Source organism: Anopheles nili, chromosome 2 (assembly GCF_943737925.1).
Source record: "Anopheles nili chromosome 2, idAnoNiliSN_F5_01, whole genome shotgun sequence".
Taxonomy (NCBI): Eukaryota; Metazoa; Arthropoda; class Insecta; order Diptera; family Culicidae; genus Anopheles; species Anopheles nili.
Genome location: NC_071291.1, coordinates 50,748,391 through 50,820,479, shown reverse-complemented (window position 1 = coordinate 50,820,479; position 72,089 = coordinate 50,748,391). Strand labels below are relative to the sequence as shown.

Genomic DNA, 72,089 nt, shown 5'->3' with positions numbered 1-72,089 from the left:
GCTCTAACACAGTTCAGTGGTTTTAACTAACTGTTTGTTTTTTTACTTTTAGCACACTGTGTGTCGTTCTTCGACATAATGAATGCCTCAGAGAGCCATTGGGAACCCCTAGCTGAAATTTACATGTCGCATCCTCTGGTGAAAGATAATAAAAACAGCATTTATTGCCTGTGCAGTCGAGTCTTCATCAAGAACTACTATGATGTTTACGTATCCACCCTGGAACGTGGTGATTCCGTGCCATTGAATTCCTCGTCAATGGATCCTGTAGCGAGTACTGAACAGAAAAATGCCTCTCCAACAGCAATAAAGGCAGTGCAAGTGAAAGAGACAGCGTTAGGGATTCGCGAGCCATGTACTGAGCAAGCTTTGCCAAAATGTGGGGAAGAGATTTTAGATATATTAGATCGAGCAGAGGTGGATGATGTATTCATCGAAGAACCTTTAGTTAAACAATTGAGCTTTGGGCGGGATGGCTCGCGTAAGATGGCTTCCAAGTGGGGTGATCGAGATACTGGGACTACCAGTGATGTTAGTTGCTATTTTAGCGCTAGTGCAAGCCATTCCGATACTAATTATTGCAGTACGGATGAACACGAGCATGTATTTCACACTCCAGCGGGAGGATCTCAAAATATGGCGGTATTGGCCAACTGTAGCTCTACCAGAAATTTCACATCATCTGGATTGCAATCTAGCGATAGTGGAGCGGACTTATCAGAACGGGTTCATGAGCGTAAGCTATCGTTGAAAGATGAATTACTGGAAAGCAGCCGGAGAACTGTAGACAACGAACATCCGCTGGAAACTGTGCCAACAGTTGGATCATCTTTGGCATCAATGGAGCGAAACAATAGCCTTCCAGAAGCATTCGGTCGGGAAGATTTGCACGAGGCATGGGAAGCATACTGGAATAAGCATGGCGAAGCTATTATATGGGCATCATGGATTGAAAAATATAGTGATTATATTAATCCGGAGTACTTGGATTCTGGTGAACAAGGACAAGCTACTGGCACTAACACACCACACGACAAAAGTGAAGCTACTCCCGGGACAGCAACTGAAGTGGATAAAGATTTTTCATTCGATAACGATGCAATAACCGCAACCGCAAGTATGGAAATAGTGGTATCAGCTTGTTCGCCCCATCCTTACACAAAATCAACTTACCAGGCCTCAAATTGGCCTTTACCATTCAGCAGCGGAGGAGATGATTTTCTTTGGAACACTCACCGTTCTGGTAGTTGTGAGAATGAGGCTCTACTTAGTCCCCGATGTGATTCTGTTACGTCAAGCATACCGCTTACTATAGGCACAACAGATTCTATGACCAATGTCACCCGAATGACAATTTCTAGCTACGATTTTTGCAGTTCCAAAGTAAGCTCGGAAAGCTCAAACCTCAGCGAATGTCTCAGCTCAGAAGTTTCAAATGAGAGTTCGAACAGCTCTGATATGCTCGAAACAGAGTATTTGGTCGGAGTGGATCGCACCGGAGAGGCCCCTGTACCACAGGACGAAGAAGCTGCGATGGATGGTGAGCAGTATTGGCAAATTCTTTGGCAGCAGCATTTTCAAGAACTGTACGCAAAACAGTACCATCACTTTATGGCCGACCATTCTCATGAATTGCTTCCTGGTGTATGTGCCGAACACAGCGCAGGAATTAAGTACGATAAACGCAAACGTAACAGTAGTAACGGGTCTTGTAAAACCAGCACCAAATCGTTCCAACGTCGAGAAGAACAACAATTACCAGAAATGGTGGCAGAGATGCGCTTAAATGGAGAAACAGGCAGTGAAAAAACCTACAAGCCGAACGATGGAGATGACAAAGCTGGTGAAAAATGTTCCACAGAATGTAAGAAATCAGATTCACTCACAACCGAAGATTTATCAGTCATGCTGCAATCGTATGGATTACCTACGTCATTTGGAAAACCATCACGGTCTCTCACAGGAGATGGAGAAGATCGTCCTCCGAATGAAAAACCAATCAATCTTAAACGTAGCCATGAGAGTGACAATGAAGAAACACCAAAAGAACGTTTAAAAGCTGCTTTTGAACTGATGGGTTATTGTTTTTCCGATCCGGCTAATGAAACTGAATCTATAATTAATATCTCCGGTGAGGTGGTCTACCGTAAGAAACACATTCGCCTGCATAATCGAGTGTTAAAAATGAAGCATCATAAACCTAAGCATACCTATTTCGATGACGACGGAAACGAGTTTTCGCTCGCCAGCGCAAATGATAAAACAGATACAGAAGCACTTTTACTCCATTCGTCCTCCGATGATGATGAAGCTAACCCGGGAGCTCTTGGCAGAGCAAGTGTACGTTCCAGCACAATATTAGAATATAATCTACAACAGGCAATCGGAAAAGATGTAGAATTAAATGATAAAGAATCTGCGGAAAGGATCGAGGCCACTGCAGAACCGTCATTTCTTGCGTCTAGTGGAAGTGGATGCACTATGCCAAACTCTATAAAAAAAGAAAAGAAAAAAAAACGCAAAACGAAGTTCGTTGCAAGTCTGCCTTTAGACATTGCCAACGACAGATCATTGCTGAAGTACTGGTATAAGAGATTTTCTTTATTCTCGCTTTTCGACTCGGGTATCAGGCTCGACCGTGAGTCATGGTTTTCCGTTACACCGGAAAAAGTAGCGGCCCATACTGCAGAACGCTGTCGCTCCGACGTGGTAGTCGATGCGTTTTGTGGATGTGGTGGCAATTCAATACAATTTGCTTTTAGCTGTCACAAAGTGATCGCTATAGATATCGATCCACGAAAAATAGAAATGGCCAGACACAATGCCACGGTTTATGGAGTGGCAGATCGGATAGAGTTCATTATTGGAGACTTCATGCAGGTCGCTGATCGACTGAGGGCAGATGTAATTTTTCTCTCGCCGCCATGGGGAGGTCCGGGTTACCTGAAAAATGAAGTGTACGACATAGAGCAATCGTTACTGCCTGTCCCAGCTACGCAATTAATGGAAACTGCGCAACGTGTAAGCAAAAATGTAGCTCTCTATTTGCCTCGCAATTCAAATACACAGCAACTGACGATGCTGGCGGGACCTAATGGGGCTGTCGAAATTGAGCAAAATTTTCTCGATCGTAAACTCATTGCTCTAACTGCTTACTACGGAGAATTGATAAACGAATAGAACATAAAGTTCTCTTCTGTTCAACTTGTTCGAAGCCTCATGTAGAAACGTCATGACCAACAGGCAGTGAATCGTTAGCAGTTGCATAGGGTACATCGAAATTGCATTCCGACAAGTTGAATCCTATACTTAATGTTCAATTTCGATTTGAGCAACAAGTAAAACACTACCGCAACACGCACAAATTCAAATCATCTCTAAATAGTATGATAGCAGTCCGTTAAAGGTTAAATCGTCGATATGAGTTTATTTAATAATCATTTAAGTAACTGTAAAACATTCGTCGTAGCCTATCTAGATAACTTGAACTCCATTGTTCAATACGGTATATTTACTAAAATTCCCGCAAGTGTGTTGATTTTAATGGTATTTGTAAAAGTTGCGGTCTTTTGTCCGCATTTCAGCATTTTAGCTCATTTTTAGGACAATCCTGCAAGTGAATTATAGAACAAACTAATATCTACATAGTAAATAAAATGGTTTTTTGCTCTTTGTTCTTCTTCAGACAGCTAGAATGCAACATTTTCGTGCTTATCTTATATTTTTCCACCACAACTTGGAAAACTTACTTATTAAACTATTCTGTTTCCCGTGTTTTAGTGAGTTGTAAGTGTTAAATACGTATGAAATATGAATAAAATAATATTAAATGAAACGAACAACACACAAGGAAATGAATTAAAAACAAACAAAACATTCTTTTTATTTTATCTTCATTGAACATATTCTGATTATTTGAAGTAACTGAAATTGCACAGTCCTCGTGATTTTTTCCCGCCGTTCCGCATGAAGCGTATGTGAAGGAAGTTCATGTTCAAGGTCGTGGCTTCTGCGATGTATTGGAACAGGTTTTAATCATTGAAAGCCATTCAACTGGTTTCAGTATATTTAGTTTTAGTATTTTCAATCGAGAATGTGTAAACAAAAGCGAAAACTTTAAAAGAATATCGTTAATTTTCTAGTTCGAAAAATATGCAAATAATTGTTAACACTTTTTTCGCACGGCATTACATGAGATAAAAATTGTTTACCAAATATGAATACATGGGTAGCCACAACGCTACTCTGACTATGATATATGGCAGTAACAATTGTATAGACTAAACTGCATATTTATTGACAAGAAAAATATCGAACAAAGAATGTTTAATGGGTAGATACATTTAGTTACCATAGAGACCGTGTAGTATATGCCATCAACAAAACATTGCTAATTCAAAACTCTAGACTTATGATCATGTATTAAGCTGCGGTATCAAAAATGCGTAAATTCGTAACAGTGATGCTACCAATAATGTGTAAATGTTAGTTTGTGTAGAGTTATTTTAAAAATGTTAAGTGATTTCTTACAATAAACAATGTAACGTATCATTTGCAAGAGAGTGGCAAGGATTGTTTCTAGCTTCTATTTCATTGGCTTGGTGAAAATACCCCATCTTGTTGATTAGCCATACCTAGCTATAATGGAATAAAGAGTCTGGTCAACACATCCAATATATATATACATATATATATATATATATATATATATATATATATATATATATATATATATATATATATATATATATATATATATATATATATATATATATATATATATATATTTATTTATATAGGTTGATATATATATATATATTTTATATATATATAGGTTGATTAGAACCTGCCAAATCCTAGTCAGCTTGGTTTTTAGTTTCTAAGTAATGCCGTTTCCAGTCAATAAGAACAGGGCAATGCAAATATCCGGAACCAAAATGGTTATAAAGTTTTTCACAAAACTTTGATTTATAGTTTTATGGAGTAAGTGAATATGTTTATAACTGAACTGATTTTATTTATTTTATTTTGTGGTTGTTTATTCTACGTATAACTAGTAGACTTTATTCATTCATCAACAATTTGCGCTTGTCAAAAATCTGCAGCTTATAAGCCTGAAATTTTCTGCATGAATTGGTATATTTGTTTTTTTTTGTACCTTTAGGTATTATTGCTAATTAAACTACTCTACGTTCTGTGTATTCTATCTAACGCGCATATAAAGGAGTGTTCGTTCTAATAAACATTACGTGTCACAAAGTCACGAAATCATGCAAGAAAAATACAACATCGGCACCTTTCCTAGTTTCATTCAGTAAGTAGTAATTAAATGGAACATATCAAAACACCAACTTTTTGGACTTTTTATGTGTATATATTTGTATAATACATATATACATATATATATATATATATATATATATATATATATATATATATATATATATATATATATATATATATATATATATATATATATATATATATATATATATATATAAGCCCTTTGCAATTACAAGATTTATTTTGTTCAATTTGAGTAGAAGAAGTAGCAATTTTTAAAATGCAAAATTTTAGTCTGATAAATTAAGTGTATTATATCGATCCAACAGTTTTATACTTTTCGTGTTTATTTCAGCTCCTCGGTTAGAAACCGACATTCTCATTTGCATGCAACTATCGTCGGTCAGTAAGAAATAGTTTTCAAACTACTACCCCTTCAATTGTGGTACCATAATGTTAAATTTACAATTTGATTGACTTTAAATCGTATAACCAACAAATGTTTATTGTTTACAAAAAGAGTTCTTTACTGAACAACTAAATGAAGAAAGGTTAAATTGAATGTACAAGCTAGCTTTATGTTATGCACTTGCTTGATGAAATAGTGAGCTTCCTTATAAAATAAGAAATTATATCTTCAAAATTAGGATTATGAATTGAAATTTCAAATTAATTGTTTAAATTAAACGTATATTTTAACGCTATATCTATTGGTTGTTTTATCTCTTCTGTTTCTTTTTTTAAATGTTAGCGAGGAATTAATTGATGCAATGTGTTCCAAAAAATATTTGTATAATTTGCGAATTTATACTCTGCGTCAGCATTCGAATGATCAATTTTTTAAACAAGTTAGTCGTAAACGGTAAAGATGAAGGAGAAGAGTTTCTGATATGCCGTGATGATATCATACGCCCGACAGGTACCTGTCGCACATTTTATTTATTTTATTTTTCGTTGTATAGTGAGACATGGTGGTAGTGCGATGAGGGTTGCAACATTCACAGCGAGGCTGTTTTCGAGCGTACAGTTAATTACATAAGTAAATGTGCATGTGGCATTATCCTTTCACGCTTTTTGTGTAGAATGAAAGTCATTCAAATATTATTATAGGATTGTACGGATATAAAAAACGATATCAAACATAAATTTAGGAAACTTTTTTTTTGAATTTTATTATTTTTTGCATGATTTTATTATGAATGCCATTTTTTCACGCGGCCTTTTAAGATATTATGAATGACTTAATTTTTATTGTAAATAATTTGTTGTCTGAATCATATCTTACGCGATATATGTATAAATTGTTTCACTGAAATTTCACATAAATAATTTGTTTACCACTTAAGTAAATGTATCATCTTAAAATTATTAATTTACATAGAAAACTGAAAAAACTTTGAATTGTTTAAATTTATTGCTAAACAAAGCACTGTTCACTCAATTACGTGCCCAGCTGTACGTGTGCGTGGCAGAGTCGTCATCTGATCGATCCCTAGCAAAGCAACAAATGGCCTAGTAGAAGTGAGAAAGAATATATGAGAATTAAAAACTTGACAGGCAATGCCATTGTGTGTGAATGAGAAGCAACCAGCCAGATGAGTGGGAAAACTCCATTCCATTAGTTGTCTGTGCACTTACTATTCGTCAAAGCTGGGTCATGTTTTGCTCTTGCAAACAGTCCACAGTAGAACGTGATTATCCGCAGCTGCTCGTGATTAACAGTGAGAAATGTAAAAGCGATAAATAGTTACTAACGTTTGAACGGCTAACATATGATATGGTGCTAATTCTTGTGTCTTATGCATAGTTGTTGTTATATTCGCTAGCTTTAGTATTTTTTTGCCATAAATTTGTCAAATATTGTGCAAACGAATAGTAAACGCAATGTAAAACCAAGCGAGGATTGTCGTGCGTGACCGGTCTCGAAGGCCGGATAATATGTTTAGTCACAATGTGGGTCCAATATCTTGATCGTGCAAATTAAAGTGTTCAAACTGTATTGTCAGTGCAAGTGGAAGTAATCTAATAACAGGAATCTATCGAAGGCAACTGAAAATTGTTTGGTTTTAAAAATATCACTACTTAACGATGGATGCTGATGCTGACTTTGAACGAAGCATCAACAGTGCTATGGAAGCCCTGGAAAACGCCGTTGATAATGGCTTCGATGAGGACTTCAAAGAGCGATTTGAAAGTAAGTTTCTTATCAATGTCATTCTATCCATATCTATTGTCTTGCGGCAACAATTGCATCAACAAAATTAAGTCTGTTACAGTTAAATCCATACCATACTAAATCGAATCGCGTGGGGAGTGGGGAATCCAGAATGCTTTTATTCGATATCTTCGAATACGTTTTCCAAATCAAGGCATGTCAAGGATAGGATAATGATGAAGTAAGCAACGCTTGAGTAAAACATTATAGGTCGGTTGCCACTAATACGACTCAAAGTTCGTGTTGGATGAACCTAACTAAATGATGCTAACTAGCATATATACAAAGCAACCTGTGCCATAAATGGTTGTGATCTTTGTTCTCGTAGCAATAGTATTTACAACCTGCCTACTGATGATCAATGTATGACTTGAAGCTAGTAAATGTGTCACAAATTGATTTTTGTTATGCAGAGTTTCGACAGATGTAAGGCAGAAAGAAAAAAATGAATAAATCAGCCAGTGCACGGGTTTGATAAAATGTATTTTTGAAAATGATTCCCTTTTTTGCAAAATAATCAACGTAGTTTAAATTGTGTTCTAAATGTTACATTAGACTAAATATTACATGAGCAATATTTCTTAGGCTAAGAAACGTTTCAGAACTATTGTAAACTGTGAATAAAAACGCATTCATATTCCCATACACCAATTCCTCCCACTCTTGAGAGTGTGAGCAACTGAGCGCAATTTATGTTCGTATCAAGTATGAAATCTAGGTTGCAATGCTGACTAGCCCACACTGAGCTTAACCCGTTGGTGCACTTCGATTATATTTTGTCAATGAAAAAGCAACTGACTTGGTGTATTTTTTAACACTAGCGTAAAATAAACACTTTACTATTCAAACAAAGAGGCAAAAAGCTAAAATGGAATCTACACTAGGTGGGCGTCAGCTGTGTTATAGAGTTGACAGAGTTATCCAGCACCTATGGTGTTCGTGAATACCTATTTACGTTCGTGGATTGGATGAACGCCTCAACACAAGCAATGCTTTAATCTTGAGTCGTAGAAAACATCAGCATTACGGAAAAGTCTAACAAAAAAACCTGTTTGTGTGGTGTTATATGGAACTAATTTATGCATTTTGAAAAGGTTGACTTGGTCTGAAAGTTTTACCATCACCTAGTAGTACGGATTCGACATTCGATATATTCTGTGAAATTCATGCAAAAGTGGTCGTAGATAACCTCTCAAATTTTTGTCTCGCATAGAGGAAAACATGTTTGTGCTTCATCTCAATGTAGGTGTAAAATTATATTGTTGATAATTATTATTGGCTATTTCTGAATTCTGAACATTACCAGAACAAACGCAAGTTAAAGATTTGTATTTTTTTGTTTATTGTATTTTTATTTATTGTATTTTTTTATTCTAATAAAATACATATAGTTAGATGTTTGGAATCGTATGTAGTATCTAAACGAATCATACAGTTTTGAATACATACATACATACATACATAAATAATTGCCTGTATATAAAATAACATCTTAATTTAGCTTGAAATCTCAAGAAAACTCTGCAGATGAAATGTTACATAGTGCTGAGGCAACAGAGTTGATTGTTTGCACAGCATTTAAGATAAGATAAGTGATCTTCATGCGACTGTGCACGGTCTTTGATGCGTGATTGAACGAACTCGCATTTAATGTAGTATATTTCCTAAATTTATGATTCTATTCTCCGATCCTAGCGAGAAGTTAAACACTCAAAGATTCTGAAAGAAGAATAATAATAGAAAATATGCTCATTTTTTTAAATTTACTTCTTACTTCAACATAACGCTTGTGATATCACTTTACTTCTGTAATAATTTTTAAACGTAAATAGCGAGTTATGTGAGTTAGTATAGTGTTTTACAGAGTACCTTATTTTGCGGAATAAAAAATAGAATAAAAACATTGAGTATTTCGTGTTTGTTCCAATTGTTGTCGATACGTTAATGGAAGTTGTAAAGCAGTTCATCCAAATTTTGAATTAATTTAAGTAAGCTTAGTATTTCGGACTACCATATCAGTATTGTGATAAAATGTCGACCAAGAATTAATAGAATATAGATAGATATTACTTCAAATTGAATGTTGTTTGTGTCATGCGTAATAAAAATATTAAATAAAACATTTAAGAAACCTTCACAACTATGAACGTATGAATAAACAACGATCAAACAGCGTGCCGTCGTTGGTATGCACAGATGATGTCAAAGCATGTCTTGCCTTGGTGTTAGCTATTGGCATTGAATTGTGAAGACGTGCGTTCGCAATAGCATAGTATTGCTTCTAATTATGTAAATTTAATTAGCCCTGTCGATAATTTTTGCTTTTTTTTGCAGTATATTGCTTACTGTTGCTGAATATAGTTTGCTATTATTGTTAAAAATGAGTTTTTTAGCTCAAAATAGTCTTCGATATTCAGTCAATTAAAATACCAAATTAATTATATGTTTGTATTTTAGCAAATCGATGGGTCAACTTGTATTTATCATCTTTTAATTTATATTGTCGGTTGAATTGGTTCACCCAATTCAACATTGGTTCTTTTATGTTTTATGTTGAATCTAAATGATTTTTTATTTTTATCTCTTATAATGCAATATATTATTAAATCAATATTGACAAAATGGTTTAAATTATATTCGGCCCTATTTTTTGTGAAACTCTCATATTACATCGGCTTTATTGAATTTCTTGATCAGTGGATGATTTATCCGACTGAAGCCGAATTTTACCATCTGCAATGTTGTTCGGAGCCTACGTTTATACAAATCAACCATGCTTACGTGGTGCAAAACAAACGCAGCGATGATCGATGCAACGATATTGAGCCCAAAAGCGTAATAATCGATCCTACGCAATTTCTCGATTATGGCAGGACCGGTTCTGGCATTAATAGCTTGTGAGCGTGTGAAGCTTCAACAAAAAGTGGTCACATTGCTCGAATGGCGACCATCTCAACCGGATAACGTTGGTACCGGTTTACCGGGGTCTAAAGTTGACCGCAATGAACCTTTGTGCCCAACTAGCCTACATTCTGTGCGCCAATCAGTTAGACAACAGTTTTCTATATTTTCGGGCAAAAACAACTCTTTTGGCAACTGAACGTCTGAACTGAACGTCTGAACTGAAACTGAACGAAACTGAATATTATTAGGAATTCTTTATTATTAATTTAACAAAAAATGTGATTGAAACTTCAAATAATTTTACACATCAGTATATGTGTTGTGGTCATTGTTCAGGGCTTGTGTAAATTTTATTTTGATTGTAAATTTATGACATTTTACTAAAAGTCTGAAGAATTCTCTCAATGCCGGTGCTCGATTGATTGAACATTACACATTACGCTAACGTGCTCACTTTGTATTCAGCGAGACATTCTACGGATTGTTAAGCTGACTGAAGTAACTTAATGGCTGTCATCATCTTTGTCACGGGCATCTTTTTGCAGAAAGGTACGGTGTTGATCAGCTTTGATCGTTTTGTAACTAGACAGTCACTTTAAAGTTTTCGTGAAATATCTCAAGGTCAATCAAGCCAAAAAAAACTTCCGTTATGCAAACATAAGCGGAGCAAAAAAAGAAAAGAAGATCCTTAACTCTAAATTGCGTAACCCGTAGCCTGCGCTCAAACTACAGAAATCGAGGTTCTTCCCATATAAATTGTGTAGGAAATGGTTTGTTTACTTGATTGCAACAAATCTACGTGAACCCCGGAACTGATGGATGTGTGTATCCAAAAGTACAAGCTTGCGATCATTGTTACTTGTCATTGTCGTCGCATTTGCGTCGGAGGTAAAGAATGAACCAGATCATTACAATGTTGTTGAGTTTTTTTTTCTTTAATGAAGTTCAGGATAAGTAGGTTCACCGAATAACTGAACAGAAAAGTAGAAGCATCACCGTAGTAATAAGCTGGTTTTGCTTTCAGTGTGACAAATGATGGCTTACACTACCCCATATATATTAACTCGTGTCACCTGTTCTTGGTTTATTGCTTGGAATCAATGGTACAAAATATAAGCCATATATTTCATATGTTTTTGTATTTTTTGCATATCCCATGCATTTACACTTCTCATTTCAAGCCGATTTCTTGTCACAGACTAGAACAGTGAGCTCGGCCAGTTGGACTCGGCAATTCATCCAATCGTTTCAATGTTTTCCTTCTACACCTATCTTTTTTATCTGACAACATCATCGCTCAACAATATTTTAATAATGGCGAAGCATTTTATAATATTTTCCATAAGAGCCATTACGTAAATCATCATCGGTCCATTTAGATGCTGATATTCCTTTGAAAAGTACATTCCGAGAATCATGGCTGTCTTCCCATTTGCAATTGTATTTAATTACCCATGATAAATAATCCGGCAGATGAGTTTTCTGTTCACAAAGGAGCCTTAATCACAGAAAATATCATTTAATTCTCTTCAATCTACAGAAAATGTAGAGCAAATACCCATGATAAATAATCTTCGTTTGAACTGCAAAATCCTTCGCAATTCGCATCATTTCTGCTGGATCACAGCTAGATTTTATTTGTATTCCTAAAAAGGCTTCAAATAAAGTAGAACAAAGTTCAGCTTAAAGGATACATTTTGATTGATGTATTATCATTTTGTATGATCACAGTAATAACAAGCAATTACCTGCTGAAGTCAAACTACATTTTCTTTGGCAAGATCTGCAACCAATGAAGTACAGTTTTCTTTATTCTCTTCGAATGCACTTCAGTTGTTTGATACCGTCTGCATTCACTATTTTAGATACAATGTGTACTCATACTGCACTAACCGATTAAATTTTTATCGTTTGTAGCAAACGATTTTATTTCTTCTTCACTCATAATTTAACATTTCTCTCTGCACGATATACTTTATGGTGTTGCGAACAAGCTGCCAGAAGTTTTTAAGAAGAATTATTAGTAGTAGTATTTGAAACTGAGTTCTCGACTGATTCCTTCCCCGTACGCTGGGCTGACTAGCCAACCACGTGAAAATTTCATGTCATATAAAACCTTTACAAGACAGACCTAAACCGTACAACAGTCGTTGAGCTATTTATGAAGAGAAAAAAATGACTGAATAAGAGCTCCAGGTAGCTAAATGGGTGACAAACAGGCAGGTTGCTAATCAAAACAATTCTTAACAGACTTTGAGTTCCATATCGCTGAAGTGGCATATTAGTGAACAATCGTCACTGTACAGTACTTCATGTCAACATGTAGTATGTGTAAGGACAAAACGGCACGAAGAACGCCAGAAATAAGGGAAAAACTATACGGCATGAAGAACACCAAAAATGGATAAAAAAGACAATGAAATTTTTTGGTCTTAAGCTGGGAGAGTACTTAAGAAATTTTACATTTCACCATTTTCAGACTCAACAATTATTTTTAATTATTGTTGCTATTTCTAGATGAATAATTCTATGTAATCTTCATTTTTTATTGCTGTGCATATTAATCCATGATGTGCATCCTAGAGCAGTAGGTTGCATCTAAAATAAAAAAAATGTACCGTTACAAACCTCCTTTTTGCCGAATAGAAAGTTTGTATATTATTTTCAGATACTACAAGATAATTATGTGAGTTGTATGACTAATTTTAGCAGTCCAATCAAAATTAAAGTTCATGTTTTGAACAAAGAAGTTGTTTCCTTTTTTAGAGATGGTAAATACGGAAAACATTTACAGTCCCTGCACGGCAGCTACCATGCGCTTGGAACGGGGCCCCGAATGAGATGGGAGAACATTGACTTTGAAGATATAAATGATTCATTTCTTCAACACTAGCCTCATCATGCAAATATCGAAGAAAATAATGACGACAAAATATAACTTATAAACAACCGGATCTTAAAAATTATTAAAATCTCATAGTGCTCCAAGCATGATCACAAAATCACAAAACGGGAAACATTCTCGGTATCATTTTGGAAAAATCGGTAAGAAACTGTCAGTACCGCCAATATATTGGTTATCACAGTACACAGGCCTATATCGATTGGCACAATATCGTTAGCTATGGTAGCCACCTACATGAGCACTGTAATGACAATGGTGATAGATTGGACCCTTTTGCAGCAACAAGCAATTTGACTGGGGGAAAATAGTAAATTTTTGCGTTAGGACATCCCCAGAAATTGGGAATCCTCTTCCAACCAGATCGACAATGTGATTCGCCATGTAAATGTTAGAACAGTGCGAGAAGCTGTTGGTCAGTACAGATCGATGTTAGAACAATTAGGTTGACTTAGTGATTCGTTGTGAAGTTACCATACTCCGCACCAACGGAGATCAGGAGAAAATGCAGGCTCAGTTCAACATCGGCTCCCTAAAGAACAACAAAGTCCAAAAGATATTCGAACCCATTTTATCATGGTCTTTGAGTTGTTGTGTAATGCTTTGAAAAATTTTATTTATAAATATATATATATATATATATATATATATATATATATATATATATATATATATATATATATATATATATATATATATATATATATATTTATATATATATACATATATATATATATATATATATATATATATATATATTTATATATATATACATATATATATATATATATATATATATATATATATATATATATATATATATATATATATATATATATATATATATATATATATATATATATATATATATATATATATATATATATATATATATATATATATATATATATATATATATATATATATTTATGAATAAGGATTATAAAAAAGTTATTCAAAGTTGTATGTTTCATTAAAAAACTATGGAACCTTTTTAAGATAATGGAAAGTCACTTTTTTATTTTGGAAATGCTTTCTTATAGTTTCTGTAAGTGTTTCCGGTCGTTTCGTTGATTGATGACGGTTAAAAACGAAAGATTGATTTTCCCTCGCTCGTTGAGATCTCAGCTCATCTTTCGAAACTTTCCCTATTAAAATAGGAAATTCACAGCCTTTTCAATTTCAAGATCTTTTAAAATAACAATTTATCTTAAAATTTTTATAAATATTTGTTGCTTTTGTCGTTTATATTTTAATGCCATCGAATTTATTGAAAAATAAAATAATACGCGAATACGACGTTCATTATCGTTTCGATCTGATTATTATTAAGTTTTTCTATCATTTTTAAACTACCTTTTCCAATTTTGTTTATAAGTCAGATCAAAATGTAAACACGTAATGATATTTTCGTAGCAAGCGAATATAAATGGGAAGCTCTCCTACTTTAATATAAAAAGTTCTTGCTTAATAAGATCATGCAAACAATCCGATTTCTTTGATCACAAACTGTTGACTTATTTGTTAGCAAAACCGAGAAGTTATTTTTTTCCATATTAGCAAAAGTCATGCAAATTGTCAATCCTTATAATCGCTTGGAAGACCTTCGATGTGCCATATTCATGATGATGCAGGCGAGATAATTATTGTAGCATTCGTGAGTGCTCATACAAAGCACGTAATGTCTTTGCATCCGATGGTAAACTCTGCTGACATGTGTATCAGTTCCGTCTGTTCAATCAACGGCTCGGGATGTCATCGTCGGCAAGACATCAAATCGTTTTGCTGTACTCGGTGATTCGAAACAGTCCGTTAATGAGTCTTAAGATTACGCTTCCGATGCACTCGTACGTCCGGTTGTTGCCGAAGGGTGTTCTATTTTGGGCTTTGCTTCGGTGTTTGATTTCAAACGATGGTACACGCACACCTTTACTTTCTATTTGAAAGGCAGTTCAGCAAAATGCATCTTCAATGGGTGGAAGAAAGTGTTCTCTTGCGCAACGACCGATGCATTTTGTTGGTAGCTTGACGACGAATGTCAGTAAGGCTCCGAAGAGGCGAATCCAATTAGTTCCTTTTCGAATCCACAAATCGGTACACTCTATATGACAAGCGAAGTTTAAAAATATTCAGACTGGCAATGACTTATGGAAGCAATCGCCTAAAGTAGTAGTAAGAACATATTCCTGATGTCAAAGTTATTGAGCCTACACGTCGAAATTGTTGCATTTCATTTTTCGTATAATTTTCTATCGAGTCTCGAACTATTCCTGTCAGCTCATTTTTTTGCACTCTGATTTCACCAACTGTTTGTTTGATCTACATCAAAAGTTATGTCATTCTCTTCACTACAACAATATTCATTATCAAAATGACGCAGCAGGTGCTAACGCAGCACTTCACATTTCACCTTCACGTTAATCCTATCTTCAATATGTCGTTTTCATTATATATATATATATATATATATATATATATATATATATATATACATATATATATATATATATATATATATATATATATATATATATATATATATATATATATATATATGTATATATATACATGTATATATATATATATATATATATATATATATATATATATATATATATATATATATATATATATATATATATATCACTTTAGTTCAATATAGAGTATTTTAAACAGAATACTTATAAAATTGTTGAAAAGAAGAAAGTATTTGCAAATACCATTATTCTACAAGGTGATGTTTCACGTGATAATTAGCTTCCATTGAAAGCCTAGTTGTTTGAATCCGGACCAGGTTAAATCCGGTCATGTCTCTGTCATAATCTGTGGGAAATAGGCTCACTAGCTGGCAAAACGTACTTTCGCTATTTCCACCATGTTGTACGCGATCGTGGCTTGAGGTGAACTGACTTTATTATGACAATCGCTAGTGTTCGCTCACTTTTTTTCATTTACGCCAAGCTCCGGTTTCTCAGCCTTGGTACAGGTGTAAATATTTACGAATGATATTTTACGGTGATCTTTTGAACCAAGTAGTCGTTAGGTGAATTGTTTATCATCCGGATCACGTAGCTTTTCCATTGTAGCAAATGTTTCCCTTTCTCCAACTTTTTCTCTTATGCACTATCGCTTTAAAAAAATGTGTACAAATATTCGTGTTATCAAAATAGAGGATAGCAAGTGTAATTTATTGTCTATAATTGTTCTGTATAAGGTATATTAAAATACCAATAAGTGATGTAGTTGATAGATTTATGAAGAAACAACGATGCAAATCCCTTGGCTTTCGACTAGAACGGTACTAGAAAGGTTATCTAAAACTAGTAATGCTAACAGTCAGACATGTAGAAAATAAACATTAAAAAATGGTTCTCTCCATATGTATATCTTTTGTCTAATTGCACAGCATATAATTAAGCAAGTGTATAGCATATAATAATAAACAAATTAATTTATTTTGAACGGAAGAATATGTTTGTTTTCTCTAAGATTCATCATTCTTTGCAGTTCACCCGGATGTAATTGAAAAACAACAAATACTAGCAGCGGGGTAGGTGTTACAAATGCATAACATTTAGCATGAGTTTAAAGAATCATAAATTATTTGCAAGCGTTCATATTTCAATAGTAAAACATTCTAAGAAATTCACATTCATACATACACCCCCTTTATAAATAATAGCCCTCGTGCCAGTTTCTCGCATAATACGAGTATATTGTTCGATTTATGTTTTTTGAAACGTGGAATTTGTACACTTTGAATGATGACGGCTGGTTCTATACTATCCATCGCGAATGTAACATCTTTGACAATGGGTTCTTTATTCAATCATCTACATCTCTTAGGTGATGAAAAATACAGCATTTACTATTGTACAACAGACCTACACGCTACAGTCCAGTTTCTAGCATATCTAAGGAGTGCAACCGACGCGTTCACTGCTACGGTTCACTGGTTGATAGATGTGTTAAAATGCAATCTTTTTGTTATGTGTTCCGCCTTTTAGATACTGTTTGCAAATGCCGATTGCAAAACCTATGCAACTTGTTTTTTTTTTTCGAAAAAAAAATTTAAGGAATTGCTGTGAGTGACGATCGAGCTTTAGAACACACTGGTGTACGTCCACTTTAAACCGCTGCCCAGAATCGCCTAAGCTGTCCATATTCTTGAAGCAATGTATGAAATGACGCCTTGTCCCACTCGATCTGAGGAACATTCTATTTCTGACTAAATGCGTACGGACCCTTGCAATACCGTAGCATGGTAAGCTGCCAAGACTACGTGCAGCCTATTGCACGCTTCCTAATGCGGCTGCTAGGTGTAGTGTGGGAGACCGAGGGTATCACAAGCAAACCGAGAGTTTCTTTTTTTTTGTCCTGCACCAAGAACTGTAGAAGGGCAAAATTTAACGGGGACAAGAAAGTCAAAACACAACATAAACAAGCGAAGCACAGCAGTAGAAGTGCAGTCGAAAATGCTGAAGCTGCAACCGACCAACCAATAGAATGGATAGAAGAGAACGTGTTTCAAAAATAAACGACATCTCCAATGAGAGTATTGGGATAAGTTTTCCTTTAGAGTGTGATGTTCTAACATTTGATTCCATGAAATGCTATGGGCAAGGTGCTTCAATACCTTCTTAAGCGAGGCATTATTGATTTTGTTCAATTTTATATAATGTTTTGCATGTATTCAAATTCATGACATTTGTTTTATAATTATCTTTGAGAATTTTCAAAGTTGGTTTTGTTAATCAGTTTACTACTTTGATATTGTATTACGTTTACTCTTACAGTAGAGAAATACAATGCAATATTGATTCATTAAAGCTTGATATTAAAAGAACTGAGAAATTCACTTGATGTTGAACATCACTCAATTTTAAAAATTCATCAGATTTCACCGATCCGCGAAATGTAGTAGAATACACATATTATTACCATATTTTCTACTTTTTTATCAACTAGCTTCAAAGTTGATTGGAGAAAATAGTGACTGTTCAAACCCGTAGTACTAAACAACATTACGTTTAATATTTGTTTGTCATTAAATAATAACTTTCAAAACTAGTACTTAGGGTAAGTCAAATTGGAAGGATTTTTTCCATTGCTACTTTCATGCATATAACCATGAGGAAAGATTTTATCTTTTACTCTAAAAAGATGAACCGGAACATTATGCATGAAGAATAAGCATGTTTGCTGCACGCACAACGACATTTAAACGCTGCTTGCAAATCGCGGCTGATGTATGGTGCACGGAGAAAGCGAAAAGAGTTTATACTCAACGAAAACCATCGGTAGTCTCTCGATCGCGATATAAACCCTACGTCCTGAGAAGTTATGTTTTGCTTGGTGCTCGCGAGATTCATGTTATAATATGAGCAGACTCCGAAGCATTTGCCGCTGTTCGCGATTCAAAACAACGCCGACAAAGAGAGCACGTTCTCATTTAACATACGTATAATGTCAGTTTGTTCAGAGAGCGTGAGTGAGATCATTTTTCGAAGCATTTGACGATTTAGTAGCATCGCGACTTCTACGGCATTAAGATCACTGATAGAAACGGGACAAACGGCAGGCTTATAAATTGTAGACCGGCACTGCGAGAGACCAAGTTGTAAGACCGCATACGTTGTAGATCGCGTAGCAATGTTTGTGCGGTTCTGTGATTGTGAATAATGATGTTAATAATCACAAAACGACCAATATATAAGAGCAACATAAAATGTAGTGCATAAATGAAAGCGATGTTTGCGATTCGCACTAAACTCCTTGTATAATGAAGATTAGTGTACTTCTATAAGGATTATAAATTTCTGCTTTGTAAGATGTATTAATTTCTCGTACGCTGTGAATATATTGACTGTAATGAGCATACTAACGGATTTTATTAATACTTGGCTAAATGGGAACATGCAACTCGAAATGTGTTGTTTTGACAGACGAGAGTGTGAACATCGTAGCGAATAGGTAGCATGGATGAGTTTTTGTTTGATGAGAAGATATTTGCTTTGGTGGAAAATGGTTGGCTCAACTAGATGAAAAGTAATGTGACACGTGGCATTTAATAGTAAAAAAGAGCATCCGTGGGAAGCAGGAAAAGAGATCAAATGTCTCAAAGGCTGTTTATCAAAGAGTTGGCTTAACTTAAGCCGCATTTTTATGGTACAATGTGTATTGCATCTGTTTCTGTAAGTGTGGTGACGTTCGTGTGTGTGAGAATGTGAAAGAAAAGTTACATTTGCAGCTAAATGTACATATTTAACCACCGAAACGCTTCCAATGGTGCACCATAATAACCATAATGCGGAAGAACGATGATTAAAATTAGTTCGAACGCTTGAACATATGTTTTTTTACTAGTGGTGAATCAAATAGAGATCGATGAGAACGAGAAAGAGACCGTGTATTGTTTTGTATTTTAAATACATCAAACCTGATCACATCGAAACGAGTTTCTGTTGGAAGAATAGTTTGTGTAATACAATAAAATATGAAGATTTGAAACACTATAAGTCAACATCCAGACAATCTATGCAGTAGGATGCAATCATGTTATTTTCTTCCATTATACAAAGATCAGAATTAATAAAGAACCAGATTTAAACATAATCCAAGGAATCATCTGCAAAGATGCTCACTGCAAAAATAAAAAGAATATCTCCATAACTTTGTCAGTGGTTATCTTTTTAAATCATAAGTTTTGGAAATACGATTAGTGTGATTTTTTAAATTAGTGTGATTTCTCATGCTGTTTCAAATACCAATCTTATACGACATTTTCCAAAAATTCGCAGTAGAATACACAAGTTTAAAATAACTACTATGGTAGACTACAAGACCGCAATTGATTGGCAATGCGTTATGCTGCTTTACTGTGACCATGCTTATAAGTCATGGTAGATTTCTATCAGATTCCGAGAAAAGAACAAAAAAAGGCTGAGCTGTTCACGATAAAATTAAAATAAGGAATGGAAAAGGGAGAGAATTTAATGAGTTGGTAGTTACAGGTCTACATTATTTTGGTGACAAGTGACTTATTTATCTAGTGCGCCTTCAATGGCTTACTTGAATTGAAACACAAATTAAACGAGCTTCAGAAAGGGAATCATGATCTTCTGGGTTTTTTCATACAACAGCTCAATTTTGATATGATTTTTTTTTTGAAAACTACTGGTTTGTTTAAAAAGTGAACGAAGGACAACAAAATATCCTATAGTACAATTTGCAATCGAAAGTGACGTCATTATATTAGCGAGAAAATGTGGAACAAACTGTTTAAAAGTAAATCGAAATCGTCGAAGAATCTGTCCAATCGATCCTGCTCATCCGGGCCGGAAATGTCGTCATCGAATCCTGGTTCGTCCAAACTGGTAGAAAGCATACCAAATTTGACGGCACAATATGAACAGTATGGAAGCGGCATTACAGAAATGCCGGAACCAGTTCGATTGCGATCTCGATCCGATCTCAATGATCTGCACGTACAAGATTCGGCAGGATTCACGAACCATCGAGATTCCGTGAGCGTAGAAATGTGTGGCATCCCGATGCGTCGATCAAAACTGTCCAGTGCGTTCAGAAGTTTGAGTTTAAAGAGGAGTGCATCGAAAAGTCGACTCAAGTTGGTTAAGCATTCATCAGAAGAACCAAACACCAGTATCTCATCCGAACGAACTGATGCTTCGTGGAAAAAAGGCCTAGATGACTATGCAGTTATTACCACTGGAAAACGAGCCTCGCTCAGGTCATGCAAATCAGGTATGGCTTCCAGCGTCAAGGAATGATAGCCGTCGAATGTGAAATTTTGAAGAAACCACACTTTTCACAGTAAAAAAAGTAATGGCCCCGTACGGAAATTGTTACTACAGTGTCTCAACTGACCATTATAATAGGAGAAAGTCCAGTCTATCGCTAAAAAACCCATCAATCACTCCAAAACCGCTACCGGTTTTAGTTAGGTTGCTTTGTAATAAACGACTATAAGAAATTTGATTGGCATTTGACGTTATATTTTTTCACTTCGAAAACTTCAAAATACGTGTGTTGACAATAAAGCCATTGTGTGGGAATTCGTAAGATTTTGTTTGTTGATGAAATATATATATATATATATATATATATATATATATATATATATATATATATATATATATATATATATATATATATATATATATATATATATATATATATATATATATATATATATATATATATATATATATATATATATATATATATATATATATATATATATATATATATATATATATATATATATATATATATATATATATATATATATATATATATATATATATATATATATATATATATATATATATATATATATATATATATATATATATATATATATATATATATATATATATATATATATATATATATATATATATATATATATATATATATATATATATATATATATATATATATATATATATATATATATATATATATATATATATATATATATATATATATATATATATATATATATATATATATATATATATATATATATATATATATATATATATATATATATATATATATATATATATATATATATATATATATATATATATATATATATATATATATATATATATATATATATATATATATATATATATATATATATATACTTACTTAGTATATATATATATATATATATACTTACTCTGGACTCTGCAAAAGGATCAAAATGGAAAAATAAAGTGTTATATGTTTAACTGTATTCTGCATGCTGAATCAGTTACTCGTACAGTGCTAAGAATCTTCTCATTTCATTTAAAATAGATAGGAATACATAAATGCATGCGTTGCATGCATAACATGATTGTTCCTTTTGTTCAAATAGAATGCATGCGTCGAAATCAAATTTGACTCTCCAAGGATCAATTAGCGACATGACACAAATATAATATATATATGTATAAATATATATATATATATATATATATATATATATATATATATATATATATATATATATATTTATATATGTATATATATATATATATATATATATATATATATATATATATATATATATATATACATATTTGTTGATCCGAAACATAACCTGTTCAGGTGGTACATGAGACGAATTTTGATGAGAAGTGAATTGTGGAATTCTTGTATGTGTTGCGTTTTTTTCTGTTTCCAGTTTTTGGTAACAGGTGCCAGTTCCATGTATTACGCATATGTTGAAGCAGATTCGCTTTGATTTGTTTTTTTGTATCTCAGATATCCGAAAAATTTTGCTGAAACCTGATTTGGATATTATCGAATCAATTGACATAAACCGGTTTTCGTAATTAATGCCACATATAAATGATATCGATTTGAATGCTCAATAAATAAGAAAAACTGCGAAATTCTTTTAGCTAGTCCGAGGAAACTGTTAAGGAACGACTTAAATAAGCATAAACTTAAAATAAAATGAAATCCATACTTCAAGGAAAAATTATGGAAATCCAAGACACTGGCTGAAATCAGTGGCTTTAAAAAAAATTTAAAGAAGTAGACCAGATTATACATTCAATACTAAACATATTATTTTTTTGAACTTTAACGGCCTTAATTTTAAATTTTTTTTATTCAAAATTTGAATAATCATTATATAAAAAGATTCACTACTAAACGGTTTTGTAAGATACGCATTCAATAAAAATTTCTCTTACATTGACAAATATACTAAATGTTAAAAATTATCAGAATTTTATATTTTCCTCATCTTGTTTGATCATACCACATTTTCACCCTTTTAAATGCAAAAATATCCAGAATTAAACTTCTTTATTTAGAATTTAAGTGTTAAGCCATCTAGAAAATTAAAAACATTGAAAATATGAAACAACATTGTGCTGATTTCAAATACAAAACATGGCAATTCGCTTTATACCTAGTCGGTTATGGTGTACCATAAAATATTATTTAAGAAATCTTTCAATTCTAGAACCAATGTGTTCGTTTTATCTCCTAATCACTCACAATCACTCTTTCTCCCAATTTTAGTAAAGGGTTTTCCAAACAACTTGACAAGTTGAAAGGATTTATTGCTTCTATTGCCAAGCAAGCATTGTAGTTCTCTGCAAAGGATCAAAATGGAAAAATAAAGTGTTATATGTTTAACTGTATTATGTATCAGTTACTCGTACAGTGCTCAGAATCTTCTCATTTCATTTAAAATAGATAGGAATACATAAATGCATGCATTGCATGCATAACATTATTTTTCCTTTTGTTTTAATAAAATGCATGCATCGAAATCAAATTTGACTCTCCCAGGATCAATTAGCGAAATGACACAAAAATAGTGATTAAAAAATGATAAAAAAATTAATGTTATGCGTAGTTGTAGCCTACAATTGTTGGTTTTTAATGGATTAATAAATTTTAAAAGCTCATTGTCATGGAATTAATGACGTATAATTAATAATAACCGTTAATGGTGTACAGATTTTAGTATTACTAATTGATTTTTGACGATTAGCATAATTTTGATACGAAATGAAGGAATAACTGTTCATAGTCTGTATCTTCTGTGCAATTGTTTCCATATTCCCTCGTTTATCTCGCAGCTCAATTTTTTGCAAGCATCTACTTTGTAAGAGATCCGCACATCAATTATGTATATATACGGTTGTGTATTAGAATTGATGAGAAAAAAGATTGGTTTTGAAGATAATTGGTTTTGAAAAAGATTGTTCGCTGGATAGAAAAATATACCTTTTATGGTGTATATAGAAAAATATTTGTTCAGAATCAGATAACAACAAAGGCTTAAATAGCATTTGCAACCTATTAAAACGGGCAACTTTTACAATGTTCTATTGCAAATCTTGAAGATCATTTTTTTCGTTACTACACATTATGTTAATGTGGCGATGAGGTTTCAATGATTAACGAAATATTGCTGAAGTAAAAATTATGATCACCATAAATAATGTCCTTAACAGCATCGCAAAAAGTGAAATCGCAAAGATAAAATATGTGACGACAAATAATGTACTGAAGAGCATCGCAAAGGGTGAATAATCTACGAACCTCTCTAAACAACACTTTAGACGAAGATTAAAAATAATTATAATTCATACTTTAATCAGTTTCCATATTTTGAGCGTTGAGGTGAAAGATTTAAGTAATGAAAAATTCAACAACAAAACGAATTAACGTAACGCTCTACAGCTTCCGTACTTGTCTACTATATTTGACTTGTCAAATGCCTGACTATCGTGATATCTATACCGTGATACGAGCTATACGATATGCGCTTAGACTCACGTTTGATATAGTCAATAGATTTACCACGTAACACAGCCATGTCCGACATGGTCGACTGACATTTTGATCATTGGATTACATGATATTGTTATGAGTTGTAACAAAGTCGCGTCCATAAAATAGGTTGCTCTTGTAAAGTCTTTTACAAGGTTGTCTAATGAATTATGTTTCTTTAAATTTATTTTATTTAACATTATAAATGTTTGCTTTTTCTAAGATCAATCTATATTTATATGAAATATACTTTACTATTTCCAGATAACAACCTTGATGAAAAACAACAGTACGCTGAATTTGAAAAGGAGCAACCAGTCTATATCAAAGAATGCAAGTCTTACGACATGACTGAAAGTTCAAGCGAGCCACCTCTAAATCTGGACTTGCAGCCATGTCCCATTTGTTTAAGGAAGTTTGCCCCAGCTTCGTTAAACAAGCACACCGCCATATGCGAGCGTGTTCAATCCAAGAAAAGAAAACCGTTCGACTCCTCTCGTCAACGCCGGGAAGGCACCGAGCTTGCATCTTATTTGCCAAAAAATTTTGGACTTCCTCAGAAGACGGTAAGCTCCTCGATTGAGGTGAGTTTTCATTTTCGTTTTTTCCTTGTGATTGAGTTTGAAAATTACACAGAATAATATGAGAGGATATATTTTCCAGCTTTATTCAACTTACAAAATAAGTGATATTATTTTAGTTGAAGTTGTAATGTAAAATCATATTAAATCACAAATATCAAACACAATCATTTAATTGTTGCCTTACCACGTAGTTTCAGTCAAAACTTGAATCATATTTCGGAGTTGTGTATTACACACTAGAGTTTATTCTGCATGATGCTTTTGCATGTTTTTGCGTGTGAATCACAAATCACCAGTCACTTCTAACAGCTATAGATTATCATAGTCTGATGTCTATTCATTTTTTTATCAGTTCTGTTATTAGCATTTCTAGCATAAGAGTCTTTTTTGCTTAATTTGATGGTGCAAGAAGTGATTCTGAACTTTATATACATTATTACTAATTATTACAATTATTAAGAACTATCTTGTCAGTGAAGGATGTGAATAAAATACATTAATGCTAACAATTTTTCATTGTATGATGATGATATCAAAATACACAATACACAATGTACACAATATTTATGTAGTGGTCATTGGGTAAATCATCAAGTTTAGGTTACAATACTTTCTGTTTCCGAGTTTTTATAGAAAAGAATGACATGTAGACAAACAGATCGTTTTTAATGCTACTTATATAACATTGAGAGTTGAATGTACTAATAATGTATTCAGCTTGGAAATATTTTCAAATATTCGTTTTAATATTTCAGGCAATTCCTGTGCGAAAACTGAGCCTCAGTAAAACACCAACATTTGAGCGTAAAAATTTTAATTCCACAACGATGTCTACGTCTATGCCAAGCGCTTCAAACACACCAAAACCAGTACTAAAACGCAGCATGTCGCAACAGAACGAACCTTGTCCATATTGTGAGCGATGCTTTGGTATGAAAGCTTATGATCGCCATGTCGAATGGTGTCGTGAAAAGGCTTTACTGAATCGTAAAGTCAATAACAACCAAATCATTTCGGCTGCAAAAGAAAGACTTCAAGCTAGAATTCAATACAAAGCTCCACAAATACGGTAAAGTAGCGCAATAATGTATAACATTTGTGTATTAGTGGTACGTTATAATATATCGTAGTAATGTTTTTTTTACGTTTCAGATCAAAACGTGCCTTAAATCGCGAAAAATATTCTGGAAGCTTGAGCTGTGGGGGATCTACGAATAGTCTGGCAGAACTTGATCTGCATATGCCTCGTCACAATTCAATGAGCTCATCAGTTTCGAGTGACAAGTAAGTTGGTTTTTGTATGTATGTTAGTTTTTGTTGTATGCTTATTTTCATGTTGTTGAAATATTGCGCCTTTGCAAAACTATTATATGATTGTGTCCTGCATTAAATCAATCTTACAAATAGTATCTCTATCAAATTCACAAACTAATGCCAATTTTCAACGCTTTTCATTTTTGCTGCATGGTGGCTTTGTTCAAACGAACTTTCAACTACGCTCTAGTAGAAAATTCCATCCATCACCACCATTATTACAGCGAACTTTTTTGGGTATCAACCACACCAAGGACCCAAAAATAACTATACGAGAAGAGACCAGGAAAGTTGCGAAACGGACCAAAACATTCACGCTTAGTAATGACCGACTGCATAATGATACAAATAACAACAATAATAGTAAAAATATTAATAATAACAACAACAAAATTGTCAATTACGAAAACAATAGCTGCTGCAACCACGAAAATAATTCAAGAAATGGCTGTGATTGTCATACACAAATAAAAAACTTGTTATATCGCTCAACTCTAAACAATGTGAAGGTGAATAATCAGGATAAAATTCGGACCGCCGAGAAGCGGATCGAGAAGTTTGAAATCATTGGACAAAAACATAGTGGTCGAAAACTCAACCAACCAGTCATCTCACAAACCGTACTATGTACGAGCGACAGGTTCGTTGATCGTTTATCAATTTCAGTAGGTTTCGACAAGTTTTAATTAGTTTTTGTGGTCATTTATGCTAAAAATGGAAGTAGAAGACACCCTCTTTTAAGAATGCTCTGTAAAACAATTATTAGTTTATAATATTTTTAAAGAGAAGATTGTATTTCTTTTATTTTTATGCACTACATTTTGAAAACAATACTTCATAAAAGCACGTAGTGTAAGTTGAACTATTTTTTTTCTGCGCAATGTCTATACGTATGGTTGTATTTTATTGGTAATAATTATATTTCCATGTAGCGTAAGCGTGTGCATGCAAAATTTCATTACATTTATAGAAATTCTATTCAATTCATTATTTCTTCTTCTTTTTCTTGAATGGCTTAAAAACCGGTGTACGGTCAGTACGGTCAAGGCCTACCGTACTAAGGTTTTTTCTATTATCTGAAATTTTTTCATAAGCTGGATAGTCAGCGTAAGCGAACATTACTGCGTACGGGCAAGCTCAGTCAAGATTTGAACACGATACTATTATTTGTTTGTGTCGCATGCTAACGTTTCGGCTATCTAGCCCCGCTTTAAAATTTACCTCATAATAATTCTTCTCATTTTTTACCACATACACTGTCACGTGTGTACAAAAAATACCATTCATTTCATATGACCATTGTACTGCTTTATATTAACCACATTTCCTTACATGTACGCTTATCAAATTTTTGAACTTAAACTTCTTTTCAAAATGGTTTTACATGCAGAGCTTGCGGATCATTACTCAATTAGACCGAATTCGAATTACGATTTTATTTATTCCTTTTCTTCTGCACCCGTTTCTTCAGTGGATATAGCCCTGACCGTTATGATCCATTCCTATCGGCCAGAAGACAGCTTGAGGAGCTATTTTCTCCTACTACATCATTCAATCACATGAATTCTTCAGTAAACACAACCAGCACATCACGACTCAATCAAATTGCTTCGAATGGTAGTGCTGCCTTCGATAAGATGGCAAATAGTAATACAACTAGAAGCTCCCCGTTAAACTCAAACTTTCGGCGAGCGTTTTCTTTACGAATGCCACGCAAAGTATCTCGCCCGATGTATATAGAGAAGGCAAAATCTAACATACAGAAGGGTATCACCGACGATGGTCCGGTATCACCCAATTTCCTTAAATCTTCTGAATATGACGAGCTTCCAATCAAATCGACATTCAATGCGCTCCAAATGTCTGAATCGAAACCGAAGCTACGCGACTCTAGCACTGTTCGAAAGAATCTCAAATTGGAAAACAAGGACTTGAATAATTCTGGTAGTGAGATACTTCTCTCGAAAACGGACTCGCTGGCCGTATTTCTAAAATACGAAAATGAATTAGCGCTCAGTGAAAAAGATATAAAAGACAAAAGTAACAGCCTTAGTAAACGAACGTTATCGTTAAATGGTGATGCATGTCAACAAAATAAGCAAGAACCGCCAAACGATGTTCAGTCGTCAACGAACAACAACGTTATTAGAGCGATAGATGAAGCGGAACAGCAGATCAATAGAAACCTTCAACGGACGCATGAAGCTGTGTTGAAAAAGCCATCCCAAAAATTAATTCCTATTAAACTTGAACCAAGTAATATTTCCTACAACGATTCTAATGAAAGCGATAACATGAAACCAATGGTAATATCGCTCGATGCCATTATTGGTAAGCCAAACTCTTCGAAAACAAAACAGCAGCAAACAAACAACGATTTCTGCGCAGACAGCTATATTGATCCAAAGCTTATAAACAAATGTGATAATTTACCGATAATTATTAAAAAGGCTCCTTTTAATAATAATGAAGGCAGCAATACCAGCAGAATTATCAATACGAATAGCAACGTTCCAGCGGAGCGGCAACACTCTGTTACGAAAAAGGAAGAGCTTCAAAATAACCATTATGTTACACTTCCTGCATCATCGCGGGCTTCCACTAATCGAATACCAAAAGCGTTAGAAATCACCAATAGTGAAGTTTGTTCTACAAATGATACAAATATCGATGAAAGTATCGGCGTTGGCCGTAACACTAGCGATCTTAGCAGTCCTATCACAAGTTATTCTTCCAGTCCGTCAAAACATAATAGTAAGAACGAAAGTATAACCGAAGAAAAACGATCACAATTAAATCGGCATGATCGAGAAGATTCAGGACATCGTACCGGTCAAGAATCAGGACATGCAGATCGTCAGAAGTCACCCTGCGAAACGTCTTCATTACTGTCGCATTCAAAAAGTCATTACGATACTGCCCCACAAACTGATAGAATTACTACCAACTACCAATTGAATCAGCAGCCTGCACAATTGGGTTTTAACATTCAATCACCTGCAAAAATTTCGCCAATCGTTGCTGATCGTGATCAGTCATCATCATCATCATTAGCGTTAGAGCATTTCGACGTTGATGAGTTTATGCAGTCATTGGAGGATTTACAACGTCGATCGTCAACGAATGCCAAGGACTTTAAAAATTCACAGTTCGGTCGTACCACTAGTTTTGTATGTTATCGCAGTGCTGCGTCAAATCAAAACGTTCAGACAAACAGCAAACGAAGCAATAGTCTCGACAGTAGTAGTACGAACAACGTTGTCACTTCAAACCATTTTATTCGCAATAACGATAGTATCGGCGTGCCTCGAGTGGATGTGTGTGTGCGGAATGGTAGCGGCATAGCCAGTAACCATAACAGTAGTAGCAATAATAGTAGTAGCTTTAGTAGCCCTAGCCATTACAGGAATAATTACAACTATAGTTCTTACGATAATAACGCCTCTATTAATAATAACAATCTGCATAATCACAGCACTGCTATTCAGAATAAAAACAGCACTCCGAAGCGTAATTCTTCAGATGATCCACACCCTGTTGCACAGCAAACGAGTCACACTCGAAGCTCTTCGGCCGTCACTCGAAAACGACTGAGCGAAGCTACAGATGTGATATCGTTTCCTGTTGTACTACCGTCATCTACGGACGATAGTCTCAGAAGTGGATCCATTTCTGCTGTGCAAAGTTTACCAAGCATTCACAAGAACCAATATGCGGCTGATTCCATACGGAATGGAAACGGTAGTAATGTGCAACATTTGAATCAATCCTGCTTTCCTGCGTCGCTTCAAAGTCCTGGTAACGGTAGAAAGCATAGTTACGGTAACAAACTACAACATGCTAATCACAGCAAAACGTTATCAACAATTCAAACTCCATCCTCTATAACCGGGTACGTTCATAACTCTCAGTACCCTTCGGAATCGTTCGATCATCTTGAGCGTGATTTACTAAAAAGTGTACAGGAGCTGGACCGTATGTGCGGATCCACATCCTCTATATGCTCGATCGATTCTGAAGATTTATACAACGCGGAAAACTACACACCGAACAAACGTTCATCGGAACGATCGCAAACGAGTGCGGATTCAGCGTATCGAAGGTAAGTATATATGGATTATAAATTTTTGAAAGGATTTCAGATGGCAGCAATGCTCTTGCCTAGTATCGAAAACCTCTTTCCAGCACACCTGATTGCATTATGCTTCGCGCCTTGCAGTCAGAGTTGGAAAAATTTCAATTGTACACCTGCTATGATTAATAAATAACAATGCCTTCCGTCCTAACTGGTTAACGAACTCCACTGTTTTTTTTGTTCTCCATCAATTCCCGTTGACTCCTAGCAGTTTGTCCACGCAGTCACCACCAGATCATGGACCGCCTTTACCGATTCGTCAGGCGCGTCCTGTATCACGCGCTTCATCTGCCACTCAAAATCATCCACCGCAGACGACAGATACACCAGACATGTCTGTTGACTCCTTTCCTTCTCATACCTCACTACCGCCGCTCACCAGCGCTAAATTTAAAGGCCACAAAATGGAGTTAAATAGCAATAAGGAAACCACAGACGCAGGTGGGCTAAGCTTGATTATGAATCCCATGTCTAAATTTTGTCACGAATGTGGTGCAAGGTTTATGGTCTGCAGTGCTAAATTTTGCATGTCATGCGGCGTTCGGCGAATAATGATAGAATAGTTTATCCTTGTTTTTATTCCATCTGCATCGTCAATGAAAGTTTGTTTGGAGACACCTTATTATGTAAGAAATAAGTATCCTAATGTTACCAACGGTAGCGCTTGATTTGTTTTTTAATCATTCTCACAATCGATTACTATCTGCAAACATATGTTCAGCAAAATATTCTAATAATGCACCACATATTAACAAAGACTGAACACTGTATCGAAATGATTGGGCAAGGATTTGCGCGTTGTGTTATTATAGTACTTCTTTAAGCATTTACTACCAGGATCTAACAACAATTAAGTTTAAACGAAAAAACAAAAATCACTTTCACGCAAATAAATTGAATCACCAGTCTACGAATTGGTTTACTTGCTTTTATAAATTGGTGTGTGAAAAACGAGAAAATGCATTGCCATTTTTATCTACAGAATGCTTTCGGCTTTAGCTATCTTCTTACGCAGCTTTTATATATAAATATGTAGGATTATCAAAGCACCAAGATGCATTTTAAAAATTACAACAATAACAAGAAAGGAAAATAAATGATCATGTTACGAGACGTAAGATTTTATGTTTTTAGCAATATTTACTCGTTTTGCGAAAACCATGATGAGCCATATACCCTAAAATTTTGTTTTGATCTAAAGGTTTAGTACAGGAAAAAAGTAAAAATGTAACATTTCTATGCAACAAAAGATCAACTAGATTGATTTCATAAAAAAATTAAAGAAGAAAAAACGAAGGAGAAAAGGCATATTTGAGCATATAAATTTCGTAAAATTGCAACCTGAGAACTATAACTAAAGATATTCACAATCATACTATCTTGACAAAAGTACCTTACATTGAGTAAAGAGAAAGGACACACATATGCTTATTTGTGTGACTAAAGCTAATGACAATGCAACAAAGCATATTCATTTATATATGTTCACAAATTCAAGGTTTTTAACAGATTCAATAAAAACAGTTTTATTTGAATTCTTTACTGTTTCCCTAAATCCGAAAAATAAGTAACGAATCTGTTGGGTTTGTTTACATTCTGCAGGAAATGAGGTAGACGCAGCGCGAGCGTTTTACGCGCATTTTCGATCATGCGCTTTTGAATGAATGACATGTTTTCGCGCAACGCATGAAAGAACGTATAATATACGTTGGTTTGTGTATGGGAAAGAGGTGAAGAAGTGCTATAACGAAGGCTAAGTAAAATGTTGGGTGGATGAATGGCAACTAGTATGCGTATATGCACAAATGTGTACGAGGATGGATATGCTGCTGATTGAGCTCGTAGTAAAACAGGTGAGGCAAATTGCAAGCAAATCAGGAAGGTGGAATAATGGATGAATGAAAGAAAATGTTAGCGAGCATGTTTAGTCAATCTTCAGTTGAATGCATCATAAAATGAACAAAAAAAGTGGACGCATTTTAAGGAAAAAAACGCTCAGGAAACGTAAAAAAAATGTATCTTATTCGCCAAATCTATCAATCGCCAAATATCAATTCGCCAAATCTATTTCACCAAAAGTCGGCAAATCGACAATGAGATGATCTTCAATCTATTTTATTATCGATTGCTTCACGGTAGTTTCATAATAGGTAGTTTCAATTTGAGTGTACTATTTTCAGATTTATTCAACGAAGTTACATACATGACTTACTTATTCCAGAATACCTAGCTAAGTATCACACTTGTATATATTGATATAAATATTTACGAGCTAGTTCGATATTTCCACAGTGTTTGTAGATGAAGCTTAAATTGAACGCAGCCTCGGCTTTCAAACATAAATGTTGCGGATTTTCTCGCACCACTTCGTGATCAAAACTCAAGACTCGCTTGTAGTAATGCACTGCCAGATGAAGTATGCCCAGTTGATGGTACATTCTGCCAAAGTTATAATAAACTTCATGTTGCAACTCCTCCGGTCGGCCATTTAAATATTTTTCCATAAACACGTTTGCTTGCGCAATGAGCGATTGCTTTTTGGTTGTGAACTTTTGGCATGCAATCTGTGTCAACGTCACGGCTATCATCATCGCATGCAGCGGATCATTGGTAACGAGATATATTTTATTGTACTCGTTGAGTGCGTACTTGTAAGTAGAACAGTTGAGATGGTAGTTAGCAATTAACACTTTTGGATAGATCACGATAGGTGCTGAACGATAAAAGAGCCGTGCCAAGTAGCGATGGTAGCGTACATCTCCACTGATCAATATAACCAGATTGAACAAATTCCAAAGCTGAGGGTGGTTCATCTTTGTTGTCATAGCTTCCATTTTCAATCCGAACAGAGGCCGTATTTGCTCTCGGATGATGTTCAATCCAAAGGTAGGATCGCGATTGTATATGCATGCTGTTAGGGCCAATTGTTGTAATTCAGATCGGAAACAGTGAAAGCGTTTCGACGTTTGTATTGTAAACACTAGCTTCATGTAGTACGGGTACTCTCGAAGCTGATCAGCAACGGTTAGCAAACGTAATATAAGATCCCACTCTATTTCTAGCGGTAGATCATTACCAGACACAAAATCCGGTACACCTTCACCGATAACACGTTTCTTGGATTCTTTTGCACGTAGCTCGTAATACTTGACATGTGAGACAATTACCATATCCTGGCGTTTTTTTATTTGATAGCAGTGTCTTGCTAGAAGCGTGAAACCAGCAGCAAGAAACTCCTCATAATGACCAACTTCGTGTAACAACAGGCAACGCTCATGTAGTACTTCAGGGTCGAGATATTCTTTTTCTGCATCTTGTTCTAGCGCTTGTAGTGCTTCGTCGTATTTTCCTTGTTTTTTAAGCAGTGCAGCCAGCGCTAATCTTGCGTCTAAATACTGCGCAAGGGATACTACCTGGAATCATAAATATCACTAAAGTCCTGAACGCCAGCAAATTAAACTACGGTTCTCACCTTTCTGTAGCCGATGATGGCTTCATCGTAATCTTCAATCCAGCGAGAACAGTCTGCATAACGCAACCATACAGCGGCCAAAGAAAACTTTTGACTTTTAATTAGCGGTACTAGCAGACGTAGGGCATAACGATAGTATTCTTCTTTCATGAGGGCTTCTGCTACATCTAAATAACAATCGCCGGCGTTTTCCGGATCAATGTGCATTAAGATATCGCCTATTATTTGATCGAACAAATGTTCACATTTCAAATGCACTAACACTACAGCCAACTTGGTACGCAAGTCTAGCATAATATTGTCCGGCATTACTATTGCAAAGTTTGTACCCAAGGACTCACTTTCAACGTCGTCCAAATCACAATTCAGTATCTCTATTTTGGCATGTGAAGAAAGAATACTCAACGCACGACGATACAGCCCGCTGGCAATTTGCAGTTCAATAAGTAAGTTGATGTCTTCCATACTAAACTTTTCCGGTACCGTTGCGTACGCACGTTCCATCGCGTCTAACGCAGCGCCAACGTTCGCTTCTTCATGGAACTTTTTAGCCACGCGTTTAGCAGTTCCGATTAGAAAATCAGCTTGTTCCTTCGGGATGTACGGTAGCATGCTGTAGTAGTATTTAAAAGCTTGTTTCTCATCCCTGCTCTCCATGAGACGCGCCCGTTTCAGGCGCATATCTACATTCTTCGGGTCCGCTTTTATGCCTCTTGTGTAGCATTTCAACGCCTCATCTATTTTCCCCTGTTCGATAAGTATTTCAGCCACACGTATCCATTGCTCCGCATCGGAAGGATTTAAGTGAGCGGCAATATGCGAGTATTGGAGATACTGTTCCGGATCGTCAGTTTCGTGGATCTGCGCCAGCGTTATGAAAGGTTCGTGTGCCAACGGCACTTGGCGAATAATTTCGAGACAAAGATCTTTTGCTGTCTTCGCATCGCCTCTAGCATAGCAAAGATTAGCCTGACCCATCAAACCCTGAAGGGCAGGAGGTAGGCATCGTTTTTGGCGTCGCAAAGCCGACTTACCCTCTGGTTTTAACGACGAACCTTGAAAGTTGCCTTTGAGAACATCTCGACGCGCAGTGCTGTAATCTTCGAAAAAGGTAGATTTTTTTTTCGTTGTACGATCTACGTTAGGTTCGTCATCATCCAACTCGTCATCGTGGTGCATGCGTGCCTGATACTCTGAGAAAGTTATTTCACGAGCAACCAGTTTTTTTATCAACACCTCCCGTTGTTGTGTGTTTTCGTCTTCTGTTTCTGATTCCGACTGGGCAGAGGAACTTGCTCCGGCCAGTGAAGTGGAGGGTGCAGAAATGTTCGACGATAACGGTTGCACCATCACTGGTCTATTGCTTAGTCTCAGTTCTATGAACTGTGATAAGTCCGATTCATCGACTTCATCTGCTTCAAGTTCCTCAATTTCCACATTTTCCATATCGTATGCTGCACTATTATCCGACATGATTGGTTACAGCGTAATACCCGTTGCTACTTCCACTTTCATCAACAGCTGAGATTCAGTGAAGATGTTAATGTTCAGATCAAATCAACTGGAAAAGTTATTAAATTTGTGCACAAATGTAAACCATATCAACTAATTTTAAGATCAATGTGTAAAGAACAAAACCAACTTCATACCCATCATAGCAATAAATCGATACTTCTTCTTTTGCTTTACTAAGGTTTCAAAACTGTACGATGCAGTAATCCAACTTCCCGGGCACTCTTTTATTGCTCTTTATTTAAAATGATTCTTCTCAGCCTTAATTGTATGTAAAACCGGCAACTGTTGGCCATTTGTTCAAGTCAGCGGTACAAACCTGAAAACAAAATTATTTATATAGCTCACTCTAATGTCACTCCGTAAAAAAAATCTTTTTGGTGCATAATCCAGGGTACTTACAGATGAAGTGACCTTATGCAATGTAATGCAGGTTAGCTCATTTATTGTGGTTTTGTATAATAATGTTTCGTCCTGCACATGTTGGTTTATGAAATCATTTATTGTCAGAATAATTCAATTTGACTTTGAAGTAAAAATTGATATGCTATCTGGATTGCAAATCAATAAATATTCAAATTGTAGTGATACATCATATCCTATACCTTATATCTCAAACAAACTTGCGGCTCTTTCTATATCTGTCAAATTATCGATTTGTACACAACCTGGTTTTAGAAAGATTTTGCTTTCGTAAGTATACATGCTGGTGTGACACCGCTTTACAGTTTCTTAAGCGCGTAGTGATGGTGAAATATTTTTGGACCATCTTCTTCTATCAGATGTACAAAATTCGCGTTGAAACAAATATTAAGAGTTTCGATTAATTTCAACGTTGCCTCATAGTTTGTCGACCGGAATAAACCAGCAAATGACTGGAAGAATATACCGGTATCGTGTATCTGTTTGGACGAACAGATATAGTCTATGAGTATTGCTGGGTGAATTGAGCCTTCAATCGAAATTCACATGGTACAGTAGAGTGTTAAATAGAATAATATCTTGTCTGTCACGGAATGAAATTTGTTTAAAACCAGAAGATGTTTTAGACAGACGCAAATTGGGTCGAGAATTTGGATTTGCCGGTAAACGTGTTAACGAATGTGTATGATTACGGTGCTAGCTCGTGGACCAGGTGGTATTGTGCCGTGTTATCAGTAAAAGCGGATGATTTTTCGGTGAATCATCATTCAAGTCGGATGATCGAACTGGTAACGCCGATAAGTGCCATTGAGATAAAGCTGAAGCCAGACACGAAACACTTTCGAGCCACGTCGAGTCGCAAAAATTTGACTATTTGCAATAATATTATATGCTTTTAGTGAGCTAGCTGTACTGTAAGTTACTGCTTGTATCTCAACGATAATGAAGAAGCCGTAGCAGTTTAGGTATTCATGAATTTTACCAACGTATTCGGTCATATGCATGAGTGTTATTCGCTAGCTTATATCAAATTTAGGTAATTCAAGTTTATATGTGTGTAAATGTTAAGGAAATTTAACATCGTCTCACCCTTTGACTAATAGGTGATCACTAAATATTACTGTCGGTCGGATTTTCCATATTTTATATATCTCTCGAAAAAGTTACTACCAGCTAGTTGTAAAATGTAACGAAGAGAGATACAATTCTTTCAGAGTCCGAAAATAGTTTCGGTTTTAACACACTAAAATTATTAATTGAATGTTAGGGGTGTTGTAAATCTAACTATGTGTTGTTGTAAATTGCTTAACTAGTTCATCTACTTTCACTTGTGAAAGTTCATGTTTGTCCGATATAGTTCTTTTAGGAAAATAACCTTAGTTCCAGTTTTCTTCGGGAATAGATTTTTCATTTCATCTAGCGGAATGGAATACAGATATCAATTTTTGTGTGAAATTTTCAAGGACCCTATGTTGGCCTAGGGCGGCATGAACGATAAAAAAGGGCCCATATTGTATGTGATGACGTCACAATTGCTAAAATGTGTGAAAAAATGTTTTGTGACAAAATTTAAAAAAGCTCTTCGTACCAAACACCTGAGATTGCTAGTGAAAAGTTAATTTTATTCGTATTTTCCTATTTCATACAGGTCATAACTGTCCGCGTTGTATAAAAAACGATTATTAAGATTTTGAAAAAAAATCCATTTGATACATTTTAAAAATAGGCGATTTTCGTCCGGCCTGTATATAAACATACTATATACACTAGTCATTTAAAAATTTAAATTAGCTATTGAGGTTTCGCATGGTCGATCTATAGCAATAGTTATTGAACACAGGAAAGGGTAAAATCAATCCGAGGTGTAAATGAAACAAATGTAATAGCACAAAAATCAGCTTTAGTTGTAACTTTTTTGCTACAAGTTAAAATTTGGATGTATATGAATGTTTAATTCAACCTTTAATTCTGATTATACTGTGTTGTTAGTAAATGTATATTCCTTTCCGTTAACTTTATTTTATTGTGGGACGTGTTATGCATAGTTAATTGCGACATAGTAACACCATTGTTTTTCCGCTAATATATTTAGCATGTCACCGGTGTATCTGTCGAATCAAGCTCATGCAAAGTACAGGTAATGCAAAAATAAAAACTATTCGTAGATACTAATTTGCATGTACCATAGTCCAGTTGTACGCAAAAAAACAAAGCTGGATATTGTTTGATTAAGTTAATGTACTGTACATCAAGTCAGCATCAAGTTATTGGAGAGTAATGTGTCTCGTTGCCTGCCATCCTCTGATTCAGCAATTTAAAAGATTACTTATCGTCTGACGTTGTTTCAATTACCGCAGAGTATTTGTGTTAATTAGTGACGTAATTGCTATAAGAGCGTGGTGACATGTTTAATCAAAGACACGAATAACAGAGTAACCGTTTTTTTACCGAAATATGTTATAATGAATACGATATGAATATTTTACTCATTTCATGTGGTTAAACATATGGTCATATTACTGGTTATGTTACCCTTTTTCTGATTCGAATTATGTTTTTCTCAAATGTTTATTTTAGTTACTACTATTTTACTATTACTATTAATTGGTCATTAAGATCTCATCTTTATAAATGTATTTTATCGATCATAAATATATTTATAAATATATTTTAACAATCATTAGCTTCATTGAATTTGCGTGTTAATTATTTTTCAGAACGTATTAACAGGTATAACCGTGGAGCATTTGTAACAAGGCATAAAAACAGCCTGCTTCTCTGTTTGAAAATCGGCTTGCACAATTCACCGCAAGTCTGTGTTCGACATCTGAATCCTGTTCCAAAATGGTCAATACGCCATACATAATCAATGAAATTTATGACATTCTTCAGAAGGTAATAGCGTTTAATTTAATCTATTAGATAGTTCACACTCATTTATGCATGGAGAGTCGTGTATTTCGAGTTTCGGTGATGTGTAGGTATGTGGTAATGTAGCCTTTCATATCACTATTATTTTAGTCTTCACCCTTTGAGTTGACATTGGAGGCATTGTTAGCGCTTGGTGTGATATGGATAGTGTTTTATAAGCGTACGACGAAGAAATTACCGATTGGCGAAGAAGACATTATTGCACAATGGACTCCAGAACCACTAGTAGCAGAGATACCACAGGACCATCCAGCGTTGAAGACAAAAGTCGTGTACGGGCCGGTTGGTAAAACCGTAAATGTAGACGGTTATGAATGCATCAATTTGGCTACACACAATTATCTTGGGCTAGCAGAAGATGAAAACATCAAGCAAGCTGCGATCAAAAGTTTACGAAAGTATGGGGTCGGTTCTTGTGGTCCCCGTGGATTTTATGGTACTGTAGACGTGCACTTGGAACTAGAAGAGCGGCTTGCAAAGTTTATGCAAGTCGAGGAAGCGGTCGTATACTCGTACGCATTTTCCACAATAGCTAGTGCCATTCCTGCATATGCCAAACGCGGAGATTTAATTTATGTGTAAGTCTGGGTTCTACTTGTCTTGAGTTGTTTTTTTTTATAATTTTATAAATTTATAATTTTTTTTTAAATTTTATAAATTTTATAAATTTTTGCTCATGTACATCCAACGTTTTATATTTTTATAGTGATGAATGTGTGAATTTTGCTATACAAAAAGGGTTGGATGCCTCACGTAGTAAGATTTTCTATTTTAAACACAACAACATGGACGATTTAGAGCGATTACTGCAGAAACAAGAGATTGAAGATAAGAGGAATCTGGCCAAAGCAAAAAAAATTCGCCGCTTTCTAGTCGCGGAAGCAATCTACATGAATACGGGGGAGGTGTGTCCACTTCCACGGCTAGTGGAACTACGAGCGCGTTATAAATTGCGTCTTTTCCTAGATGAAAGCCTTTCATTCGGAGTTCTGGGAGATTGCGGCCGTGGTTTGATCGAGCACTTTAATGTGGATGTGAGTTAAAAAATATTCTTCATAACTTGCTTATATATCTTACTAATAGAAATTGTATCATTTAGAAAACGGAAGTCGACTTGGTATCGGCAGGTCTCGAATGGTCCGCTGCTACGATCGGAGGTTTTTGTGCCGGCTCCTCGTTCATTGTTGAACATCAGCGGCTGTCTGGTTTAGGATATTGTTTTTCAGCTTCACTGCCACCCCTCCTCACTCAAGCAGCAATAAGTGCACTGGATTGTTTCGAGAGCAATCCACGAATATTTAGCGAACTACGAGAACGTTGTGAAATGGTTTCAACGTAGGTGTTTTGTTAAATTCAAACTTACCTTTAATTCACCACATTTTTTTAATTTGCATTTTTTTTCTCTATTTTATCTTCCACAGAAAGCTTCCCCTACTCCAACATTTTCAGGCAAGAGGAGATCCCTTATCGCCAGTAAAGCATTTGTATTTGAAGCGCGGACATGATTGCTGGTCGCAAGAAAAAATGATCTTGGATGAAATTTCTGCTGAGGTGAATCTTAAGTAAATTTCCAACCAGATGCTTTTCTAATACGAATCATCTTTACAGTGTATAAAAAATGGTTTGGCTATAGTTGCGGCAGAGTATTTAGAAACCATGGAGCGGCAATGTCCAAGACCAAGTATTCGCCTAACAGTGAACCGTTTGCTGTCAGAAAATGAAATAGACGATGCGTTTCGAATTTTAAATGTTGCATCGGAGAAAATTCTCTCGAAAAAGGTTTAGTTAAACCTTCCAAATGTATCTGCAGATTCATATTACAATTTCTAAGTTTCATACAAATGTTAAACACAATTATTTCGCTATGATCGCATAATTAATTGAAGGAATAAATTAATTCTATAAAAACGTATTCGAAAATCCCGTTGGCAATACAATAGGTCTGAACATTCCAGATCCTGTAACGTAACGCAGTACCAATGGAATTTAACTTAAATCCTTCAAAAGCACAATCTCCTCATTTTAACGAGGATAAATCGCTTGAAATATGAAACTTATAGAGAACTTGGTTGTTTGAGTTTGAAAAATGGTTGAGAATTCATTCCGACCTCTCCTCCTATTATAAAAATGGCGCATACATTTTTTATGCAAACTCGGGCACAAAATGTTTTCACAAAAACTACTACAATTGTTTTGAACTCCTGCCAATAGTTTAGAGTAGGAACAATGTATAAAAATACTATTACTACAATTCACTTAATACATTTGAATACTAAGAAGGGTTGGCCTTGTGTTACATCAGAAGCTTAGCTCTAAAGCCATGATTTAGATATGTACTTGAAGTAAAATACATGCGACCTCCAGAATCTTAGTAAGCTTTAGTAGCTTTTCTTTTCAACTTTAATGGTCACGAAAAAGCACGTTTTCATTTAATTTGACGAGAACGGTATACCTTTTTGTTTAAAAAAGTTTATTACAAGAGAATGTGGTAGAAATTTTTATAACAAATCGTCGACTTTGTGTAAGCGAGCACCAAAAAACCACAGCAGTACCAGTATAATTGTATTAAACGTTGGCTTAAGTTTAATACTATCGCGATTTCAACGGCAAACTAAATTAACGTGGAAATGAATGAATACTTGTGTATCGTAACTAACAGCATTGAAAGTGCGCTTTAAGGAAAGCAAGTATTAACTAGCTACGTATCACGCGAACAAAAAATACCAAACGATGGGTAAATTTGTATTAACTAGCAAGGCATAATTCATAAGTACAGAATAACGGTGGGAGTTTTGACGCGTTGGAATAAAAAGGGCCTTAAGCTTCAGAAGCAAGTGTTTGTCGTGTTATGTAATAGCAGAAGCTATCGTTTTGTATTTCTTTCATGAAGTAAGGTGATCTAAATTTCGTTGCTGCTTTGATCCGATGACCGAGTTGCATGTATAGATAATGGTTGAGGTTGAGATAATTAATTTTTTGCACTGGTAGCGGTAGTGTAAGTAGTATTCTATTCCGTTATATCAAATGAGCTATCATACGTTAGGGGGTGTACATTTTGAATCGTAAAATAAAACTAAACGCCATTGAAACACAAACAACGACGTTTGCAAATGAATGAAATAATACAAATTCAAGCTGCTCGAACGGATTTTTCAAATGCTTGAAAACAACCATTTTCATGTTTGTATATTAAATTATGCAATTTTAGTATGTGCTGAACCATATCATTCCGGGTTTGATAACCGTAGTGTCAGTGTGCGGCATTAACACACGACGATTTTGGGTTCAAATTCGATTGAGCATTCCTCGTACGTACGATTGACTAATCCGTTTCGTTTATATTTCAATGTAATAAAAGCCTTAACAAGACTGGCCTAGTGACCGTAAAACGACGACCATTGAACAACCAAATGTTGACAGCCGAAAGTTAAAAAGAAAAAAAGTAAATTATCGAGCATATTTCTCATATTAGTATTCAATTTCTAAAATGAAAAGAGAACGCTGCTAAATAAGATTGATCAGTTTAATAAACAATTCAATATTACCACGTAATATATTCTGAATGTTTACAAAAAAGAAACCGGTTTACTTAAAGCTTGAAAGCCAAAAGGTTCTAACGGTAAAATCCTTACTTTAGCCCATCAATGTCGATTAAACCGAGTCAATTTAACTATCTGTTTTCGTGGCATTTATTGGACTGAATGCGGATACCATGCTTCAACACTAAGTGATAACATTTTTGGTTGAAAAGTCGTATAGACAGTCGTAATAGACAGGTTAATCCTCTGAGTGCATTGCACAACATTGCAGGACGCCATACTTCTTTCGTCTAATAATAAGATGATAAAAAACAATGTGTATGCGACATACAGTACTAATTTCTAAATATGTTTTTATTGTGATTTTTATCTTTAAGCTCTAAATAACAAGTCACGGTATGCTTTCTAACTGTTTGATACTAGAACCAAAACAAAATCTACAAGATTATATGCAAGTTGTTCCCCAAAATCCTAACATTTGCACAAATCAACAGAATTAATGTTTCACTGTGGTGCAAGAATACAAACTGTCCTACAGGGCAAATAAAGCTGCATATAATTGCGTCGTCCGGCCCAACCCTCCGGGAATGTATGATGCTCGATATTTTTGTCGATGCGGTTGAAACCCCCAAATTCGGCATCGTCCGAGCTCAGAATAACTCGGTATTTGCCGGCTAATTCGACACCAATGCGGTAATCAGTGAAGCTTTTGGTACTGTGGAAGTTAAACAAAAAGAGAAGATTGTTGCGCTCGTAGGCGATTACCTTATCATCCTCGTGTTTCCAGCTCACGTACGCCGGTAGACAGTCTAGCCAATGATATTTTTCCTCAGTGTGGTGCATTGCTCGATCAAACTCGTTCAAGAAGCGATACTTCAACATCTGGTCATCTACCAAATGCCATTGACGGCGTGCATAATGATACGATTCTTTGTTTCCATCACGGGGAAAATCCAACCATTCAGGATGACCGAATTCGTTTCCTATGAAGTTGAGATAAGCCTCCCCACCCAGGCTGTGCGTGATCAAGCGTATCATTTTATGTAGTGCAATGCCACGGTCAATGATGAGACTCGCATCACACACGGTCGACATGTGGGTATACATTTCCTTGTCCATTAACCAGAATGCAATAGTTTTGTCGCCAACTAAAGCTTGATCGTGCGATTCTGCGTAAGCAACCGTGTTTTCCTTCCAGCGGCGGTTTGTTAGTGTATGAACGATGTTTCCAATATTCCAATCTTCATCGCTCGTCGTTTTCAACATCTGAATCCACTTATCCGGTATAGCCATGGCGAGGCGATAGTCGAACCCTACTCCACCTTCCTCGTTTGGCCGGCACAGTGTTGGCATACCACTTACATCCTCTGCAATCGTGATTACATTTGGATCCATCTCATGCAAGAAGTAGTTGGCTATAGCAAGATAGATCAGTGCCTCCGTGTCGACATTCAACCCAAAATATTCATTGTAATCACCCGAAAAGCCTTCACCGATGCCTCGGGAATGGTAAAGCATAGAGGTGACACCATCAAAACGGTACCCATCGAAATTATATTCATCATGCCACCAACGAAGATTGGACAATAAAAATCGAATCACCTCGTACCTAAAGTAGAGAAATATAACATGAACTTAACAGGGTGATTCAATTGCCGCTGTAATATACTTACTCAGAATAATTGAAAAGACGACTGCCCCATCCAGCATGGTCACCACGGGCACCGTCATGGAAGTAACAGGAGTTCGTACCGTCGAACTGATTCAATCCATCCTGTGTGTTTTTGCTCGCATGTGAATGAACCACATCGAGAAGCACGAAGATGCCATGTTCGTGCGCTTTGTCCACCATATACTTCAGTTCCTCGGGCGTTCCGTATCGGCTGGATGCAGCAAAGAAACTTGTAACTTGATATCCAAAGCTTGCATAATACGCGTGCTCCATGATGGCCATGACTTGAATTGTATTATATCCCAACTTGGCTATTCGCGGAACAATATTGTCCGCAAAGTTCCTGTATGTGCCCACGCCATAGTCTTCCGTAGCTATTCCCACATGACACTCGTAGATTCGCAGCGCTCGTGGACGGCTTGGCTTATGGTGACGGAACATGTATTTGTCGTGAGCTGGTGGATGCCATACGCGTTGTTGAAAGTTTACTCCCAGCTCCCTCGGGGGTGGCACAACGTATTTAGCCCAGGGTGAGAGGCGATCAATGAGCGATCCATCTTGCTTGCGAATGATCACCTTAATCTCGGAGAGATGCTTAATGGCGCATGATCCGTCCGAATTGGGTGGAATTTTAAGCTCCCATTTTCCAAACGGTAATTTTTCGTAGGGCGTTGCCAGCCATTGCCAATTATCTAATCATTTTATAAAGAAACATATATTCAAGAAATTTTGAATTATAATTAATTCATTGAAATCAGTACAATATTCAAATAGTTATGAAGATGCAATTAATCGAAGATCATGCAAAAAAATGTCATTGTTAAAATGACCTAGAGATGTGCAATATACAGGCCGATTATTATAATACTCAGTACAAGATGATAAGGTCCTAAGAGTGCTCGCGATTGCATTATATGATCCGTGGACTATGCCTATTTTTATGAATTAATGAGCAACTGATATGATCTTCTTTAGCAATAACAATAAGGTCATGTCGAGTACGATCAGTTGCTATTGGAGATAGTGGAAGGCATCATGCAAGGTCAAATTTTTGTTGCATAATTGCAATGTCACATGAATAGCAAAAAGGAGTAATCCACCAACAGAACAATTGTAAGAAAGTGATCATCAAATTGAACCTTAATATAAGTGAAATTTAATCTAGTGTAAGTAATGCTAAGAATGGATAATTTTGTACTTACTAAAATCTCCAGTGAGGTACACTTCCTTTGCACCTGGTGCCCATTCGCGGGCGACAATGCTATTATCTTGGCCAATATGCAGGCCATAGTACTTGTATCCTTGTGTAAATTCATTCAGCCCTCCTTCTAGGTCGTTCAAACGTTTGATCCACCCTCGGAATTCGGAGTTTCTAGGAGCAGAGATTTTGATATTTTATTCCATGTAGAATTTAACATTTCTAATCGATTATACCAAAGGTGTTAAATTTTATTTCCCATTTGACGTTGCAAGCAAAATATATTGATAAAAACGGTATATGAGTATTATTGGCGAGGGTCTCCAAATCAGGAGTTCTTATCTTGATAAATGCATGTATTGTATGATCGTTTCAGCTACTTAGGGTACAGTATGCGGCCATTCATACCGGTGCCGAACGACATTGACCTTGATTTGACTTTGGTAAACTGTCGAGACAAATATATTCCGTGTCCGGAATCAATTCAATCCCAATTTTGGTGTAACGACGCCTGATCATCAAATACTGTTACGAGTTGTAGCATTTAATGTCTCCATGACATTTACGAACGATAGATTCGATTAACTTTTCTGAAGCCGGTGTCGGATTACTGAGCTAAGCGAAGAAGGCATTGTTAAATCACCCGTTAGAATCTTACCTGCGTCGAATTTCATGTTCATGAGACTTAAGGTAAGGGTCTAGATCAAATAGTTTTTCGAGATTCAGTTTTGGTTCGTTGGCCATAACTTGAATAGTTATTATCTCTTTTAACCTTATTTATATAGCACACTATTGCAAGATATTGATAATGAGACGCAACACTACCACTACCGATCGACAACTGACAAATGCGCGAGCGTAATTAAAACAATCTCCGAGACGTATGCACCAAGCGAAAGACTAACTGAGAATGAGCGACTTCGGCGCTAAGCACGATAGGTATAATCCGACACGACTAGAGAAGAGGAAAGACAATGCGATCACGATTACCTTTGTCACATAAGCTACTCGTGAAGCACTATTATTCCACAACGCATAAGGAAATGCACATATGAATGAAAGATTTCCAATTGTGGTCGATATTCTGAACGGATTATTCAGGTATTAACGGATTGCGTATATGAATAAATCATATCCAGCTGTTTTCGAGATCGTTGTAGAAGCAAGAGCATATCGATGAAGGCATGAAAAAATGTAAACAAATCGGTAAACATTCGCGGTGAAAATATGTTTGCGTTCCAGGTTATGTAAAAATGTAGACTTGACAGCTCGGCTTGACATAAAGTCACTAAGATATCCCACGGATCAAGCTATAGCCTCAGATCATTCAGAATCGAAAGGGAAATGATATTTTCAAAACAAGTTCTGCATGAAAATCAGGGTAATTCATCACTCTACTGCAAGCATCAAAGTAGAAAAGTTCTGACGATGAAATCCCTACTCTAGCCCATCAGTCATAAGTCATATATAAGATTGAGCGTGATACTGAGCTTCAACATTAAAAAACAAGTAACATAAAGAATGAAATCGAACGGGGAATGTTATTTTTACAAAAAATTGTGAATGAAAAGCAGAGTAGCCCATACCATAGGAAAGTAAATCGTCGATTCTATCGATGTGAATAAAGTTCTTGCAAATATTTTTTTAAATGTAACTACACTGGAATGCGTAGATAAAAGTGTACCTATGAAAAGCGAAAATGTGTAAAATTTGGTCAACCGGAACAAAATAACGATTTGATACCATTTATGACAGCGAAAAATATACCGCTTAACCTTCAGAATGAACATTTTCAATCTGAAAATTATCGGATATCTGGGAATGGCAAAGAAATGCATTGGAAGTACTTTATTTTGTAAAAATTTAATCAGAATTGGCAAAACTTATATTTCTCTATCTTTCAATCTAGAATACTCTATTACTCATAAAGTATTCTGGGAAAACTTATGCCCGCTTATTAATGATATTAAAAATATTCATGAACTTATAAACTCTATCAAATATCGTGCAGTTGAATGTTATTAATTTATTGCTCCAAAAGTAATCTAATCAATTTATTATTTAGAAAAGTTTTCGTGAAATTATTGATGAACGAAAATAATCCCATTTCCGTCATATATTTAACATAACTGGTTTCACAGCTACAAACCTGTGTGATACAGGTGATGTATATTGTGATTTTTCCATGCTCAGTGTTAAAAAAACATTCACTTCTTCTAATTGTTAGGGTAACTGTTCTTATAAACACAAATTTATATTACACTGGCAATACATACGTATCATGGTTTTGTCTAGCCCAGGAACCAGTTCTTGGTTTAACCTAAAGATCAGACTCTTCACAGAACTGTCGTTCATGTTCTTTAAACAGAAGATGCTTCTTCAATTCGCAATCATTTTCTAAACAGTTTATCTTAGTTAAATACTTGTTACTTGTTGCGAGCTATTACGAATATCCGAAGAATGCTAGTAGCATTTGAATCAAGAGCAAAATCAGTTTCACAGAAATTTTCAGCGTCGCAACGACTGGGAAGTCTTAGCTACAACATCAGCTGTTCTTGATATTGAGTACTAACTCCTTCTTTGATCCTCAAATTTGTTTGTCGTTGAATGTTTGATTTCGCTGATTTTGTCAATCGAACGCGAAACTAAAAAAAATCACTCGTTCGATTTCACTCGATCTGTGACAAGAACTTTTGAAAAGAGTTTATTTCCAAATAACAAATTGTTCTAGAGCAAAAACGCAGCGCGCGAAGCATGTTCAATAGTTTAGCCTCACTGACGCAATGATTTGACAGTCGAGAGAGTAGGTGACAGTGGGGCTCAATGAGTAACGCAAGAAATCGACGGTATTTTGGCTATTCGAATCAGTGCTATCTCTAGCCAAAATACAGCTAAACGCAGAAGCGCAAATTTTTTAACCGTGCGTGGGAGAGTCCATTCGAAATAAAGATAATCAGAAAAAAAGAGTTGAAAATCGTGTCGTAAGTTTCATTAAAAAATAAGATAAATCTGAAACACCTTAGTATTGAAACAGCAAATGATTATTCCAAGCATGATGCTATTGAATGAATTAGAGGTCATCGAACACATCATCGGATTATTTTTGTTGTTTGGTATACAATACCCTAGAGATTGCTCTAGCATTCCATGCGATCTTTAAACAGAACATGAGTCCATAAATAGTTCGTCATAGCATAGATGCTGTTAGAGAATATCATTAAAGCTTGTCCTAACAACTGAATTTTACCACAAAATAGAGTTATCAATAATGTCACCTTTGTGTTTATCCAAAAAATCACTGCAGCGTATAGTCAACATGATAAAATGAGAAGCACATGAAAAATTAATGCTCATTTGGTATATTTAGCATCAATACACACCTTGGGGAAAACTTCAATATATTATCCGGCCTTTCGTTCTGAATAACCACTTTTTGCAACTATTTGACAGAATCAAAAGAAACCGCGTTGACATTTCTAGTCATATTTTCCTATGCTTTTCCTTACGATGTCAAAGCCGTGTGCGAACGTGTGTGTGTACGGGGCCAGATAAAATTAGCGCAGTTTTCATTCGCTACACCACGTCGCGGTGCGAACGGTTGGTCGCGCTTATTTGCTTTTCGATCATCTGAAATTTTGTGCAAGATGAGTGGAATGATGCGACTTCCAACGGTGCTTGCTCAGAACGCGCTATCAGCGGTAAGTTATGGAAAGTTATATTTGGCATTAAAAGATACAGTCTTTGCTGTGAAAGGGTCAAGGATAACAATTAGTCGTAGGGTTTGCTCCAGATGAATATACCAACGCAAAGATTACACAACGTTGTGAAAAACTGCAACTGAAAAAAGCGATTGTTACACTGTAGCGTTCAGGTCGTGTTATGTAACGCGTTCAGATAAAAAGTGATATTCGATATCTGTAGGCAAACTTCCAGTTAATCGAATTGTGAGAAATGTTAACTGATTTTTAAATCTCTTTGTGGTTGCGATTAATAGTACCTTAAGTCAGATCATAATGGGTGCTTTGGCTGTAGATTAGGAGGTTTATTATCCTTCCCGTGATTGATTTGTTCAAATCGATTTTTGCGATATTAATGATACGTTTTCTTAGGTTCGAGGACTGTCTGTTGGGGCATCGCAACGAAACTTGCATTTCACCGTGGGACAGAACACTGCCAAAACGAACTCTGATGCTATTTCCAAAGAGTATCCCGTTGTTGATCATACGTACGATGCCGTGGTCGTTGGTGCTGGTGGAGCAGGCCTCCGTGCCGCATTCGGATTGGTTGCGGAAGGGTTCAAAACGGCAGTCATAACGAAACTTTTTCCCACACGCTCCCATACTGTGGCAGCTCAAGGCGGAATCAATGCTGCTTTGGGAAATATGGAAGAGGATGACTGGAAGTGGCATATGTATGATACGGTTAAAGGCTCCGATTGGTTAGGAGATCAGGATGCTATTCACTACATGACCCGCGAGGCACCAAAAGCCGTTATTGAGCTGGAGAACTACGGAATGCCCTTTTCCCGAACACCCGACGGTAAGATATATCAGCGTGCATTCGGTGGACAAAGTTTGAAATTTGGTAAAGGAGGACAAGCTCATCGTTGCTGTTGCGTTGCCGATCGAACCGGACATTCGTTGCTTCATACTCTATATGGGCAATCATTAAGTTATGATTGTAACTATTTCATCGAGTACTTTGCCATGGATTTACTGATGCAAAATGGAGAGTGTGTTGGTGTGATTGCGATGAATTTGGAGGACGGGAGCATACATCGCTTCAGAGCGAAAAATACTGTATTAGCCACAGGTGGTTATGGCCGTGCATACTTCTCATGTACCTCGGCACATACGTGCACCGGTGATGGTACTGCCATGGTTGCGCGGGCCGGATTACCCTCGGAGGATTTAGAGTTTGTACAGTTCCATCCTACGGGCATCTATGGTGCCGGTTGTCTGATTACGGAAGGTTGTCGTGGCGAAGGCGGTTATCTGATCAATTCGCAGGGTGAGCGATTTATGGAACGGTATGCTCCGGTTGCTAAAGATCTTGCATCACGTGATGTTGTGTCACGGTCAATGACGGTCGAAATCCGAGAAGGTCGCGGCTGCGGGCCAGAGAAAGATCACGTCTATTTACAACTGCACCATCTGCCTCCAGAGCAGCTGGCTCAGCGTTTGCCAGGTATTTCGGAGACGGCTATGATTTTCGCAGGAGTGGATGTGACACGTGAACCAATTCCTGTTCTGCCAACTGTACACTACAATATGGGTGGAGTGCCCACGAACTACAAGGGACAAGTATTAACAAGCGAAAATGGCACAGATCGCGTCGTTCCTGGACTATACGCCTGCGGCGAATCCGCTTGTTCTTCAGTTCATGGTGCTAACCGTCTCGGTGCAAACTCTTTGCTCGATTTAGTTGTTTTTGGTCGTGCTTGCGCTAAGACGATCTCGCAAGAGAACCGCCCAGGAGAGAAGGTGCAGGATCTTAAACCCGACGCAGGAGAGGCATCAGTTGCCAATTTGGATTGGGTGCGCAATGCAAATGGGCAACTACCAACATCAACATTGCGCTTGAACATGCAAAAAACGATGCAAACACATGCAGCCGTTTTTCGCGAGGAAAAAACACTGCAAGAAGGAGTTCGTAAAATGGGGGACATCTACAAAACCATCAAAGATGTAAAAGTGTCAGATCGATCTCTGGTGTGGAACTCAGATTTAGTCGAAACGTTGGAGTTGCAGAATTTACTCCTGAACGCGAACATGACGATCGTGGCAGCTGAAAACCGGAAAGAATCTCGCGGAGCGCATGCTCGTGAAGATTACAAACAGCGCATCGACGAATATGTAAGTATATTACGTTCTAGGTTAATGTAGAGTTTGTATTTAGTCGAAATGTATTAGCATCTAATCAATCTACATAGATTTTATGTATTATTTGTGAAAAATAATGCTAGAAAATAATTTACTTTAACTATACATCTATGTTCATGTTTTAGTTTTCGAATTTCGTACATATTTCGATTGTATGATAACCGCAGAGAACTGAAAAAAGATTGACATTTGAATTTCGCAATAATCTGAAATTATTTTCTTGTACGACCTAATTATGTCTTAACAGGACTTCAGCAAACCGCTTGATGGGCAGCAGAAGAAACCGATTGAAGAACACTGGCGCAAGCACACGTTGACGTGGATCGATCCGGCCACTGGGAACGTCACTATCGATTACCGTCCGGTCATTGACGAAACGCTAAGCGACGAATGCGCAACCGTCCCGCCAGCGATACGTTCTTACTAAACAAAATATGTTTTTTGCCGTGTAATCTATTTTTGAAGCAATGCTGCCAAGGCGAAAACATACGTTCTGCCCTATGTCACCTACGCATATGCGCCTTTTCTTCGAATAGTAAGAGACGTGTGCGCCGTTAGCCTGCTGTAAGGCTTTCAAAAGTATTATTGAAAATGTAAGTATGACTAGGGCATCTAGGACAAGCTTATCAACATGTCTAATACCTGAGGATTCATAGCTTTATACAGCTTTGTTGATGTCAATATACAATTAATGAGGCAGATAATCTAAAAATTGATAACGTTGTTTAAACATTCGGCAAATCTAATGAAAACTTCTATGTTTGTACTTTTGTTCCAGTAACATCGTATCGATCACACCATCAAAGTTTATTTATTACAACAGGCGATGATATGTAGAACTGTATAAAACGGACGTACGAGCAAAAATGGTAACGGAGTGAATAGATTGTGTGGGTGACATTTTAAACGAATCATAGCCATCATGAATGGATTTGTTTTGGTCGATTGATACCGCACAAGTTTGTATCTGATTGCCACTGGCTTAAATTTATATCTTTGCTATGAGCCAGTGATCGATTTGCGGTAATGCAAATTATGCGAAAAAGAATAAATAGCAGATAAGATGGGGAAGATTCGAACGATGGAGGATCAATAACAAAGAGATAAAAAACGAACCAAAAATTAAACGCTAAAATGCAAGATAGAAAAAGGTGTACTTCATTAGATGTAAACTTTATTCGAAATCATAGTTTGATGAAATGTTTGTGAAAATAAAGCATAAGACGTACGCCTTTGAAGCATGAAGTGAAAGAAGAGTTAGTGCGCTGATGAAAATTCAAGCAGGCTATAACAGATGAAGGATTTTTCGGTGTATTAGTTTTTTGTTTATCACTACATAGCTTCTATTCGGAAAAAAAAAATTAGTTTAGATTTTGTTTGATTCTTTATTGGTGGTTTGTTAGGAAAAATCCTGCAATATTTATGTGACAAACGAAAACCCAGCTAAGAAATAAAACACTTCACATCGATGAAATCATCTGATCCTTTAATTATGATTGTATGTTTATTTTTCTCCATTCATCTAAAATTGCTTTACCTCAATGTGCTTAGAATGACTCGACAGGTTTTTTAATTTAGTATTTTCATTAGCATTTCCAAAACGTGTAAATCAGTAAAATGCATGGTGTAAGTATCTAAAAGTGCCTTTTTAAATGTTGTGCTTTGATCTAAACTTGTCTAATCGTGAGAGTGGAACCACTAATTTAATTTTATGTTCCTGATGTTGCTTGAGCTTAAGGTATGTTTTTTGCAGCCGGAATAGAATAAAAAAAAGCGCTTCGAACAATGAGAGCACACTTATTCCAAGACACAAACTGAACGCTCCACCTAAATTCGCTAAAGTTTGAATGTAAGAGAATAGAAGAGTATTAGTAATTTTTATAACTTTTGTTCATTTAATAATACGTTTGGGAGATTTTGGCCAATTTAACTTACAAAGCAGCGATATCCACGATACGACAACTATTCTTCTATTAGCAGCCACAACCTGGTTGCTCATAAAAATATGAAAGATGAATTCAAAATCAGTTAGATTTGCTTCTTTGCTGGAATTTTAACGTATTTCACCATTACTTTCAATAAAATGGCTTCATGTGCTATAATGTTTTTTTGCTTACTACAAGGGATTTATGGAAAAATTATAGGCTGCAAAATCGGACACAATAGAAGCTGTCTTGTATGTCACATCGCTACAAGATGGTAGGCAGTTGCATTTTAACCGTTTGAACATGTCTTCACACAAAAAATAAAGAAATAATTAATACTAGTAAATAATTTAGATTAAAATAGTTTAGCATTCAAAGTTCATTGCAAAATTGTGCATGATACGCTGTGGAATGTTAAGCTGTGTCATTATTGATTGTACTTTAACAGGCAACTTACAGTAGTTTTCTACGAAACATACGGAGTCGTAAACTGTGCAATTTCTTATGCCCTGTCCTGAAAGCCTACTGGTTGGCTTTGGCAAGTGAAACGGATGACAAGCACACTTCCGGTGGACCTCGTCTCGTAAGCATTCCAGGGTACATGCCGGTTGACGATAGTTCGCTATAGGAGGATTAAAGTCGCCTCCTACAATACAGTCTCGTTGGCCTTGAGGTAGAGCTAGAACTTGTTCAGAGCAGCGGGAATCTGTTGGAAGAACATTAACGAACGTTTCCTTGCCTAATCGTATTAGGGTCAGTTGTGAAGCTTCCACGGCAAAATCATGTGGATGATGAATCATTAGCTAGTGGGGAGTTTTTACATTAAAATAAACGAATGAGATGAATAGGAAATTTGTACAACATACCATAAACCCTTCTGAGTACAATGCGCCAGATTTTCCATCAGAGGCCTGTGGATAACCGGTTCCAATAACACTCAATCCACCATGGATACCGTAAGTATTTACAGCGAACGGTACTTTGTTTCCCCGTACGTTCGGATGATAGTTGAACGAACAACATGCGCCATAATGGCTAGTGGAACCGACCCACCCGAGAAAAACGTGTTTGGTAAAGCAGGGAAATTTTTTTCCTGCCCAATAGCACACAACAATGAAATCCTCGCATATCATACCGAGTTCGTCGATAGCCTGTTCGATGGTGTAGTTGTTCAAAGCCAGTACTTGGTCGATCATTCTAAGATCCTGCGGTCTAGGGAAAGTCCATTGATGCTCAGTAAAGTATCCGAGAGATGGTAGATTTTTTAGGATAACATCTTTTGTTGCGCCGATGGGGAATTTTCTGTTGCAAAAGATTGGGAAGTTTATGAGTAGAAACGAAATTTTTTGATTTTGAAAGCATATTTACAACCTACATCTTCTCCACAAATCGCTCCGCTTTAAAGTCGACGACGCTCTGTGGATGGCACAAGGTAACACCTGGAAAGGGAACCTGAATGATCTTCATTTCGGAAGCAATGGTCATGCGGGTGGGTGAATCGATAAACTTTTTCCACAATAAAAATATTAACGCAATTCCAAATGCAAAAAATGCCACTATGATAGCTATCCACAGTAATCGAACAACACCACTCGTTACTTGACGTTGTAGGTAGTACATGCCGTGAATTTTGGATATAGACGCAAAATCGTAAAACGTATCCCGAATTGCGTACCACACAAGCTGTGCAGTTTGTGTACCGGGTAATGATTTACTATATTTTAACGCATTCTGGTGACGGTATTGTGGCAGTTGCGAAACGCGAACTGGTTTGGGTTGGAATATCCCCGATCCAAAAGAAATGTTCATAGCTTGACGCTACTACTATCGTGCAAGAAAACTGAATACCATTTGTGTGATGGCTGTTGTTCGTTTTATACCTTTGCTTTAGTATTTTTTTTTGTAATCTTTGAGTAACGACGTACATGTTGTACAAGACAAAGATGATGAATAATTAAAACATGATTTAGCAAAATTATAGGTAACATTTTGATCATTAGAAAACTAATGTCAGATAATATACATACTACATACTCTCTCTCTCACTATTCGCGACGCATCATTCCAACCCCCCTCTAATCCACTGCTTTTAACAATATTCTTTGGATAGTTGTTGTTTTTAGATGTTACTAGGTAATTACGCCCGCCTCTTTAGACGTTAATGTATATTATGTTTGCTGCTAACGTCAAATTTTAATATTGCCATTCAGAGAATTTCTGAGACATTTTGGAGACACAAGACGAAAAAAATCAATGAAAAATTGGTAGTTTTGTGTCTCACAAGCTTGTTAGTAATAAATTTGCCAGAATAGTTAGTTATATAACTCGAGCTCATTAGAAATTCATCTTGGTCACGAAACATGATTATTTGTCACGTAAATAAGACAGCAAATGATCCAAAACTGCGAACCCGGTGCCTTTGGAAGCCTCACCAACAAATATATTTTTCAGGGAAAAGATATTGAACATGTAACTTTGGACGTTACAGGACGTACGATAGCTAGAAAATTGTGTGGTAGACTGGTGTTAAGGTGAAAACTACTACATATATTGCAGATGCCACAACCGCCACCATATGCCCGGAGCGGATTTCGCCGTATGTTTAGCTGGCTGAAATTCGAACCCATAGATTTTTCAAGGAAATAAATAATAGGCTATGCACCCTGCATATGCGATATTCTGCAACATTAGCCTCATAAACGTATCCATCCTTAAATAAGAAAAAGAGTAAAATAAGATGAACGTGATGGAACCAACATACTGCCAGTAGATTATTAGATGTAGTTTACAGGACAACTACAACTATAACATAACTCTAATATAAATTCAATTATAATTGTAATATATTGGTTCAACTTGGAGTGACAAGAAATTAAGTTGTGGTAAAGTACCAAGTTTGTACGACGGCAAACACGAAGGTGTTCCCGGATGGAGCCACTTCCATCCAGATCACGTTCTGTTAAGTCACTCCAGACTGTCTAACCTGTTAATGTCTGAACATATAGAGCAGCCAAGATCAAATCCGATTACTATTTGGTTGGCTTAGTGCATTGTCTCAGAATCGCCTGGCTCCGCACTAGTGGGGATGAAGGAAAATGGAAGATTCGATTCAATGGTATGAACGTAGCGTATGAAATTCACACTAAAAACCACTCCGGGGCCACACTAAATATTGCTGGTTCGACGACAAATGTAGACATGCAACGACCGGAAAAACTGTGAATACCGAAGAATGTAACGCTGGCATACAACCCAGGTATTCACGATTAATATATATCCTGCAAGTATGTAATATGCTGCATAAGAAATTTTTCTAAAGGCTACTGAAATATCGAAACCTTGTGATCGTAGCAAAACTTATATATATATATATATATATATATATATATATATATATATATATATATTTGTATAAAAATATTTATATGTAAATATATATATATAAATATATATATATATATATATATATATATATATATATATATATATATATATATATATATATATATATATATATATATATATATATATATTTATATATATAAATATATATATATATATATATATATATATATATATATATATATATATATATATATATGTATAAATGTATATATATATATATATATATATATATATATATATATATATATATATATATATATAAATATGTAAATATATATATATATATATATATATATATATATATATATATATATATATATATATATATATATATATATATATATATATATATACATATAAATATATACATATAAATATATATATATATATATATATATATATATATATATATATATATATATATATATATATATATATATATATATATATATATATATGTACATGTACATGTACATGTACATGTATATGTATATGTATATGTATATGTATATGTATATGTATATGTATATGTATATGTATATGTATATGTATATGTATATGTATATGTATATGTATATGTCTATGTATATGTATATGTATATGTATATGTATATGTATATGTATATGTATATGTATATGTATATGTATATGTATATGTATATGTATATGTATATGTATATGTATATGTATATGTATATGTATATGTATATGTATATGTATATGTATATGTATATGTATATGTATATGTATATGTATATGTATATGTATATGTATATGTATATGTATATGTATATGTATATCTAAGGGGTGTGCAAGGGGTTTACTGCCGTCCGAGCTACCCAGAAGCAATTGATTGGGTGTTATCGGAGACGCTAAATCATCGTCCAACGGTATGTACGTGAGGGGTCGTGAATTAATGATTGCTTCTATTTCAGCCAATGTAGAGAGCAGTACTTCATCGTTAGGGAGACGTAGAAGGTTGATCTGTTTGAGAACCTTTTTTACCGACTGCACAAGACGTTCCCAACACCCTCCGAAATGTGGGGCTGCTGGCGGGTTGAAACTCCATTTCAGCTCCGGTCCGGTAAATTCTCCAACCAGCTTTCCTTCATCTAGTTCTTTTCGCGCTTCTTTTAGTTCCCTGGATGCGCCTATAAAATTAGTACCGCGATCACTGATAATTTCGCGGGGTGTTCCACGTCTGGCGATGAAACGTCGAATGGCTAGAATACAAGACGAACTTGTGAGTGTATGTGCGACCTCGAGGTGAATTGCTCTAGTAGTTAAGCACGTAAATATTACGCCCCACCGTTTTTCTACACGCCTACCGACTACAACGTTGATGGGTCCAAAATAATCAATCCCGGTATACGTGAAGGCGCGCTGGAAGACTGCAGTTCTTTGCGGCGGGACGCACCCCATTGACGGCGGTTCGGGAATGGTCGTTTGATTGCGACAGTGTTGGCATGCCGTTCGGACACGTTTGTTGAACGTTCGCGTAAGTTTCGGATCACTTAATTAGCAATTTCGCTGCTTGTGGTGTCGAAAGGCAAAGATAGCAAAGAGGCCATTCCTTCAATTTTCTTAGTTTTTATACAATTTTTGAGTGCCACTCACGGGAGTGGCAACTCACTATTCACTCAAATCATCACTCGCTGGACTGTCAAACAAATAACTCCTTAACGAAACCAATTGTTCGTTAAGGTTGAATATCTTGGGCGAACATACTCCCCCCCATGACAAAACGTCATAATAAAGCCAAAACAGGATGCACGTACTACTAAGCTGATGGCTTCGTAACGGGGAGTAAACATATTTTGGTAATTGGACGCGTAAGATGATCCTGTCCAGGGTGTATATCGACGATGCGCGCAAGTGGCCATTTGGTACTAGGAAGTGAATCGTCCACAAGAATGACCATTCGGCCAGGTATTATCTCACTACGATTCACTATCCGGTTTTCCTTCTGCATTTCCTGCAGATACTCGGTTGTCCAATGCTTCCAGAAGCGTTGAACAAGCAATTGCCAGTTTTGTAATTCGTCCAAAGTGTATGCCTTCAAACGAGTGTAGTCGGGTATGGGAACAGCATGCATTGATGTGCCGATTAAGAAGTGAGCAGGTGTAAGCGCCGCCAAATCATTGGGGTCATCCGTTAGCGGCAATAAAGGACGCGAGTTCATTGCTGCTTCTATCTGCTGCAGAATGGTGCTGTATCCTTCATAAGAAAGCCTAGTACTGCCTAGCTGCCTGTAGAGGTGTCTTTTGGCAGTCTTTACCGCTGCTTCCCATAATCCACCGAAGTGTGGCGCCTTAGGTGGTGTAAAATGCCAAGTTATTCCCATGTCGGCACAGTGAGATGCAATTTTGTTTTGTTGTTGCTCGTTCTGAAACATTTCAAACAGTTCATTAAGTTCGTTTGCAGCACCTTCAAAGTTTTTTCCGTTATCGGAATGTATATCCGATGGTAATCCGCGACGGGATGAGAAACGATGTAATGCGGCTAAGAATCCGGCAGTGGTGAGATCGCCAACAAGCTCCAGATGAACTGCCTTGGTTGCAAAACATACGAACACACACAAGTAACATTTAGCGGCAGCAGCTCTCTTGTGAGTTGGTTTAAGATAAAATGGGCCGGCGTAATCTACTCCACATATCGAAAACGGTCGGCTCGGAGTGATGCGTTCATACGGGAGTTGACCAGTTTGTTGTTGCATCACTGGCGGGTCCTGCCGTATGCAACGAAAGCAATTCCTCACGATTCTCTTTACCAAACGTCGCCCATCGAGTGGCCAATATTCTTCTCGAATCTGGGAAAGTAGTAGTCTTCCTCCGCCATGCATAAGCTTTTCATGAAAGTGCAGCGCGACGAGATGAGCTAGCTTATGGTTCTTGGGGAGCACGATGGGATGTTTAAATTGATAGGGAAGCTGCGCAAGTTTCAAACGCCCTCCTACTCGCACTATACCGTTTTCGTCGAGAAATGGATTCAATCGTCGTAGAGGTGAATGTTTTCCCACGACTTCTCCCCTTTCAAGTAGCCGGATCTCCGATGAAAATTCGTCTTGCTGCGCCAGTTTACATAGTACGATTTTAGCAGCTTCCATAAACATGGGAGTAATCGACAATGTAGCGGGAGCAAATTGTGTTGACTGTTGTGTACGTGTTTTGTGTCTTGTGTTGTGTATAAAACGGGTGCAATATGCAACTATGTGTAAAAGCTTGGTGTATGACGATGTTAATTCGAACCAAGAGTGAGTGATCTGTACATTAGTGATCACAGCGCTTATCTGACGAGTTTCCATATCAGTTTCCGCAGCCAGTGTTGGATTCGATGCAGGCCATTGGGACGGAGCTGATGCTAACCAATCAGGACCGCAACTCCACATAGAACTCTTTAGCATTTCAGCTGCTGATATCCCTCGAGACACCAGGTCGGCAGGATTTGATGAGCCGGGGACGTGTCTCCACTGACGGGGATGTGAATAATTCTGGATCTCTGCAACGCGATTCGCCACGAATGTTTTCCAGGTGTTCGGGGGAGACGCAATCCAGTTCAAAGTCACCGTAGAATCTGACCAGAAAAACGATTCGGTTTCGTCGATCCTCATGGCTCGTCTAACACGATGATGGAGATGTGCTCCTAATACAGCAGCGCAAAGTTCTAATCTCGGCAATGTGATACGTTTCAGTGGGGCTACCCGGGATTTCGACGCGAGCAGAGTGACTCGTACTTGCCCCTGCTGGTCTTCGCAACGCGCGTAAATGCAGGCACCATATGCATTCTCCGATGCGTCTGCAAACGTATGCAATTGTACTTTGGAGTTAGATAAGAGCACATACCTATCGCTTTGGAAGTCAGCCAGATCTTGCCAGTCGTCAGTAACCGATTTCCATTTGCTACAGATTTGCGCTGGTACCGGATCATCCCATCCAATTTTCTGAAGCCACAACTCCTGCATCAGCAATTTCGCGCGTATGATTACTGGAGCGATCAATCCAAGTGGGTCAAACATTCCAGCAATGTTTGACAATATGTACCGCATGGTGAGGTGGGTGTTATTAATTGTCGGCGTCGACTCGAAACACAGAGTATCCATTTCGGGCTTCCAAGCGATGCCAAGTGCCTTCACTGTTTCGTTCGGAACAAACTGCAGGGAAGATTGTGTACCGATATGTTCCGCTGGTAGGCCGGTAAGCACGTCCAAACAGTTAGATGTCCACTTTCGAAGTTCGAATCCTCCTTTGGAGAGCAACTCGGTTAATTGTTGGCGAAGCATACGGGCTTCCTCTACGCTGTTCGCACCACCGATGAAATCGTCAACATAGAAGTTATTTTTTAGAGCGGGTGTAGCGAGTGGATAATCTACACCTTCATCGTCTGCAAGCTGCAATAATGTGCGGGTGGCCAAGAACGAGGATGGAGCCAAACCATATGTTACCGTATTCAGTTCGTACAATCTAATCGACGATTGTGGTGAGAAAAGGAAGAAGATGCGAACTAATCGTCGATCGTCTGGATGCAATACAATTTGTCTATACATTTTTGCGATATCAGCTACGACAGCGATCTTATAAGTTCGAAAACGCAAAATGATGTCGATGAGTTCATCTTGAACTATAGGTCCAACTCGTAATGTTTCATTCAACGAGAAACCAGTGGACGTTTTAGCCGAACCATCAAATACAACTCTAACCTTCGTTGTGGAACTTGATGCCTTAAAAACTGTATGATGAGGTAGATAATAAGCAGCTGTATCGTCACATTCAGTGCTTATAGGAGACATGTGCCCCAGTTCCAAATACTCCTTCATGAATGCTTGGTACGCCTCTCGAAGTGCTGAATCGCATTCCAATCTACGCTCAAGCAGCTCAAAGCGACGAATAGCTTGAGATCTAGACATACCGAGCTTTTCGTCGAAGTCTGGCTGTTTTGGGAGGCGAACAATATATCTACCGGTGTCGTCACGTTCCGTGGTGGCCTTGTAATAGGTTTCGCAATATCGTTCATCCGGTGAGTATGTATCATTTACGGTAAGTTCCTCTAAATTCCAAAATCGTTGTAACGACTCCTCCAAGGAGGTCATACAGACGGTTGTATACGACGTGGTAGAATCTGGTTGAGATACAGAGTGATCAACGGCAGTTGTGCCGGTCATTACCCAGCCAAACACACTGTTCATCATGACGGGTAGATGAGGTGCTGGACGGACCTGCGTTGTATTCTCAAAAAATGTGTGGTAATGGCGTGCGCCCAGAATGATATCTATGGGAGCAGCTTTATAAAACAAAGGATCCGCTAAAGGCAAACTAGATGGTATATTCCAATCATTGGTGTTTATATCGCGCGTTGGGAGATTCATCATCAAATTGTCAACCATCAACAAATCGGTGTTCACTGCAAACGAACTGCATCGGGAGACAATTTGGGCATGCACAGATTCCCGTACGGTTTTTGCAGATTGGCCTGCTCCAACGATAGTAACGTTCACTTTTCGTTTCTTCAGCCGCAGTCGGTGAGCGAGCCGATCGCTAATTAGATTAGGCTGAGATGCGCTGTCCAAGAGAGCTCGCGCAGGATGAGCGATTCCGAACTCATCAATTATATGTATTAACGCAGTTTGGAGCAAGACCTGCTTGGATGCTTGCTGTAGTGCTGCCGCAAACGTGCGTTGTGTGTTGTTTATGGCCGTGGGATCGCTAGTGGCATAGGGTGTCTGGTGTGGTGGTGAGGTGTAACTTGTATTAGTGTGTGTGAAGTGCAATTTAGTGTGGTGTGTAGCATTACAGTAACGACATTTGTACTGTGATGGGCAATCACGAGCCATGTGATCTTTCCGCAGACAATTCAAACACAAATGCGCGGTCATGGCAAATCGATGACGCTCCTTCGGTTCCATCCGTTCGAAACGCGGGCATTGAACAAGATGGTGCGCAGAATTACATAACTTACATTTTTGCGCATCATGCGATGTAGCAGCAAAACTGGCATGGCGAGGAAATTTTATTCGCCGTGAGTTCCTCGAGTCATTGTCCTGCGACGTCTGACGGTTGTTTACTAGTAAAGTCTCCAATACACGCATACGACGATGTAGGAACGAAATTAAACCGTCGTACTTCGGGTTAGTATCACTCGATGCGTGTTCCTCCCAATCGCGTAATGTAATTATGGGCAGCTTAGTACAAAGTAGATGTTCGAGAATGCTACCCCAAGTGCCCGTTTCTTCTCCTAAATGCTGCAATATCTTTTTGTGTCGCTCAAATTCATCTACAAGATGGTGCAGTGATGCTACGCTTTCCTTCTGTGCAGCAGGAATGGCAAACATGGCTTGTAAATGGCGTTTTTTAAGCAGATATTCATTGGATTATCGCTCAGTTAATGTGTTCCACGCTAAATCATAATTAGCCGCGCTTATGGTGATTGACTCTATCACTTGAGCCGCCTCTGTTTTCACAGCGGCGCGCAAATAGTGGAATTTTTGTATCGCCGGTAAGTCTCCGTTTGCATGTATGAGGCACTCAAACGTATCGCGGAATGTCAACCATTGCATATAATCTCCACTGAATTCAGGCAGTGCAATGGTGGGAAGCTTAATACCCTTGAGCGGATTCGATCCGGTGGTCGTTTGGGCATAAGATGTTTGCACTAACCGTAAATGCGCCTGCAATTTCGATTGCACCTGTATTGTTCTACTTTCGAAATTCTCCCTCAAAGCCGCATTTTGCGATATTTCTTTGGCAGTGGAAGCGGAATCTTCCAACCCTTGCTGGATATCTTCAAGATCTTGGCATAATCGTTCAAACTTCCTAAGTCGGGTTTCTACCTCTATTTGGTCCCGTTCAGCAACGAAATCCTCTAGAAATTTTTCATATCGCGAAATGGACACTAGCAAAATTGTCCGCCGGGATGCTAACACCGTGGGCTTCATTGGCACTATGTGAATGCTTAGCACTATGTGAATGCACTATATGCTTGTGAATGTATGCGTTTGACAGTGTTTTGCGTGATGCGGCAAAAACAGCTGTATGCTTAACGATAATTCAACTACAAGCGGTAACACAATATCGATCGAAACTCGCGATTTTATAACCAGATACTCACACAATCCTGGTCACGGCACCATGAACGTTCGCGTAAGTTTCGGATCACTTAATTAACAATTTCGCTGCTTGTGGTGTCGAAAGGCAAAGATAGCAAAGAGGCCATTCCTTTAATTTTCTTAGTTTTTATACAATTTTTGAGTGCCACTCACGGGAGTGGCAACTCACTATTCACTCAAATCATCACTCGCTGGACTGTCAAACAAATAACTCCTTAACGAAACCAATTGTTCGTTAAGGTTGAATATCTTGGGCGAACATTTGTATTCCATCAACAATCGTGGTATGTAAAATTTTGAACGTAGTTCGTTTACAACGGTTTGATGGTTACAGTGGTGGTATCGTACGTGGTAGTGAGATATCAACAAGTCGGTACCTGCGTGTCTTCTAGGGAGGATGATCGGATGCCGTAGAGGGGATTCAATTATCGAACAATTTGTAAGACGCCCGTTCATTCGTAGAATACCCTCTCCGTCAATGAAAGGGGATAGTTTGTAGAGGGCGCTACTCTTTTTCACGACTTCTGACCACGGGCTCCTCTTTGTAATGCCGTTTTTGAGACGTTGTAGGTCTTCATGAAACGCCTCTCGTTGGATTTCCTTGATTACCATATTCTCCGCTACCTTTAACTCATCCTGCGTGAACGGTCCTTGCATTGCTTGCTGAATATTTATGTGACTCAAGATGTTATTAGAAAATCTAATAACATATCCCAGTGTTCTAACCATCTTGTTCCATTTGGAAAACCGGCTGAAATTTATAAACGGCTCATTTATGGAATGGTGGAGTAAGTTGTGTCGTATTTCTTCGGCCGTGTCTTTGGGCTGAGTTGATGAGGTTGGCCATTCCTTTTCCGGCTGCCAAAGGAAGCTGGGTCCTTTGAAGCAACGGCTCGACGCACTCAGATCAGGCATGTTGACCCATTTCGTTCCATCGTCGGCTACGTTGACCTTTGATTAGAGTTTTAGTTATCGCTAGTCGGTGGGATTTATAGATCGTTGTTGCGAACCGAGCACCAATAACCGCTGCCTGCAGCTCCAGCCGGGGAATCGATAAAAATCTTAACGGTGCCACTGTAGTTTTCGACCCTATCAAGGCACATTCGATTGTGTTTCCTTCTTCAAATCTAAAGTATGCTACCGCTGCCATTCCGTTCTCGCTCGCGTCGCAGATTACGTGTAATTGAATGTTTCGAGTTAGCGATGACATATTCTGACAATAGCATCTGGGTATACTTATTTGGCAAACGCTTGGCAGTATGGAAATCCATTTTTCCCACTGTTCTGCTAGTCGGCCGCTGATCTGCTCGTCCCATCCGATTCGGGCACGCCAAATTTCTTGCAGTAGTACCTTTAGGAACATTAGCACGTTCCCCAAGAGACCTAGGGGATCGTATATCCTCATCAGGATTTGTAGCACTTCGCGTTTGGTTGGTAGTTTCGCGCCCGTCATCAGCAACCTATCATTCCTGGGTGAGACTTTGTACGTGAATGCGTCGGATTGCGTGTCCCACCACATTCCAAGTACTTTTTCTATTTTTGAGTCTGTTCCGATAGTAACTGGTCTTTCTTTCGTTATAGTAGCTTGCAATTCGCTTATAACGTGATTCGAATTAGACAGCCAATTCCTAATCTCAAACCCGCCCTGAGAGTGCACGTACCGCACGTCTTTTGCCAGTTCTACTGCTTCCTTTTCGGTCTCAACACTGGCTAGCATATCGTCGACATAATGTTCTTTGACAATACACTCGAAGGCACGTGAAAATTTATCTCGAAAGCGTGCGGCATTCATATTCTTAACAAAGTGAGCACAGCAAGGGGAACACGCTGCACGGAACGTCATTACGGTTACTGCGTATACATCAGGAGCTCGATCAGAGTCACCCCCGTTCCAGAGGATCATCTGACTGCGTTGATCTTCTGGTCTCATCAACACCTGAAAAAACATCTCTTTGATGTCTCCAACGATCGCTTCCCGGAACTCTCTGAATTTGTGCAATACCGTCAGAAGCTCAACCAGTTGATCAGGACCCTTCAGTAAGAAAGTATTCAGGCTGACGCCGTGCACCTTCGCGGCTGCGTCGAATACAATTCGGATTTTACCTGGCTTATTCGGATTTATAACCGGGAACACAGGCAAGAACCAATCCTTTCTTCGCTTTTCAGACAGTTCGTTTAAGGTGAGACGGCGGATGTAGCCTTTCGATACAAGCTCGTTCATGTTTTATGTGATTGCCGTCTTTAGTATAGGGTCTTTTTCCATCTTCTTTTTCAGGCACTCGAAACGTTGCATGGCCATAGCTTTACTCGGAGGCATTTCGAATCCTTTGTATTTCCACAATAATCCGGTTTCGTATCGGTTTTCTCTAAGCTGAGTTGTTTCTCCGAGGATTGCGATCGCCCTTTCATCTTCTTGGGATCGCAAAGGATTTACTACACTTGTTACGCTTAACGAGTCGATTGCGAAGTATTCCTTCAATCTTGTGTCGATGACCTCATCAGTATTTTCCATACACTGGCACAGCTGCAAACTATGATGGCAGACAAGGCCAGATGCTGTTTTCCCGGGAGTCGTTTGGTGAAAGCCGTATACCGTTCATCCTAACCTTGTTTTCACTGCAACCGGCTCATGGGATTTGCCCTCTCGGCATTTTAAGGGATGGCCTAGATGCCAGGTTATCCATGCCGATGAGAACTCTAGGCGTGGTACTCTCTTACGAGGATAATGGCAGGTTCTTCAAGTGGCCAAAGGCTTCTTGAAGTCTTCTAACGTTCAGTGACTGTTTCGGAAGTGCCAATGTGTTTACTGTGTGTACGTTTCTAATTTCATACACTTCGTCCCCTTCTTGACTTCCGGATATTTTAAGTGTTACGTTCATTGAATCTTTTTCGAGTCGTTTCTGGTTTCCTGTCCACCAAAGGCATAACGGCTGCGGAGTGCCTTGGAGGCCTAGTTCTTCCGCCAAGTCTTTCTCGATAAAGGTGGACGAAGAGCCATCGTCTAAGAACGCGAAAGTTTCCACTTGGCGACCGTTGCCGTGCAAGATAATCGGAACATAGCGAAAGTGTAACGGGACCTCTGTTGCAGTTCGGTGGCTGTTACAAGTTTGATGTTCGTTCGACGTGGTCTGCGGTCTCGATCGGGTCTTATCGTGGAGCAAGTTGTTGTGGAGGAAGACACAACCATCTATTGCGCATACCGTTCTCCTTTGACACCGAGCTGCATGTCTTTCGAGACATCTACGGCATATATGCTTTTCCCTCACCGCTTGCCAACGAGCATTCAAATCCATACTGTTGAAAACTGGACAGTTTTCTACATTTGTGCATCGTTGATTGCATATCAAGCAGTGAGGGTTAGCGCTTCTAGTGCTTGATGTCGGGCACTTTGTTACGGCGGTAGTCATGTGGGTGCTCACGTGTCGATGATTAAAGTGGTATGGCGCGTATCCACCATTCGGACCAAGCTTGAAGAATGAATGACTAGAATTGAGTGAATGAGAATGAGCGACCAATTTGTGTTTTCCAGAGTCGTGAACCTACGCTATCGGACATCGTCGAGCTGTCTCGATGATAGTTTCAAATGTAAACAGTTTTGAACGGGACTGTATTTACAATAACACTATTATTTCATATCAAAAGGAGATATTTAATTGAAATTTTGTAGATTTGTTTTTAAATAGAAAAACTAAATATACAAACGAGTACAATGAGCACCACGTAAGTTTTGCGTGTCCATTGCTCGGATCAAACCAGCAAGCGAACTCCATACAATTTTTGACAATTGATTTGTCAACAGCTGGTCCGATGGGCAACTCATTCGATCAGCCCGATAGGTGGACACGCGCCATTAGAGGTCGCACCTCTCGTAGCAGAGGAGTATTCGGGAGCGTATACTGACGGGATCGTCACCAAACTCGCTGCTTCGACTAAGTGGCTTAGCCAGTCGTTAAAACTCGACAGCGTAACTTGGCCTACGCTCAACCTGTGGCATCCCCAATTCAGCTTGAGCGTTGAGGGCAACCGTTCCGACAGCTCGTGTAATAACGCAGCGTTGAACGTGTAATCGTCGAGTCCTGATGCAGAGATGGTTGCGCAAAGGTTTTGGACTGCGATTCCGAAATCCACGAGTGTGTCGAGTCGTTCCTGTTTGGGCGCAGGCATTGCTCGTACTTTATTTATTAGGGAGTGGATTATTATTTCGGGGCGACCGAAAAGCATCCTTAATGTACCAATCACTTCCGGTACGTTCGATGGATGCATCAAGCGGAAACGTACCGACTCCAAGGCTTTTCCCTTTAACGCCTTTTGTAGCCGATCGAGGTTTTCCACTTCGCTGTAACCGCATGCTTCCGTGGTGTACTCGAATGCTGCGATGAAGAGCGGCCATTCTTCGAGGTTACCAGAGAATGTCGGCAGATCTCTTTTTCTTCCTTGCCGAGCCAGGAATTGTGTCTGTGAAAGATCGAAAGCGGAAAATCCACTCGCCTGGAACCCTTCCGGAACGGTACTCACTCGCGGTGCAGGATAAGCATTTCTCTGCTGGCTAGTCGGCGCAAAGGATAATAGAAGCCGATTACGTTGCCGAAGTTGTTCGATCTCCAGGTCCTCCATAGCCCGTTGAAGGTCATCGACCCGTAGTATCGAGTAGTCACGGCAGGCCTATGTCCAGTTCCGTCCTGTGGGATAGGGTCACTTCTTCTGGCCGTTGACGGCCCAGCTTGCGTGTCGTACCGCAAGAAGTCCGGGTAAGCGATACTCCGTCGCGGTAGATTGTTCGAGGAGCCAGGATTCAGGTCACCCGTGTAAGGCGTCCCGCACGATGTTCTGCGCTGCGGGGTGGGAACCGACGCGATTTCTTCTTCGTCGTTTCTTATCCGTGCGTGTGGGGATGTTGCGCCTATACGTTCTGCATTCAGGGAATTTCCTAAGCCCCTGGAAATGCTCGGGCTAAGCTGCGTTATCTGCGCCGTTAGTCTGATAAAGCTTTCGTTCGCTTCCCTGGCTTGCTGGATCAATTCCTCAATCGATGCAGTGTTATCCCTGTCTTCAAAAACTGGGGAAGGTTGTCGCACTGTCGAATTCGCGGCAGGATTTGATCCGGTGGTTTCGCGATTCATTTTCACTGGCGTCACTTAGTCAAACCGATTGAAACGCGAACTATTATCTTGCACAAATCAATGAAGTGTAAAATTTTTAATATGTTGCGGAAGCGACGTTTCTTCGATTCTTAATTAACTGTTCCACGCGATTTTTAACTCGTCAACCTTTATTATCGCTCGGTTATCGAACAGACAGTTCTCAGCCGTTTCGGACGGTTAAAAATTTTACACGTGTCCTTCGCTTTTTTCTCCAGAATGGCCGATCTTCTTCTTTTCCGATCTAGCGTCGGTTCTCATGGTACTCAGACACTCATTTAGCACCACTGACAAGTGTACTATCGACTGTCACTAGTTTTGCCAGTGGTGCTAAACTCGGGCTTTGCCGACTGCGCTATTGTTTTACAACAGCAATAGAGGGCCGCCGGATAACAGGGTAAAATATATGCTGTATTTCTTATCTTGATAGCGTCTTCTGGATCGTGGGAGTTTGTGAAGCTCATAGTATGCTAACGATTTCCCTTAACGATGCGCGCTTGTATTTCGTTGCCTAGGTAGTTGTCCGAAGTTATAATCGTAAAAAGGTAGCAAAACTCCTCGACTACGTTGAGATCGTTGCTGTCAACTAATACACTACTTCCGTCTCCGATGAGATTTGAACTACTCCGACAGCATATTCGTTATCCTCACATTACAATGTACTCCATTCAAATCGACCCCAAACAGTCGCACTAGCTTCGCAGGTTAAGTTGTGCGTGGTGCTCTAGTTTTCACCTAAGTAACTGCTCGATACCCGGCGTCACTTAAGCGACGGCTCAACACCCAGGCCAAGGTAAATACTTCAGCGCCTCTCAGTAAGACTAGCCGCTAGGGGGCGCTGTTAAGGACTCGGCTTAGGTGAGAGCAGACCCGAAGCGACTGGCCGAGAGAGGTCGTTTACAGGGGGGGGCAAAGGTCGAACAAAGGAACGGACCGGCGAGTAGCCTGCGAGATTGGCTGGCTTTTTCAAATCAGCACTCGGAGGAGTAACAGGTTTTTTTAGCGCTCTCTTAAACTATCGATTGAAAAATAAAGATTGCTAAAAACGTGCAAATGCCCGAGTCTGAGCTTAATATTCAACATTAGTAATCACGGTATTTCTGGAGGGTCTGTTGCAGAGGGAAGATTTAGTTAGTGCTGGATTTTCCTCGAACAAACCCAACAAATCTGATGACCCGGAAATTGATACCGTCCAATACGTCGTTTTTTTGTAAACTAGGTGAATAACATCCAGGTTCCACTCCTTCGGCATTTCCCCGTGTTCCAAAGTTCTTGAAATTAGCGAATGCATGGTAACGGAAACCCTCGCAGAGCCCACCTTGTCGGCTATTGCACCGGTGCTCTATACTGCTTTCTGCGCCTGGTTCGGTATCTCTTGTATTCGCTCCGTTCATGTGTTCATCAAAGTGGTACTTTCACCTGCCGAGTCGTGCTTACTGCCTTTTTAGTCATGTATAGTGCTCCACGTGCAGGAGCATCCACGTGTTGGAGTATTCTGGTTTGCACAGCGGTGCTGTTCATGGCTTGTTCAATTATACAACCATGCCTTTTATCTACGAGAACATGATTAATCCGGGAAAAGGCCTGCTGTGGTGATCTCAAGGTGTTGCTGAATCGAGACACGTGCTGGAAGGTCATATGCTTGGAAGGGGCAAAGTTTTAAATCCGGAGGCCGTTGTCGTCGTTTACTGGTAGGCGATCAAGCAGTGGTCTTACTTACTTACTTACTTACTTACTTACCAGGCGCTACAACCGCTTGGCGGTCTTGGCCTGCTCCAGGAGAAACCGGAACCGCTCGCGGTCGAGCGCCGTCGTCTGCCAATCGTTGATCCCGGCCTTTTTGGCGGACGCATCCACGCCATCACTCCATCTCAGTTTGGGCCTACCACGCCTCCTCTGTCCATGTGGGCAGCCTAAAAGGACTTTACGGGCTGGGTCGTCCGGTGCCATTCTAATGACATGACCAGCCCACCGGAGCCTGGCGAGTCTAATTCGCTGCACGACAGTGAGGCTATCGTACAGTTCGTAGAGCTCGTCATTGTATCGGCTCCTCCATTGTCCTTACACACATACGGGGCCAAAAATCCTTCTGAGCATCTTCCTCTCGAACGCGGCTAAGAGGGTTTCGTCAGTTTTGGACAAGGTCCATGTCTCAGAGGCGTATATGAGTACTGGAACTATGAGTGTTTTATATAGTTCCAGCTTCAGCCGTCGCGACAGGTATTTTGAGTGGAGAAGTTTCCTCAGGCTGTAGTATGACCGGTTGGCTGCCAGCACCCTTGCGCGTAATTCAACTTCTATGCTACTGTTGGTGCTGACTTTTGACCCAAGATAGGTAAAGTTTTGGACGACTTCAAAGGTTCGCTCACCTATCTGTACGTCAACCCCTGCGTAGACTCGCATTAGTATTTGTTAGCAGGGCCGCTGACGGTGCCACCATCATTTTGGTTTTTGCCTCGTTAATCTCCAAACCGAGGTTCTCAGCCGCCTGCTCAATCCGTTTGTAAGCCTCTGCTACATAGGAGAGCCGCAAACCAATGATGTCTATGTCATCAGCGTATGCCAGAATCTGGATTGACTTGTAGAAGATGGTCCCCGAGGTTTCCACTCCTGAGTCTCGGATGGCCCTCTCTAGCGCCAGGTTGAAAAGGAGACAGGCAAGCCCATCGCCCTGGCGCAGACCCTTGGTGGTAGCAAAGGGCCTTGAGAGTTTTCCATCCACCATCACCTGGCATGTGACGTTGGTCATGGTCATTTTAACAAGCCTGGTAAGCTTGGCCGGGATTCCAAAAGAGCTCATTGCGTCGTAAAGTTTTACCCTGGCTATGCTGTCGTATGCGGGTTTGAAGTCTATGAAGAGATGGAAAGATTGGAGCTGTTGCTCCGCCATCTTCTCCAAGATCTGCCGCATGGTGAAGATCTGGTCAGCGGTTGATTTTCCTTTTCGGAATCCCCTCTGATAGTTTCCCACTATCTCTTCTACGAATGGGACAAGTCTCTCTTGCAAGACTAAGGAGAAGATCTTATAGGCGGTATTCAACACCGTAATACCCCTGTAATTGCTGCACTGTAGCCTGTCTCCTTTCTTGTATATGGGATAGATGATACCAAGATTCCAATCACAAGGTATCGATTCGCTATCCCACACCTCAGTAATTATTTGATGAATTTCGCGTTCAAGTGCTGCACCTCCGTTTTTGATCAGTTCGGCTGATATTCCGTCGGTGCCGGGTGCTTTATTAT

The 72,089-nt window shown here is 37.8% G+C and overlaps 7 protein-coding genes across 7 annotated transcripts; 4 read left to right on the top strand and 3 right to left on the bottom strand.

Moving 5' to 3' along the window:
- Positions 1–78: 78 nt before the first annotated feature.
- Positions 79–3,684, top strand: LOC128730951 (trimethylguanosine synthase). The gene has a single exon (XM_053824042.1). The coding sequence runs from the start codon at positions 79–81 to the stop codon at positions 3,178–3,180; it is 3,102 nt and encodes a 1,033-aa protein (XP_053680017.1). The 3' UTR covers positions 3,181–3,684.
- Positions 3,685–20,569: 16,885 nt separating this feature from the next.
- On the top strand, positions 20,570–32,172 carry LOC128721660 (homeobox protein 2). Its single transcript, XM_053815438.1, has 7 exons — positions 20,570–21,068; positions 24,882–25,201; positions 25,957–26,270; positions 26,354–26,485; positions 26,706–27,155; positions 27,987–30,617; positions 30,859–32,172. The coding sequence occupies exons 1-7, from the start codon at positions 20,570–20,572 to the stop codon at positions 31,211–31,213; spliced, it is 4,701 nt and encodes a 1,566-aa protein (XP_053671413.1). The 3' UTR covers positions 31,214–32,172.
- A 715-nt stretch (positions 32,173–32,887) lies between these two features.
- Positions 32,888–35,595, bottom strand: LOC128720781 (general transcription factor 3C polypeptide 3). The gene is made up of 2 exons (XM_053814475.1): positions 34,123–35,595; positions 32,888–34,063 (listed from the first exon to the last, which is right to left on the bottom strand). The coding sequence occupies exons 1-2, from the start codon at positions 35,593–35,595 to the stop codon at positions 32,888–32,890; spliced, it is 2,649 nt and encodes an 882-aa protein (XP_053670450.1).
- Positions 35,596–38,901: 3,306 nt separating this feature from the next.
- LOC128725436 (serine palmitoyltransferase 1) lies at positions 38,902–40,773 on the top strand. Its single transcript, XM_053819180.1, has 6 exons — positions 38,902–38,952; positions 39,079–39,566; positions 39,695–40,022; positions 40,088–40,323; positions 40,410–40,539; positions 40,597–40,773. The coding sequence occupies exons 1-6, from the start codon at positions 38,902–38,904 to the stop codon at positions 40,771–40,773; spliced, it is 1,410 nt and encodes a 469-aa protein (XP_053675155.1).
- Positions 40,774–42,848: 2,075 nt separating this feature from the next.
- LOC128721677 (1,4-alpha-glucan-branching enzyme) lies at positions 42,849–46,227 on the bottom strand. Its single transcript, XM_053815456.1, has 4 exons — positions 46,056–46,227; positions 45,402–45,571; positions 44,201–44,891; positions 42,849–44,136 (listed from the first exon to the last, which is right to left on the bottom strand). The coding sequence occupies exons 1-4, from the start codon at positions 46,139–46,141 to the stop codon at positions 43,032–43,034; spliced, it is 2,052 nt and encodes a 683-aa protein (XP_053671431.1). The 5' UTR covers positions 46,142–46,227; the 3' UTR covers positions 42,849–43,031.
- Positions 46,228–49,030: 2,803 nt separating this feature from the next.
- On the top strand, positions 49,031–53,338 carry LOC128720587 (succinate dehydrogenase [ubiquinone] flavoprotein subunit, mitochondrial). Its single transcript, XM_053814263.1, has 4 exons — positions 49,031–49,095; positions 49,507–51,252; positions 51,527–51,872; positions 52,058–53,338. Exons 1-3 carry the CDS (start codon positions 49,042–49,044, stop codon positions 51,704–51,706), a joined length of 1,980 nt encoding a protein of 659 aa, XP_053670238.1. The 5' UTR covers positions 49,031–49,041; the 3' UTR covers positions 51,707–51,872; positions 52,058–53,338.
- On the bottom strand, positions 52,928–55,013 carry LOC128725425 (sodium channel protein Nach-like). Its single transcript, XM_053819169.1, has 6 exons — positions 54,580–55,013; positions 54,071–54,506; positions 53,662–54,007; positions 53,397–53,511; positions 53,215–53,324; positions 52,928–53,115 (listed from the first exon to the last, which is right to left on the bottom strand). The coding sequence occupies exons 1-6, from the start codon at positions 55,011–55,013 to the stop codon at positions 52,928–52,930; spliced, it is 1,629 nt and encodes a 542-aa protein (XP_053675144.1).
- Between the last annotated feature and the right edge of the window lie 17,076 nt (positions 55,014–72,089).

Coding starts and splice junctions, on each gene's coding strand:
- LOC128725425 (XM_053819169.1), bottom strand. CDS start 55,013: ATGAACATTTCTTTTGGATCGGGGATATTCCAACCCAAACCAGTTCGC. Junction 54,008..54,070: donor TGTACTCAGAAGGGTTTATG/GTATGTTGTACA, acceptor ACTCCCCACTAG/CTAATGATTCATCATCCACA. Junction 53,116..53,214: donor ATCGTGGATATCGCTGCTTT/GTAAGTTAAATT, acceptor TTCAAACTTTAG/CGAATTTAGGTGGAGCGTTC.
- LOC128721660 (XM_053815438.1), top strand. CDS start 20,570: ATGTGGAACAAACTGTTTAAAAGTAAATCGAAATCGTCGAAGAATCTG. Junction 21,069..24,881: donor GCTCAGGTCATGCAAATCAG/GTATGGCTTCCA, acceptor TACTATTTCCAG/ATAACAACCTTGATGAAAAA. Junction 26,271..26,353: donor TACAAAGCTCCACAAATACG/GTAAAGTAGCGC, acceptor TTTACGTTTCAG/ATCAAAACGTGCCTTAAATC.
- LOC128725436 (XM_053819180.1), top strand. CDS start 38,902: ATGGTCAATACGCCATACATAATCAATGAAATTTATGACATTCTTCAG. Junction 39,567..39,694: donor CGCGGAGATTTAATTTATGT/GTAAGTCTGGGT, acceptor ATATTTTTATAG/TGATGAATGTGTGAATTTTG. Junction 40,023..40,087: donor TCGAGCACTTTAATGTGGAT/GTGAGTTAAAAA, acceptor TGTATCATTTAG/AAAACGGAAGTCGACTTGGT.
- LOC128730951 (XM_053824042.1), top strand. CDS start 79: ATGAATGCCTCAGAGAGCCATTGGGAACCCCTAGCTGAAATTTACATG.
- LOC128720587 (XM_053814263.1), top strand. CDS start 49,042: ATGAGTGGAATGATGCGACTTCCAACGGTGCTTGCTCAGAACGCGCTA. Junction 49,096..49,506: donor CTCAGAACGCGCTATCAGCG/GTAAGTTATGGA, acceptor ACGTTTTCTTAG/GTTCGAGGACTGTCTGTTGG. Junction 51,253..51,526: donor AACAGCGCATCGACGAATAT/GTAAGTATATTA, acceptor ATGTCTTAACAG/GACTTCAGCAAACCGCTTGA.
- LOC128721677 (XM_053815456.1), bottom strand. CDS start 46,141: ATGGCCAACGAACCAAAACTGAATCTCGAAAAACTATTTGATCTAGAC. Junction 45,572..46,055: donor GAACATGAAATTCGACGCAG/GTAAGATTCTAA, acceptor CTCTGCTCCTAG/AAACTCCGAATTCCGAGGGT. Junction 44,892..45,401: donor GTACCTCACTGGAGATTTTA/GTAAGTACAAAA, acceptor TAAAATGATTAG/ATAATTGGCAATGGCTGGCA.
- LOC128720781 (XM_053814475.1), bottom strand. CDS start 35,595: ATGTCGGATAATAGTGCAGCATACGATATGGAAAATGTGGAAATTGAG. Junction 34,064..34,122: donor CCATCATCGGCTACAGAAAG/GTGAGAACCGTA, acceptor TTATGATTCCAG/GTAGTATCCCTTGCGCAGTA.